General features: G+C 47.8%; 1 pseudogene; it reads right to left on the minus strand.

Moving 5' to 3' along the window:
* Positions 1-15,376: 15,376 nt before the first annotated feature.
* Positions 15,377-41,745, minus strand: LOC100720236 (leucine-rich repeat and coiled-coil domain-containing protein 1-like; annotated as a pseudogene).
* Positions 41,746-72,089: the final 30,344 nt, after the last annotated feature.

Here is a 72,089-nt window from a genome sequence, read left to right on the forward strand (position 1 = left end):
CCTCATTCCCCTGAAAGCGCTGGACGCGTGGGTGAGTCAGAGCGGAAGCTGGCAAATCTTTTCTGAAAAGACCACATCGCAAGTGTGGGGTGAAGTCCTCTCTGTCAGCATGCAAGGCGGGGACGTGCACAGCTGCGTCCCAATAAAACTTTATTTACAAAATGGCACCAGACTGAGTCTGAGGTCCACGGCGTGCTGACCCCTGAATCAGAGGACAATGGAGAGAAACAGAGGCACCAAAAGAATGTTTAAAAGTTAGGATTTACAGGACTTGGTGATTCACTGGCTTTGAGAAGAGGAGGAAGAGGCAGGGGTCCAGGAAGACCACCAGTAAGCCAAGGGCTCAGGTCCGCAGAGCCAGGCTGACCTACTCACCCTGGGTTCACCTGAGGATCTCTGGTGGGGAATCGTGTCGTGGTCCAGGGAAGATCAGCCTAGACTTGGGAGATCAGAGGTGCACGCCTTGAATTACGGGACCAGTCTCTACCTGTGACGAACCCAGTGTCCCTTCAGTCAGGGGTCTGTGGCTACAATTTCGCCAGTCACAGATCAGAGCAAGGACAGGGGAGACACTTCTGTGCTGAACATGTGCAAAACTCTTCGCTTGTCATTGTTCCCTCTAAGACACAGCACAACTACTGACACAGTGTCTGCACTTATTAAACATCGTGAGGTGCAGGGCAGAATGTCCTTAAGGTCTGTGTGAATACAGCACCGTTCTATGTAACGGACACGAGTGTTGTGAGTTTTGGTACCCATGGGAGTCCTGGAACCATTTGCCACCAATGCCAGGGGACAACGGCACGGGTCTCCTTGGTGCTCCTCTGCCAGGTCCCCCCGCCACACTGCCTTCACTGTACCTGAATCCTCTGCAAATCAGAGAAAGCTGGGAGGAGGGGAGCATAAGTTTGGAAATAAATAGAATACAGTCAATTGTACACCTGAAATATATAAAATGGAGTAAAGGTAAGAGTAAAACTTTCTAATAAAATAAAAATAATAAGTAAATAAAATAAAATGCCAGTCAGGGGCTTGGGGCCCTTGGGCACTGAGGCAGGAGCCCTCATCCTGGGCAGACAGGAAGAGAAGTTGCTCCAGGGAGCGTGGTGTCCAGAGCTGGCCTCTCTGCAGCAGTTTTAAAGGTCACCTGCTGACAGGGCAGCTGCAGACACTGTGATGCAAACACGAGCAGGAATCCTTGCACAAGTGGCTGGAGACCTGGGCTCTGTGGGGAGGTCACCTTGTATGGAGCCTGCTCCCTTCCACCCTGTGGCCTCCTGCAGCCACACAGCCTGATCAGAGGCTGGTAGGGTGACAGCACGGGGCACAGGCGAGACACACTGAGCTGGCAGCAGAGGACAGGTCCAGACCCTGTGCCAGCCAGCAGCAGCTGGGGACTCTTCAGAGGAGGTACCGTGCATGACGACCCTGGTCTTGTGACCTCTCTCCCACAGTGGGACTTCAGGATTGCATGAGCACAGCTGGCCTCAGGGACAATGCCCTGGGGCAGGCACAGAGCTCCTTATCCCATTAGCCATCGGGTGGCCAAGAAAGTCAACGTGGACCCAAGCAAACACCTCTGTCTACCTGGCCTGGATCCACGTTGTACTGTCCCATGTGGCAAAGCAACACAGCTTCCAGTGGAGAGAGTATGTGCCTGAGCCTGAGCCCTCACCGTGATAGGGTGAGATCTATCATCCCACCCATGTGACTTCACTGCCTAGTGACCTCATGGCTCCTTCCTCCTCCCCCAGGGCTGACCAGTGGGCTGACTCAGGGCTGCCTGCTGTTCATCCGAGTCCAAGTCTGCCACCCAGACGGACAGATGGCCTCCTGCATCACCTAGCCTGTTCGGCAAGCTGCCTCTGGAGTCTGATAGTGTCTCTTAGGAAACACAGGGGCTCACAATTACACACACACACACACACACACACACACACACACACACACAATCTAGAGCCTCTCTTCCTTCATCCTCTGCCTGCTCCGCCCTGGTGTGGGGATGGTGGATCAGGACCCCAACGTGTTTCCACCCAGAGCCCTTTCTGCGCATCAGCTGCTTCCTCCTGCTCCAGGGACACAGTGCACATGGCAGACCCTGGAGATGACAGCGCTGCAGCCTGTTCTTTGTGTGGTCAGATGCTGCATGCTTCCTGTTGGCTTCCAGTAACTCCCAAGAGCTCAGGTACCAGGAAGGGCAGCAAGGCTCAGTCAGCCAGAACGGGTCAGGGAGAGAAGCGGCTAAGGCCAGTGCGGGGCCACTGTCTGAGGACAGAAGGGGAGAGAGACCTGTGCCAACTTGAGATCCTTAACCCACCTGCAGTTAGAGCCAAGCACCTCTCAGTCTCCCCATGGACTCTCCCCAAAACAGGTCCTAAAGGAAACGCCACAGAGCCACATGCCCCTGTCTGAACTGGATGTGTGATCTGCTGTCGATGGGTTCCTGTGTGTGATTTCCCTTTCTGAAAAGCGGTGGAATGTGGATAGGTACCAGTTCCCAAGGATGGATGTACTCACTATGTATTGCAGATGCATATGAACAAAGAAAAAGGAGTTTTAAACAAACACCCAGGGTGATAAATCTCTAACCTCGACATTGGCCGTGGACCACGTGGGCATCCGTGGCTACTAAACAACAGAAGAGCCCACGAAACCAGACCCAAACCTGCTTCCTGTTCTCCAGGCTTCGCGTGAAAGGGGGGGAAAGACGGCAGGACTTGTACTTCCTTTGTTTTTGTTTTTTCATTGCTGGTGACGACCCACGGCCTTGCACCTGCTATCACAGAACTGTGTCCCCCATCCTTCTTCCTTCTTTCTAGAACTACTGAACCCCAGTTAGGACCGCAGACTTAGAATTTAGCACACTTGTAGTTTCTCTGAGCCGATGCGTCTATGAACGCAGGTAAATGGGAAGAGCAAGGATCCCTGGTCAGCCCTGCGCCTTCTCGCTGCAAGCTGATTCTCGCCCCCACACACACTCACTCACGCTCTCACCATGGGTGAAGGACAGCATTGTTTCTGAACTGATCAGGTGCCAGTTTGTGACATCTGCTTTGAATAGAGTCTAATAAACCAGTGACTAATCTACAGCATACCGCGGAGGCGTGGCCGCAAGCATTGGTCACAAGAGGTGGAGCCAGAACCTCTCCAAGGGTCTCCTTAGCTAGCTAGCCTTTTGCTTTACTCCTAGCCAGCTAAGCATCCTAGAGGGAAAGCCCAGCAGCAGCATCTACTCACTGGTACTGACTCAGGAGTCAACAGCGCTGCCTGAAGCCAGGGACAGAGCATCTCCCTGGCAAGCATGAGGTCGTGAGTTCAATCTCTAGTACCAAAGAAATTTTTAAAAAACAAAATAATAATTTTTTTAAAAAACCAATGCTGCCTTATTGTGTGAGACTCCAAAGGCCATGCTATGCTTTGGATCTGTCCCCGCAAAGTTCATGTCTTGGAAATTTAATCCCCCAATTCACTCACGGACAGTATTTGCAGGTGGGGTTTTGGGGTTACAATTAGGCTTAAATGAGGTCATGACAGTGGGGCCCCCTAGAAGCGTTAGTGGCTTTGTAAGAAGAGCAGAAGAGACCAGAGCTGCTGTGTGGGCACTGTACACCTACATGCTGTCTTCTACCAGGTTAAGGTGTAGCAAGTGGCCTTTGCCAGTTACCAGCACCATGGCTTCAGATATCTATCTCAGCCTCCAGGACTCTAAGAAATAAACTTCTTCCCCTTATAAATTACCCAGCCTGTGGTATTCTTTTGGAACAACAGAAAATGGACTAGGGCAGGCCACAAAGGTATCTTCACTTTCAAAGCACTAATATAAAACTTTATTAGAAGGAAGACCATCAATAGGAAGGAAATCCTTACACATGCAATGTACTAATCTGTTTCCTGTAACTATAATGAGATGCTTGAGGTTGGGTAAGTTATGAGGAAGAAAGGTTTCTTTTGACTTGCATGCAAATCCAGTGCCACAAGTCCCATCTGGTGATGACTTGCTTGCTGGCAGAGCCCCAAGATGGCACAGAGGTCCATAGGGAGAGACAGGGATCACATGTGTGTGTCTACATTCTCTAGTCTTCCCAGGATACAGTTATGGGAGTGCTGTCCCAGGACTTTACCTAATGCTGATCAACTCTTGAAGTCTCCCAATAAACATCAGAATCTGATAAGTTTCCATCTTCTTGATACTCCTTAACGAGAACTAAATGTCAGCATGTGCATCCTTGAGGAACACTCAAACCACATCCAAAGCACTGCACACTACAACAGCAATGAGCCTTGGGTATGCTGGATGAAGAGAAGTGTGCCCATTGCAAAGGGACAAGTGGCGTATGATTCCACTCATATGAAGCATTCAGGGGAGTCAAGTCCATGAGAAAAGAAGGTGGAATGAAGTTTCCAGGGACTGGGAGTGGGAGGAACGGGAAGCTAGTGCTTCATAGGGACAGGAATGCAGTTTTTCAAGATGATAAGAGCTCCCGAAATGGATGATGGCAGTGATTACACAACCATGCAAATGGAGTTGGTGCCACAGAGTTGTGATATTATGGATCTTTTGTCACACTTTTTAAAAATAAACTTAATTAGGGAGATAATCCTTGAGGAAGATAATATTTGTGTATTCTTATTCCTTTCTCTGCCAGGCAAAATGGGAGCAGCATCTTGTCATCAGGCCCGTTAATCTTCCTGCAGAGAAAAATAAAAATGAATTAGGCTAGGCGAGATAAATAGCCATACGCTGGGTATAATCCCATGAAAAGCAGGAGGTAAGCAGTGCAGTACAGTCCACGAACTCCAGGGAGGTTTGGAAGGCAAGGAAAGCTTCCTCTTCCTGGAAGAGGCGATGTGTGAGGCAGCTCATGTCCCCTTCAGTGAGCCCTGAGGAGCTGTCTAAACAACTGTCATATGTGTTTGTCCCCAAGCCCTGCTGAGGTCTGTGGGAATGGAGGACCAGCCCTCAGCTGCCAATGCAGCTCAGCCACAGAGCTCGGGCATGGCTCATAAGGTTGGGGGACCGTGTGACATGTATCTTGAGACTAGGTTCCTTTGAAAATGAAGAGGCACTACTGATCATTATTACAGAGGACAATGTGGTCACCTGGGACACAGCAGGAAGAGCCCTGACTTAGGGACAGGCAGATCTGGGTTCAAAGCCTAACTTGGGCTCTTACTTGGGCAAATTATTTTCTGCATCTGAGCCTCACTTTCCCCACTTCCTAAACTTCTATCCTGTGGCGTTATCATGAATATCAAAGACAGCATGTAAAAGGTGCCACATCCAGGGTCCAGAAGTATTACAAACCCGGAAACTCATCTGCAATTTCAGAATCCAGAAGGCTCTGAAAAGTGAAAGCTTCCTAAATCCATGTGCTTGTAAAACCTGACTACAACCCAGCATATGGCTATTTATCTCGCTTAGCCTAATTCATTTTTATTTTTCTCTGCAGGAAGATTAACGGGCCTGGTGACAAGATGCTGCTCCCATTTTTGCCTGGCAGGGAAAGGAATACAGAATACACAAATATTATCTTCCTCAAGTCCAAAATGTCCAAACTCAGTTGGAAGGGTGAGGCCATGATTATAGCTATCTGTGACCCCAACACATTTAAATTCTTTTTATCACCTAGTGATACAGCAAGTGGATTCCGTGTTCCTGTTTGTTTGGGGGTTCCATCTGCTTCTTGTGCTGGTATAGAACCAGGCTCTTGTGCATGGTAGAGAAGTGTTCTACCTCTGAGATGGGCCCCCACAGCTGCTATTTTTAAAGAAAGACATCCATGCACACACATATGGCCTAGTCTATACATAGGCCTCCTCGAGAAGCCTGCTTGAGGTTGATAACTGTTCCCTGTGGAGAGAGAAAAAGGGGAAACTGTGGTCAAAGGAGAAGAAAATCAAAGTTTCATGGTACGGCCTCATCTTACTATGAAAAATGTACCCTCCATGTAGAATATATTTCTAACAAACTAAAAAGCTAAAAAAACATTCCATGCTCATTAAGAGTGTTCTTACCAAACAACAACAGGAAAGGAAATGGTAAGGGTTGGCCAAGACGTAGAGGAGCTGGAACTCACGTGGTGTGGTGGGGATGGAAAGGGTGCGCCAGGTTGAAAACAGCATGGCAGGTCCTCAGAAAGCTGCACATAGAATCTCTGTGTGGCCCAACTACTCTCCTTCCAGGTGTACATCAAAAACTTGAAAGTTGGGACTCAAAGGTGCACTTATAAACCACGTTCATAGTAGTTTACACTGACCAAAAAGTAGAAGCAACCCGAACACCCACAAAGGGTAAGTGGGTAAATAAACACGATGACACTCAGTGGAATATTAGTCAGCCTTTAAAAGGGAGGAAATGCTGATGCCTGATACAACATGGATGAGCCTTATTACACTAAGAGAAATAAGCAAGTCACCAAAACCAGCATAAGTATGCTACGATTCCACTTAGAAATGGGACATAGAGTTAGTTGTCAGATTCATAGAGCTAGAAAATGGAATGGGAGGTGCCTGGAAGTCTGGGGAGCAAGAATGGGCTTGGTGATGAATAAGTGTAACTTTCAGTTTGCGAAGATGAAAAAGCCCTTCAGGCGGACAGAGGGGGTTGCCTGGCAATGTGACTGTGCTAAATGGCACCGAGTTGTACACTTAAAATGGCATATTGTATACTTTATCACGATAAAGAGAAAAAGAAAACATCAGAAGGACAAACCCTGGCTTCCTGTATCAGCTGAGCATCAGGTGGGGGGGGGGACTCTCTCTCTCACAGCATAGGGCAGCAGTTGGCCTGGATCTGGGACCCATGCATGTCTTTGTGACCTGCGTACCTTGGGGACCTGGGGACCAGGCCTCACGTCCCACACAGACAGCTGACGGCACCTGGCACAGACACAGGCCGCCTGCAGCTGGACCTGCTTGTGACAGGCGTCAGGTCTGGGCTCAGAGTCCCAGGACAAGGACGAGAGACCTCTGCTTCTCTTTGAAAGATGCCACTCTGCTGCCAGAAGAGGCAAATAGCAAGGAGAAACAAGGTCTGCTTTCCTATCTAGGCGCTCAAGATCCTCCCGTGGTTTTGTCTTGTTGTTTTTGAAAAGCAAGCGCCTCTCTAGGTGACTTGGATATTTGGACCACATCTGTGCATCTGGTGAAAAGTTAGCTTCTTTTCCAGGGGGCTCTCCCTTTTCTATGAACAGCTAATCACCTCTACGCCGCAGCCTGCAGTGATCCACAAGTCCCGGTGTCCCCGCCCATGAAGGGGGCACAGACACAGGCCTCCGAGGGGCACAGGCCGCCTCTCCCTGTCCCTCTGCGGCACCTGGCAGTCCCATGGCCTCCCTGGGTTTCCAGTGCCTCATTAATAAATCTGACTGGGTGCCTCACGGAGGATCCAGTCACAGTTCAGTTAGGAAAACTAGGCCGCCTGGCTGCCTGAGAGGGGGCGGAACCACAGCCACTGGACACAAAGATGTTGAAGAGCCGGGCAGCCAAGAGATGATGAGGTAGCAGGACAGAGTGACTGAAAGAGGTAGCTCGGGAAAGGGATGCCTCTGCACCCCAATTCTGAGCTGTCCAGTGGGTGCCAGAACTGGAACTATGCAGTGAGGAGCTGTTAAACCACAAGGACCAGCATCAGGGCTCGTGACCAGGTCTCACCGAGACACCTGGATCCTCTCTCCCTTGCCCCACATCCATCCCCAACCCTGGCTGGAGGCGCAAGGGCTTCTGGGAAACGCAGTTTGTAAGAGACAGATCACTGGGACCCAAAGTAGGGCAAGGGGACTCCCAACAATGACCACCAGTCCAGCTTTCATGGCTATTGTGACAGTGCCCAGCTCGGAGGGAGTCTTTCTTCTTTTTCAGTCTGACATTTTCTGTCTTAAGGAATGGAATTCAGAGTTTGCGGAATGGATGGCTACGCGTGCCAGGCTGCCCATCACACCTAAGCTCCCTGTCTCTGCAAGAGGTGTGAGATGCAGGTGAACACAGCTGGATTCACCCCCTGGCTGCCAGGAAAGGAGACTGCTGCCTGGTTCCAGGCCCCCTGGGGAGCAGGCCCATTGTTTCCTCTGGGAGGGCCAAGCTTCCAGTGGAGACCAGAGGTCACTGTGCTCCAATGGGCTGGACCACAGGTTAGAAGCTCAATCACTGTTTGTTCAAACCCAGCCAAGGTTCCCAGCCAGGTGACCTTGGGCCGAATACAACCCTTGGGATGCAACCTGCTTTATGAGGTGACTAAGGCAGGGGGTTGGGGGCGACAGAGAGGCCGAGTAGGCAGTGATGATAATGGCCAGCATTCATGCCAGGCCTTCCTCAAGGCGGGCTCCCATCTCACCTGGCACCCTGCTGCAGGAAGAGGAGGGACTATTATCCCCACAGAACAGGAGCAAAACCAGGACTGCTAAGCACCAGCAGCAGTGGAGTCAGATTCGAAGGCCACAGTGCTGTAGGCAGATGTCCTCGTGATGCTCTCTGCCACTAGGTCTAAAAGAAGGAAAGGAACAAGAGAAAATGAAACCAGGAGGGACAGCCAAGGTAGAAGGAGGACCTACTACATGCAAGGTGCGTGCACACCCCTTGCATGGGGAATGGTTTGGGGTGCCTTTGATGATGGCATGTGGGAAAATCTGGCTTCTGGAGCTCAGTGTTAGCAGCACCAAAGGTTTTGGTTCTTTCCATAGACACCACAGAAATTCACCAGGGTTGTTCCCAGGCAGGGAAGCCACTCCTTTCATTCCGGAGCCAGGGAGCTCTGCTTATCAGCCTCCTTTTTCCTCCCCTCCAGGCCTGCTTCATGACACTGGAAGTTTTGTTCCTTTTTCCGGAAAGTTCTGTTGTGCAAGGTGGGAGAACAGATACTCATGTGGGTGTGCTAAAGACAAGTTTATCAGCATCCCGACAGAGGATGGCTCTGCAGCGAGGAGAGGATGGAGCCAGCTCCCTTGGGGATGGCTCCAAGGGCCCCTTCTTCCCACCCACAGAGGCGCAGGACAAGCCCTTGCAGCTACCGGGCAGACGGCACTTGGCAGGTATGTCCAGGGCGGGAATCGAGGTGGCTGCAGGGCGGCTCGTGTGGCATTCACTCACTGTGGAGTGTGACGACTCTGCCAGAACTGAGAACGAATTCAGGTCACTTGTAGGAAAGTGAATGCACCTTGGGACCATTGTGCTCGGTGAAATAAATCAGACACTCAAGCTTGGTTTCTGTCATATGAGAACCCCAAAGTATAAATAAATTAAAAGGCAAAATAAAAAAACAGATAACAGGAAACAGGGAGAGAGATCTTTTGCAACTGTGGCAAGGACCAAGAGATGAAGGGCAGGGAAGCGAACGGGAAGATGAAAAGAAGAAAGATGTGCTGTGTGCATGAATCAGCTCCCCGCCAGGAATGTAATCATCATGTACTGCAGAGACCTCCTCCTAATAAAATGTAAAAAATCAAATTATAAGCCAAGGGAGGGGAGAGAGAAGAGCTGGTGCAGAAGTCAACCACACTAACACAGAAGACAGAAGACTCCGGCTGAGTCCGTGGCCAAGATGAAAACAGCATCTCCCTCATTCAGACAGCCCAGCACACACCACGCTGGCCGATGCAGAAAAGGCAGATGAACTGTGTTCGCTAATCTTCCACCCCAAAAGACATCTTCGTAACAGAGAAGCTCTCTGGGCCACAGGTAGAGCTATGCCCAGGAACCTGGGTGGGCATTCCGTTGGCATGCTGTAAACCAGTGAGGCTCGCTGCTGCCTGCCGTGCCCTCCTCCCTGTTTGCCCAGGGAAATCCACGGCAGTTTCTCGCCCACACGGCCACAGTGGACGCCGGCTGCAACTGCAGCGGACAAGGAGGAAAAATGACACCGATTCTCTGGTCAATGCCATCTCTTGGGCTGGTCCCCAGAGTCGGTAAACAAACAGCTTGTCCTTGGGGCGAAGGCTCCCCCGTTCCTGACCCGCTGGCTTGAGCTGAAGGCCAAATCCGTCCCCCTAGCTATGCACAGAAAGGGCATTCTTGGCGCTCTGAATCACCAGGTTATTGATGGGGACAGGTGCTCATGGTTCAGCCTAACCCACTTGGACCTCATTTTCCCTTTTCTAGAGGCGTCTTGATTTAGGAGCGAATCCTGGCTCCTCCTGGCCTGGAAGTGTGTCCGTCTGAATCTGCCAAGGTGGGTTGCTAAATTTAATCGCCAGTTTCCATGCCATGTGACGGTGTGTGACAGGCCAGCTCACCCTGTGAGTAGCCAGGGGTTTTAAATAAATCCTTTCGGATGGAAAGGATGATAGAGATTCCTATGATTCACCTCAAGCCCGGGCTCTGAGCTGGTCAGGCTCGCAGCGGAGGAGGCACAGCACCATTAATCTCACAAGCCCTGTCGCTGCTTCCCACTGTGGGCACCCACAGCCCTAAGAGGCCTGTGGAAAGAGCTCCAGCCAGGCGTTTAGGAGACCTTTCCAGCCCGGCCTGTCCCAGCTCTCTGTGACCTTGGGACACAAATAGCTCTGTGGACCAACCTCAGCTTCTTCTTTTGTTTATTTTGCTTTTGGGTTTTGGGGTTTAATACTTGAGATTGAATCCAGGGTTTCTGTGTGTGCCCCACCTCTTTAAATTTTCTTAGTTTGAGACATGCTCTTGCTATGTTGCTAAATTGCACAAATTGTTCTCAAACTTGTGATTCTCCCACCTCGGCCTCCCAGAGTGTTGGGATTACAGGTGTGCGCCCCTACACCCAGCTCTCTGTTTCTGCATCTGGAAGGAGGAATAGATCACAAGCAAGCAGGAGCAGCAGCTGTGACATGGAACTTTCAAGAATCATGTTAGGGGTTTGCAGAAGACGTTGCTCCCCAAAGCTTCCAGGGAACCCCAGGCCACCCAGAGTGCACGCGAAAGACACGCCCCACTGCCAAGCCTCCCTCCACCACGTGTGCTACTCCCAAGTCTTTGGTTATCCTCGATGGCTCCCTGGGTCTCAGCCTGAGCTCTGTTCATTTGGCCAATTGCTTGGTTGGTTTGTTGTGGTACTGGGGATTGAATCCAGAGTCTTCCCACTGACAGACATCCCCAGTCCCTTGTTAATTTTTCACTTTTTAATATTCATTTTATTTTATCTTTTTGAGACAAGGTTTTGCTATGCAGTTCAGGCTGGCCTTGAGCTCACATTGTAGCCCAGGCTGGCCTTGATCTTGCAATGATCCTCCTGCTTCAGCCTTCCAAGTGCTAGGATTACAGGCATGCACTACCAGCCCGGCTTTTATTTTTTAGGTTGAGGCAAGGTCTCAGTAGGTTGCTAGGTTGACCAGGCTGAACTTGCACCTGCAATCTGCCTGCCTCAGCCTCCCAGAGTTCCAGGGTTACAAGTGTGCTTGATTCCAGTACCTGTTTCCATCAGTCTCTTTCACCTGGCTGATCTGTGGAAAACACAGCTCTGTGCTGTGCAGATATGGGGGATTTCATGAAATCTCTACGTTTTCCCCCCATGTACTTGTTCTAAAATTCTATTTGTTTTTCTCAGCTAGAATTAACACTACGGGCACTGCTAGAAATCAGAAATTTTAATTTTGGGAGAGGAAATAAATAGTCTCTTAGATGTGAATGAAAACAGCTTAGTAGAAGAAGGAAATAAAATTTAATAGGAAAATAAAGGAACGAGGCAGCCCCCCACTTCCCTTTTTCCCTGTAGCCCCTATGTCTTTTGGAATGAAAGGCTGATTTAGTGAAGGGTGGAGAAAATAAGTGTTTTGGTTTAAGTGATTTGGAGACTGACTTGGAAGAATTGAAATGAAATCCAACGTAGTTGTTGTCAGGAGATGAGTCCGTGGGCCTCTTGGGTTTCTGCATCTTGCAAGCCAAGGCACCTTTATTACGCTGAAGCAGCGATGGCAACCCTTTCAGAGCTTTCCGTGATAACAATCAGCCTGCTGTGGCATACGTACCATATGTTCCCCACCACTGCCCTGGACTCTCTTTTCAAGGATGTTTGCAAAAAGAACAGCCTTGGAAGATAGCGTCTCCCTCTAGAGCAAAGGGCTGTTAGGTTTGTGGCCATATAATAAGAAGAATGGCCTCCCCTGAGCAAAGGTTGGCAGGTTTGCTTACAGCACATAATAAAAGATTGGAGTTTCCTAATATGAGCCTCCTCTCCTGTAACACACCGTCTCTCTGTGTAGAGAGGGCACCTGGCCCTAAGTGCTGTTCTACTGTGAGCATCAAGCTGTCTTTTCTCTTTGGCCAGCACAGTGAGACTGAGCAAGATAAATGGTTAAATACACAAACTGACCAAAAGCTCAGGAGTCTCACTGCTCTTGGAAGTTACCATGCGATCAAAGAGTAAAGCAGACACTCATGTTGCAGGCAGTCTTAGCCCTGTGCTTCCAGCACAAAAATTGATCAAGTTCTTCTCAAGTGCAACAGTCCTTAAGTGGTTAAGGGAATAAAAATCCTTTGTAAGGAATTTTTGCATCTACTGTATAATCGGCACAATATTCAAAGGGTTTCTGTGCAGGTGAAAAAGATTATTCTGTGGAGCTCTAGAGAAATAAACTTAAAAGAAGAAAAAAGTTCAGTTTAATAGATTTTTTAAATGCTACTATTTAGAGCTACTCCAAAGATAATAAATGTTGAGGTCTTAGGCTCGGTGCTGCTGGATGACTATATACGGGGCTTCTACATGGGGAAGAGCTAGGGTTGGGTGATTGCAAAAAGCTCTTTGCAGATGCTGTTTGTGAAGATGTTGTTTGGGGGACAATGTAAGTGGATTATCTCATATCAAGTTCTGGGAAAGGCGAGCTGGTGGATCCAATCAGGACTCTCAGCTGGCTGCATGTGAGATGATAAATATCGTAGAGCTGTCTCCTGCAGAAATTCAGTCAAGTCTAGATTACCCAGGGGTGAAGTGGTGTTAGAGAATCAACAAATTTACTAAGAGCCTGATGCACAAGCTAGAGAGAGCCATTACCTTAATTTTAGAGCAGAAGACACACTTGTCAAGTGACTGTAAGTGCATTGCCCAGTATCCAAGGCACCTTACCCCTCTCTGGCTGCTAGACATGCACAAAACAAATCAGTAATCAAGTGTTGGAGTTGGAACACCAAACATCAAAGGAAAGGGATTGAATGGCACTGGGCATGATCCATCTTATAGGATACTCTAGTTTTCTGTATTAGAGGATGTTGTAATATCTCTTCTCCAGTGGAAAATATATTTTTCTAGCCATCACAGGATTCCTGTTCACTGAATACCATGTCTTTCTCTTTTGACAGTGCTAGAAACACTCAACAATTTTTAGTCTCCTCTTTCTGTGTTAGTTTGATTTGTGTTGCTACAACAAAACACCTGATGCTGGATACTTTACAAAGAAAAGACATTGTTTAAGGTTAATAAAGAAATTCAAAAGCATGGATCCAGCATCTGCTTGGCCCTGGTGGTGGGGGGCCTTCTAGTTCCATCATAAGATGGCAAGTGGCATCATGGTAGAAGCACATGCAAAAGAGAGAAGAGAGATCACATAGAAAGACAGGAATGAGAGAATCAGGAGCCAGGTTTGCTCTTCTTAGAACAACTTGCTCTGGAGGAGCTACAGATGTACTCTCTGAAGAACTGTGGAGCCCCTAATGATCCAATTATTGTCCACTAACCCTACCACTCAATGCCTCCTCCCTGGGGACTAAGCTTCAGGCACACGAACTTTCACAGGACACGCTCAAGCTGTATGCTCCTCCATGCTTACGTGTTTGGCAGCTGTCATGGTTTATGTCTGTGTCCCCCAGGCCTCATGAGTTCGAATTGTGCATTTGTTATTGATTCATTGTCTAGTGCTTGGATTGATGGTGTCAGTGCTCCACCCACCTAGGGGTGGAGCCAGGATGTGATGTAATGGCAGGAAGAAGGTATGTCTCTCTTTTTGCTGGTTAGAGTTTGCTGTTGGTGACCGCCATGAACTGCAGCCCAGCCATGCCTGCCTGTCTTGGAGCCAACTGAGTGTGGACTGAAACCTCCAAAAACTGTAAGAAATAAACCTTTCCTTTCCCAACTTGGACATCAGGTATTTTGTCTCAGCGACGAGCATAAAGTAACTAAGACAGCGAGTGATTGGATTGTGGGTGTTTCCAGATGACTTACTGTTAAGAGGTGGGAACTGATCAGAAGAGGTGGGTTGCTGGGATTGTGGCCTGGAAGGCTTCACCTCCCTTCCCAGCTCCAGGCCTTGAGCAGCTCCCCTCCACCATGCCCCTCTGCCACAACATCCTGCCCTAGAGCCAGCAACTGTAGACCGAAACCACTACTAACTACGAACCAAACTGAGAGTGTTGAGTATTTTATCCTAGCAATGAGAAAAGTAAGACAATCTCCTTATGACTGATTTCTTTCTAAAGCTATCTAAGGAGCAACTTGAACTTCATCAGTCCCAAAATTGTGTGATGCATCCACAGGCTTAGTTTCTATCTTGACACCCAGCCAGGTGTCTTTGAATTGTGTCCATTCTGTAAGACCCGGTTTCCTCATAGGTAAAAGGTTACAACACCTACTTACTTCCTGTTAAAGGCCAAGGGTCATGTATACAAAAATATTTCAGGACATTGAGAGTGAGCCCAGTATAAACTCTGGACTATGGGGAATCGTGAGGTATCAGAGAGGGTTCATTGGTGATAATTAATACAGCACTCTGATGGGGGAGTTGACAATGGGAAAGGTGGTCCACACTGGAAGCTGAGTGTGTATCAAAATTCTTTGGACCATCCTCTTAATTTTTCTGTAAACCTAAGTTTTATCTTTAAAGATAGTCTTAATTACAAATAAATAAATTGGAAAAATACATTGTAAGATCTAAACATCTGAAATTCATAATCATCATCAAACCATAAATAGGAACATCTGTGCTATCTGTAGTTGGCTTTTGTGCACACAGCTCACCGTATCCTTGATAGAAGGATCATCTGGGCTTCCATTTCAGAGGCTGCCCTTTAATTTTTTTAAGAACAACCAATAAATATAATTAGTTCTTCATAACACAATAAGGTTAACAATAATGATTAAAATACTTTCCCTCATAGGCAAAAATACTAATCTTTGTTTACAAATCAGTAAGCAAATGTGTAATTACCAAACAACATACAGAACAAAAACAAGAAAGTGCTCTAAGTCTAGGTATTAGGATAGGTTTTTTCAATATATATAATTATCAATTTATTACAAAAATCTACAAATACAATAAATACTTGATCAAAAGTCTTTTAAAATATATTCAATATGAAATGTATAGAAAGAGACATTTCAAAGCCATATCAGTTACTACTATTACAGTATTTCATCATTTTTACAAGAGTTCTGCTGGTCCATTTCAATTAGATTTGCTCTTAGAATCATCCCATTTCCGGCTGTATCTCAGAGCGCAAGCAAGTTGTTTAATTTTTCTTCCACTGCTTTTTTGCTCTTGCGTGTCTCTTCCAGAAGTTCACGCACGTCTTCTTCAACTCGATGAACCTTTAAATTTGCAGAATCAATGCTTTTCTGCTTTTCACTTACCAATTGTATTATTTCAGCTTGATGAGCTTCAGCGATTGCATGTACATGGTTTTTAAAGGCATCATCCGTACTGTGAAGCTATCAACTGCATCCTTTCATAGTTCAATACTTTTGTCTCTTTGGTGAAGTTTCCTTTCCTCGTTTTCACATTTTTCTTTCACTTCTTTTACATGTGTTTCAAGATGACTTGGATGTTCTCCTTTATCACGCCATTTCTGATTGTTTACTGTAAGCTTTGCTTCTTTCTTCTAGTGCTAATTCCTTTCCTTTCAAATGTTTCATTTTCTCCTTTGTTTCATTGTATTTTTCCAGTTTTTCTGTCACATTATCCAGCTGCAAAGATTTCTCATCAAGCTGTTGTTGAGTACGTTTTACTATTTCAGTGATCTTTTTCTTGTAGACAATCTTCGAATTTTCTAATAGTTTCAGTTTGATCTTCTATAACTGTGCTCTTTATTCTTAATTCATCATTCTTGCTTTCGTTAGCTTTTCTCAGAGATTCATTCTCTCTACATAAACTTTCAACGTGGGTCTCTAATTTTCCATGATTTTGAGCCAGGCATGATCCCTCTCGTGCCACCTCGTGCCCCCACACTTTTCTTTCTGTCCTTAAACCATCAGTTAGTGATTCCTTTGCTCTAGCTCAGAAATAAGCTGGTCTTTTTCATGCTCGAGAAGTGCTTTTTGAATATTCTTCTCCTTGTCATCTTCAATCAAAATTTCAAGAGTATTGATTTGATCCTGTCAATTTGCTGCTGTTTCTTGTTCTAATTTGGAAACTTCTGCTAGTTTTGATTTTAGTGCCTTTACCATGCAGTTTAGACCTTTAATTAAAGAAGAAGATGCATTTTCTTTTCTTTGAGCCCAAGCGAGAGCGTGTTTGCTCTTGGTTAACTCAGTTGCAACAAAACCTTCTTTAACATCTTTAAATCTTCTGGCTTCAACAGTTAAAGCAATATGGAATTCATGTTCTAAATCCAAATACTGCTGGTTTAATACATCAATTTCTCTTGGTATTCTATTGTTTCTCGCTCCTGCTTTCTCTCTTCTTTGAATTATTTCCTTCACTAAGGCATCTTGGAACTCAGCATCACTAACAATCTCCTTGTTTGAAGTTCTTTCCTGTGCTCCCATCCTTTCGGTGCCAGTACTTGCTCCTTTTCTTCATGAAGAGAGGTTCAGAGTAAGTTAATTTCGGGATCAGCAGCTGAGCTTTGGGTTCCGCCTCTTGGAGAAGTCTCCTCTGTGCGGCTCGGTGCTGCCGGTTTTGTCTCTCCATCTTTTCTAATGTTTTTCAGGGTTCCTAAATGTCTAATGAAATCCTCCTGTTGATCTCTTGCTTCCATTAATTCAATAGTTTAGTTTTCTAAAATTCCATTTTGAAGTTTGTGAACCATAGCTTCAAGCTGTACCTGAGAATTTCTCTCCTTAAAAATTAACTTCCTGTAGTCTATCTGGGGTTATAAGAGCCAGGGTATGAGTGTCTTTTTTATCACTTGCCTGTCTATGCAGTTCATCAGTGGAATCTGTAAGTTTCTTTTGAGTTTGTCCAGCTTTCCACCTCCTTTCTCTCTCTTGGTCCAGGAACCTGTAAACTTTATCTTCTGAGCCACTTTTGTCTACTCTAATAATTTCAGTCTTTTGGTCTTCTGATTCTTCTAATGTATTACAATTTAGTGAAGATGATTCTTTGTATAAATCCGCTCCCCTCCCTGATAAGCAGCTGTGGTGTGGCTGGCTGCGGCCCTTCCAGGAGGAGAACCACCAGCGTCTTCTGAGATCCACGCAATGTTGGAACTTAGGACGCTGGGAAACCAAGCAACCAGCTTGCCTCCCTGCTAAGCAATAGTGAACCTACTGGTGCACGGCCTAGAGTCAAACATCCCACTTCCCCTACCCGCCTTCCCCTGTCCCCCTGTTAGCAAATGGGAACCAGAGATCTGAGCATCTCCTGGGAGGTTGACCATAGCCAATAAGGGGACTTCCTTCTACCATCTCTTTGAAGGCAAATATTTTTATTACTGTTTTGCTTTATTCTGATTAATGGTACTGCTCTATTCAATATTCTGTTTTGATAAGTTCTATAATGTTTTGTATTTCATTTTATTTTGATATATGTGATTGAAAGAACAACTATTGTAAAGATAACGAAATATACTGTGATACCTATTACTGTTATCCCGTAACCTGCTGTGAAGTTCTGTACCAATTTCACTACGCGGTCTCAGTTGATTTTATTCTGTCTTGTTCTGTTGTATTTTACTACTTTCAAAATAAATTTTTAAAAATCCTTAAAATGAGGTTGTTTCATTTTACGGCTACAGCTTCCAAGAGCTCAGTTGTTTTTTATTGTGCTGCTTCAGCCTTTGGATAGCTCTGGCATAATTCAGAATTTTTGATCTTCTAGAAACTTTTCTGTTGCATTCTTTTCTGTTTCCACCATCACTTCCGCAAGTTGTATCTGCATCTCTTTTTGGTCTGAGGTCTTTCTCAAGAACATTATCTATTAAAGAATCAGAAGTCTCCGAGGCCTTGGTCCAGAAAACACACATCCCCACAGCTGCTGTCTCTGTCCTCATTTTCGATTTCTCCCTCCGATGCTGCCTCCATTGTAGGGATGACAGGAAGCAGGATCTCAACCGCTGCCCAGCGCTGGACGGGCCCAGGACCTACCACTTTACATAGCTTGGGTCAGCATGTGTGATTGAAGCCTTGGTCCAAACATGGCGCCATCATCGGGTGGTAGAATCTTTGGAGGTGGGGCCTCATGGGAGATGCTCAGGTCACAGCCTGTGTGATCCTAAAAAAGCCTGGAGGACCCCAGCCCACGCCCTCTCCCCTCCTCTCCCTCTAGTCCTCTCTCCAGCTCCCTCAGTTCCTTGTTCCAGATGTGATCATCTGCTTTCTCTAACACACACTCCCACCATCGCCACTGCTATCCACCATGGGTCCCTCGCCCTCAGCAGAGCCTGTGCTGTGCTGCTTGGACTTTGAGCTTCCCAACATTCAGCTAAATAAACCTCCTCATAAGCACCCCCAAGTCAAGCAGTTCACTGCAGTAACACAAAGCTGATTAATGCAGAGGACCAAGAAGACCCTTCTTGAAGAGTCTCAATTATCAATTATCTCCATTTTGGCTAAATCTGATCCTATTTCCTCTCTAAACTGGCTAAATTTTGTCTTTAACCTCTCAATTGGCTTTAAGCAATGCAAATGGGTCTCGTGGAGGTGCTGATGTGTATAGTCTAAAGTAATGCAACAAGTTAGATGCCCCCGTACCTGAAGCTCCAAGTAGTATGTTTGAGGTAGGCAGAGAGACACCATGCTGTCAGCTGTGAGCTTCGAGTAAGAAGCTGTGATATCTCAGGGCATGACGATTACACATCAAAATTGAAGCACCAATCCCAAAACACTAGACACAGCCCCAATCTGATATGCAGATAATTCTTTTTGCATACCTCTCTCGGCATAGTGCAGAGGTGATTTCAGGCTTCCTACCTAGCCCAGCTCATAGCACTTACCAACTTCCTCCCTTTCTCTCAGTCTCTCATCCTTGACAAATTAATAAAACCTGGGTTTGGCCTTGGGTGAGGATTTTGTTATGATTAGCCATCATTCTAGCCTGGACTTAGTGCCCCCTTGGCTCTCCATGGGTTGCATTCGAAGTGGTAGAGTGGAATTAACTTATTGGAATTCCAATAACTCTCCCCTGGGATTACAAATATAAACTTCACTGGACCATGACGAGGTCGGGAAAGGGCTTCCATCACTAATAAGTCAGATGTTGCCACATGCCTGTAATCCCAGTATGCTGGTAAGCTAAGATTGAAGAGTCACAAATTTGGGGTCAGCCTGGGCAATTTAGCAGTTTACTGAGATTTTGTCTCAAAATGAACAACAAAAAAGACTGGGAACGTAGCTCAGTGCAAAAGCCCTGGATTCAGTTCTCAGTTCTAGTAACCTGACTAATCTGGTCTCCTTGGATCCCCATGGTTACCTGTGGAGCGGTATGATCTGCATTTTCACGGAGTCGCTACCAACAGAACCAGGTTGCACTGGTGCACTGGGAGGGAGTGGTACAGAAAGCCGAGATTCCCATGAGTTTACTCTCAGTCTTACACTGTGAACAGGATGTTCCGTCAAAGACAGTGAGAAGGCAAAGGGCTATGCCAACAGCAAACCCTTGTGGGTACCAGGGCAGGACGCTGGCATTTACCACCACCACCAAGAGCCTGGTGAGAACAGCATTTCAGACCCCAGCAAAGACACTTCCCAGATAGTCCAGGAAAGAGGATCCCCTCACTCTCACAGAACTTGGCATTTTCCATTTTTATGCAGACACCTGGCTGACACAAGGAAACTCAGAAATGCTGGGGGTGGGGAAGGGAGGATCAGAACTCTGTAAATTCTTAAAATTAAAGTTTCTAACTCAAAGAAAAGAAAAGAGCGTGACTTGTGATTTCCCCGAGTTAGTTCATTCATCCACAGTGCCAAAACCCTACACCAGGCTCACACAGCAATCTATGATCTGTAGCAGAGACCCAAGGGTGAAAAGTTCTGTGTCAACAAAGATCTGCATCAGCTGCTGCTCCTGCTAAACAACGTGTAAAAACTTGTAGTTTAATTTTACCTTTGTAATAAATGAGCGTTTTTTCAAATGTACTCAGCAGCCTGGCTGTCACTAGCGTTACAGATGTGCTCTGAAATCAGACACGACCAGGAGATTCTATTGTGCCAAAATGAGCAAGCCATCCATCATTTTTTAATGCCTTTTGTGAGCTGTCTTAACACGTGGGGAAATATCCCAACTGAGCCTGATGGGCAGGTTTTGCTATGCGTTTATAGAATCAGTGTGTGTGGGTGGTGGCAAGTACGTACTCTGTTAAAAAGTATCAGGAAAAGAGTAATAAACAAGATAAAAAGGTAACCCCTGAAGAATGTTGGTTAAAAAGCTTGGGAGCAATTAGATGTTGTATTAGTCTGTTTTCCAATGCTACAATAGAATACCTGAGGCTAGGTCACTTATGAAGAAGAGGATCATATTCAGCTCACCGTGGGGGAGGCTGAACATCCAAGCTGTATGGCAAAGGCTCTGGTGAGGGCTTCCCCGCTGCATACCATCAAAGCAGCAGGTACCATGTCAAGGGTGTGTGTGGAACAGGAGATCACAGAGGGAGACCGGAAGCCAAAGAGAAGGAGGGATCTGTCTTTCTTTTTCATAACAACCCCCTCCACAATCCCATGAGCACCACATTAATCCCCTCCCATGGCAGTGCCCCCAGTGACCCAATGACCTTGCCTAGACCCCGCCTCTTAAAGGTTCCACAGCACCTCTCAATACAACCCATTGCAGACCATGCTTCAACACATCAACTATGTACCATGTAATCATGAGCTAATCATACCTCATGGCATTAGCCTATTCACTCAACAGATCCCACTTATATGTGTAGCAAGCACTGTGCTGGGTCCCAGGGAAGACTCAGAGGTAACAGAAACACAAGCCACTCTCAAAGAACCCGTAGTCTCATTAATACACAAATAGCAGTGTGGCAAATAACAGAACCACAAGGCAGAGAGGTGTGGTGGTTTGGTGACCATGTATACCAAATCAAATGGTGCCACGTGGCATCTTCCAGGAGCCCTGGGACATACGGATATCTGAGAAGGGATTTTCTACATAACTCGTGTTTTGAGAAGTGAAAATTGCTCAATCTCTTGGGGCAAAGGAATATGACATGCATAGAAAGAAAAGAAAAGAATGAATTGCCTTGGTGAAGTCATGAAATGTGAGAAGAGTGAAATATTACATCCACAGAAAGGATGTATAAAGATTTTTGTGGTACTGGGGTAGAATTACATTCACTTTTTCACTGAACTACATTCTTGGCCTTTTTTATTTTGAGACAAGGTCTTGCTCAGCTGCCCAGGTTGGACTGAAACTTGAAATTTTCCTGCCTCTCAGCATCTGAGTCACTGGAGTTACAGTTGGATTTTTCTACATTTAAGCCATGAGAAATACATTAGCATATTAAATGCTGTCCCTGTGATTAAGAACAAACAAGGCAGAAATGGGACCTGATGTTGCTTTTCTCACCGATGTTGGAACAGCTACCGCCATCCTGAGACACATTTTCCTAGGTCTCTCCTTTTTGATTCCCTCATTCACAAGCTTGCCCTGATGTCTAGAGATGAATTTGGTGACCAAGGAGCCCCTAAACACGGGTACTTGAGCATTCAGTTAAGAAATCATCTCCAAAAACCACTCTCACCAGTCTGCTTGGTGACTACATCCTTGGTATAAAGGACCCCAGTGAGAGCCTGGGATGTTCTCAGTGGAGAAACAGTCGCCTTATAGATATTTCTTCTTTATTCAAGCACTTTGTATCACCTATATACGATTGTGTGCTGACACACATATGTCTACACAGCTTGCCTTGCTGCAAAATATTTTAAATGCATTATTTTTTTTCTTTTCTTTAATTAATATTTTTCATTTCACTCAGGAATCCATTTAAATCTTCCTGTTTTCACTTCCAGGAAGATGGTGGAGTCCTGAAGAACAGAGAAACAGTCGCTCCAAGATTTGGTTTCCGGGTGATGAACTATAGTAACATGAGGAAGAGAAGGAAAGAAGTGGGTCCCTAAGACCCAGCAAGAATCTGAAGCAAGAATTGGAGCTCATGGGGAGAGAGAAAAGAGAGACCCTCAATGGAGGAGGAGGAATTGGCTTGGGCTTTCTTCCTGAGCCCTGACACACTGCATGGAGGGGCAGCTCAAACCTGCAGCGCACAGTGAGTACTCGCGACCCAGAGGCCTCCACAGAGAAAGTCATCAGTGGAACAGAGCAGTGGGCACAGCCAAAGCCGTGGCTCATTGCATTATTTGGGTTTAGATGTCCCCTAGGAAAGGGCAGTTGGCTGGTAGTCGGAGAGAGGCCAGCTTAGTTCAGACCCCAGAGCAGCTATGAGCTGGCTCCTTTGGTGGCTTCCAGTGGCAGGGTGAGGTGGAACCAAATTCAAGCTGACAGGAGGCACATGGAGTGTTTCAGGCTGAACAAATCAGGTTCCAGGATCGCAGCCAGTGAAAATAAAGGTGCCTGGTTGCTAGGATGGTCCACTGCCCTGTGATAACTCTACAGCTGGCTTGTTGGGGTTCATCAACATGGATCTGGCTACAGTGACAGAAACACACTTTAAAGTGGATTTTTAAAATTATTTTGTTCTTTTCTTGTTTTTCTTTTTCCTTGATTGTTTTTGGATGAGTGTGGCGTTGTTTCTAGTTTTTGTCGGCCTCCTTCTGTTCTGTATTTCTTCTCTCTGTCCCTCCTGTCTTCTTCCCCAGTTTTCCAAAGCTTGTGTAATCATCCTTAGTCCTCCAGCCTTGCTTCTAATTTCTTCTGCTTTATTGGTCTGTTTTCCTCTTCAACTTCTTTTAAATTTTCTCCCCTGAGGGTAAAATTGCCATATCAAGGGCTTATTTATATAATTATATACATATATATATAATTTTCCGGTTGGTTTTAAATTTTGTTATGTAACCACATAATCTAGTTCATATGGTTAAAGGTGGCAAGTTAATAGTTACCACAGTTTGTCATTTTCTAAGCGGTGTTTGATGCTATTGTGACTGGTGATTGTACTATTTTACCCAATGTGGCACGATTGTTCTAGTCATTTGTTCTTTCTGGAATGCCAAGACTGAGATTATCTAAAGGTCATTAAAAACTACAATGAGAGGCCAGGGATTTAGCTCAGTAGCATAAGTGCCTGCCTGGCAAGTGCAAGGTTGTGAGTTCAATCCCCGGTACCAAAAAGAGGAGGAGGAGATGAAGGAGGAGGAGGTGGAGGAGGAGGGGGAGGAGGGGGAGGAGGGAAGGAGGGGGAGGAGGGGCAGGAGGAGGAGGAGGAGGAGGACGAGAAGAAGAAGAAACAAAAAAATATAAATACAATACAAAAGTCAGTGCCAAAGATCCAGAATCTGTGCCAAATAGGCAGCAACTTCTCATCCCTGATAAACTGAAGAGGTACAATCTTGCAACAGACTCAAAACCCAAAGACCAGCTACACTTGGAAAATATCTCTGAGAAGTAGTGATTTCCCAAGGTTTCTAGATACTGGCAATAAAGCTATTTCCCATAAGCAATTTATAAGCATCAACCCAGGAATTAAACTAAAAAAATGAGAAGACACTTAAGCAAGCTACAACCCCAGACTTCCATCACACCAAAGACAAATCCAAAGGGCAGTGAGGTGGAACAATTCAAAAGCCACCCAACTGGACTGTCTAAAGGGCTAACAGCAGAAGTAACAAAGCAGATGAGTGAAGCTCTAGAAAAAAAGTCATATCAGAAATGTTGTCTCTTCTATGGTGACCATAGTGAAAGACATGGTTAGTGATTCCTGAGCAGATATGTATTTGTTTAAAAAAAAAAAGAGGAACTTAGGAAAATGATGGAAACCATGAACGCTCAACTTAGGAAACAAATGGAATCCACAGAACAAATTCAAAGTTTCTTAGTTACTTGTCTCTTGTGGCTGAGACAAAATACCAACACTCAAAGTTAAAAGGGGAAAGATTTATTTAGCTCACAGTTTGTAGAGGTTTCAGTCCGTAATTGGCCGGCTCCAGGCAGAGTAACACACAACAGAGGGGCAACTGTTCATAGCAGACTGAAGAGAGCAAAGTCAGAAGCTCGGGAGGAACTAGAGTCTCTCTGCCCCTTATAGTGTATCCCGTCTACCAGGATTAGGGCGGTACCAATTCAATCAGTGGACTGATCCAGGGATCATCTAACCTTAATCCCAGCATTGCACAGTCTATATTTAGCCATATCTGAAAAAGTTATTTGTCTGCGTGAGGCTTGGAGGGACATATAGACACAAACCATAATAGCCAGGGGATTAACAATTTCATTGAAAGTATATGCAACAGAATGAGCCAAATTGAGGGCAGATATAGATACAGAACACAGGATTAAGGTTAGTGATAACAAAAAGAAAGATGTCTTAAAAGTAGTAACGGGGTGGGGTCAGGGATTTAGTTCAGCAGCATAAGTGCCTGCCTTGCAAGCACAGGGTCACGAGTTCGAACCCCAGTACCAAAAAAAAAAAAATAGTAAAGGGCCATGAATAATCAATCCAACAGCTGCTATATGATGCAAAGAAGAATAATAAAATTGATTAGAGTCAATGAAAAAGCAGATGATAAAGCAAACAACATTTAAAAAAAAAAAAAGCTTGCTCACAGAAGTAATGGCCAAAAACTTCCAAAACAGGAAAAAAGAATTTGACATCAGCTAAGTGAGGCATACACAACTCCAGTTAGACATGATTTTTAAAAACCCATATCAAGGCATTTAATAGTCAAGGTTCCAGAAATTCAGCACAAGAACAGAATACTAAAAACTGTTAGAGAAAAGAAACAAATCATCTACAAAGGAACGCCCATCAGAATCATAGTAGACTTCTCCACACAAACCTCAAGTCAAGGTGAGCTTGGAGTGAAGTATTTAAAGGTCTGAAAAAAAACAGCCTCCAACCCAGATTGACATAGCCTGCAAAACCATCTTCCTAAATTGATGGAGAAATAAGACATTCCCATGACAAAGAATACCTGAAGAAATTCATGACCACCAAATCAGTTCTCCAAAGTATTTTGAAGGATGTTCTATAAAGAAATAATGATTTCTGGGCCCAGTGGCACACTCCTATAATCCCAGAACTTGGGAGGCTGAGGCAGGAGGATCATTGCAAGTTCAAGACCAACCTGGGCTACAAAATGAGTCTAAGGCCAGCCTGAACTGTATAGTGAAACTCCGTCTTGAAAGAAAGAAAGAAAGAAAGAAAGAAAGAAGAGATACTGAGGACTACAACTCCACAACCTTAACAGAATGAAACCACCAGACAAGGCAAACAGATGGGAAAAAAGGGAACTAACAACAGAAAAATAACATCACAATGATAAGTCTACACATATCAGTTATAATCTTCAACATTAATAGCCTCAGTTCACCAATCAAAAAAAAGGCACTGGCAGAATGGATCTAAAAGCAAGATCCAACTAACTAAATAGTATTTAACTAAAAAAAAATTCATAGACAGAAAATGAAAGGGTGGAAAACAATATTCCATGTGATAGGAACCCAGAGAATTCAATATCCTTCTGTCACAATATCTATTTGACAAAAAGTCATCAAAGAATTTTCAAGCAACAACCAGCTTGAAAATGGCTAAAAAAGAAGCTTCACAGATTCAAGACCATCACAATGAAGGATATCACTTTTCCAAGTCAGATAAGCTGATAATTATGACATGGTTTAAAAGCCATCACATGTGGCCTGGCATTCTGCTTGGCCGAGTCAAAAGCCAGCAGGCTGGGGTCAAGGCTGTTCCTTGAGCACCATCCTGATCTCAAGAACACCAGTCCAGCTGGGGAGACAGAAAACTGGGGAACCCTCATGCCACACAGAGTCGGGCTACTGCCAAGATGTAAAGAAAAAGTGGTGTAGAAACTCAAGGGAGGGCGTATTGGACTCTCAGTGAGGAGATGGGTTTATGAGGTGTGAGTTACACATGAACTGATCCTTAAAAGCTGAGCAATGAAGGGTAAAGACTTTCATCCTAGCTTAGGTTCTTCTTGCAAAACAGAGCCTGAGACAAGGGTTTTGCACATCACTAACATCATACTAATCTCAATAATGGTAACATTTGGAGACATGACATTAGGTGATCTTGTCATTGAGTATCACTGAATGAATTTAAACCTACGTGGTGTAGGTCATCTGGACAAGGTCAAGGAACACAGTAAACATGAAATATGTGAGGCTGCTGCCAGGGTCCAAAGGAATTATTTTACAGTTAACTTTTTCTTTGTAAATAGGACTGTAGGCTACAACAATGATACAGAGTTAAATACATAAATTAGTAACATCATTGTTTGTTACCATCAAGTATGATGCTCTACACACAATTATGTGTGCTATACATTTAGAGAACTGGGAATGCAGAAGTTGTGCTGGTACCAACGTCACCACGAACACATGACAAATACATGCACTATGACATCACTAGGCAACAGAAATCTTCAGTCTCATAATCTTATGAGGCCACCATTATCTATGTAGCCATCGCCGAATAAAATGTAATACAGTACATGAGTTTATTTTGGAAAGTGATCTCAGTGAACAAACATGGAGAGGGCAGACCAGCCCAAAGCTGTCCCGCCAAGCTGACTGCATGCTCCAGGTAAACAGCGCTGGATCTCACTCTAAAGAGCCATCGAAAACTCACCTCCACCCCAAGACCTCAGGACATGGACTTAACTACTGCTCCCAACCTCCATGGGTCCCCTGCTGCCCCAGGCTGCTCATGAGCTCCTCCGTGTGTCTGGTTGTCATGGTTTATGTTGGTGGCCCCCAGGTCTCATGTGTTTGCATTATGCCTTTGTGATTGGTTCATTGTCTAGCACTTTGACTGGGGGTGTGAGTGCTACACTGGCCGAGGGCTGGAGCCAGGATGTGATGTAATGGCAGGAAGAAGGTGTGTCTCTCTTTTGCTGGTTCCACCTTGCCTTTTGCAGCTGCCATGAACTGCGGCCCCGCCATGCCACCCTGCCTTGGAGCCAACTGAGTATGGACTGAAACCTCTAAAAACTGTAAGAAATAAACCTTTCCTTTCCCAGCTTTGAGCATCAGGTATTTTGTCTGAGACAAAATAACTGAGTAACTAAGACACTGGTTCACATGTATCTGCAGCACCAAGCAGGCTCTCCCTGTAACCCCACACCACACTGCTGGGGGAGCCTGGGGAAGAGAAGAGGTACTGGTGCCACCAAAGGAGGGGCGGTCAGGCTGCATTCACGCATTGCTGGTTGCCACAACCACACCTGGAACAGAAAGGTGCGGTGTGAGAGAAGCCTCAGAGATGTTTATGCAACTCTACCCCAGTGCTCCTCAAACTTTAGCATATGCTAAGCCAGCTGCTCAGGCCAATGAGCCTCACTCTCAGAGCCCCTGAGCATCTCTGATGTGTCCTCTGCATGGATGTGAAGGTTTCTAAGACATCTGGAACTCAAAGAGCCAGGGTGAAGGCTGGGTCAACAGGGAGCAGCGCTGTGGAGGGGTGCTGAAAGGTTTAGGGGGCAGGACTCATGGCAGGAAGTGAGGTCACTGGGGATGACTTTGAAGGGGATCTTGGGGCTCCTCTTTCTCTCTCTTTGTATCTCACTTGCCATAAAGCATGAAGTTTTGCTCCACCATTCTCTCCCCAGCAGGGTGTACTGTGATGTCATAGGCACAAAGTAGCCAGGTCGGATGACCGTGGACTAAAATCTCTGAGACCTGAGCCAGATAAATCTTTCCTCCTTTTAAATTGACTTACTAAGGTGCTTCAACACCGTCATAGAAATCTGCTTTACACAGGAGCCACCCATGCACACAGAGTGGACGATCAGTCAGAAGAAAATGAAATTCCCTAAAATTAAAATACATAGGCATTTTTGGCATCAAATTGATTCCATCATGGCAAGAACAGAATCTCTTCACCTGCCATCAGTATTCTTTTGTTTGGTGGCTGCTCTGCTAGGCAGGGAAGGCAAGGATAGACTGATTGGGGCTGGTGTTTTTGATCTCTAGTTTTCAAGGCTGATTTCTTCTTTTTCTGGCTAGGTCTTATTGTCAGGGAAATGGGGTGCTCACATGTGCTATCACCACTGAAAATCTACTGAAATTTCTTAGTGACAGTCTAATGAGATTGAAAGTGAAGACGAGGCGGATGTCAGGGATTCTGTGGGTGCCTTAGTCCTGTCTCAATCCAGACATGATCTCTGGACTATGGAGACCAAGCTCACCAAAATGGGCCCGTGGGTGGGCCAACCAGGAGTGCTGCCAGGAAAACACAGACCAGAAGAGAGACGCGGGGCGTCCACACTCTCACCTCCCCCTGTGCTCCCACAGCCTGCTGCTGGCTGTGCTCCTGCATGGCGGCCTCCGCGTGGGCATACAGCCCACTTCTCAGCAGACTCTGACATCCCGTCCCTGTTGTCTCCTGGTTCTTTGGGTCTCTGGGTAGTGAAAGCTTTTCAATGTTCCTGGTCCCAGGTGCCTCAGCTTCACTGGTTGTTTCCCTTACTTCTACCCAAAGCACCCCATTAATATTCTTTTCAGTTCAATCTAGATAACATTCAAGTTGATACTGAAGTTTAAAGACTTATGTAACATACAGGATCAAATGAAATATAAAAGAAAAAAATGGATGAGTAATATGTAAAAATACACCAAGGCCTTGTGATGATCATGGTAATTAAAGTTATACTCAAAAAGCAAAGGTAGCTTGAAGGAGATGGATTTTTCTTCCAAAGCATGAAGAATTTGCTACAGGCGAGGGAGAGGCCCCAGAAGTGCTAACTTGCGCTATGTAAAACTTTCCCCCAACTACACACGCTCGGAGAACACGGAACCCTGGCAGAAGAAAAGAAAGGGTGACTTAAGCTATGGGCATGAAACATTTCAGATGCATCTTGGGAAACCAGAGATAAGATCAGATCAAAAATTAAATAACCAGAGAACACACTGATATTGCAACGTGTTGCAATTGGTTTAAAGTTCATGTCTTTCTTGATTTACGCATCCATAATAAAATCAATCAGCCAGTGGCTGCTGAGTCACCCCTCTTTCGTGACCCTCCCCTGTTCCCCCAGCCCAATCTCTGCCTAGAGCTCAGGGATGCTCCTGCGCCTGTCTCAGGAATCCTGTGAAATTCCGCGTGGCAAGGAGGAGCCTCTGTTATGGCCTTCAGCACAGATGGGCGGTTACTTCAGACTTTCCAAGGACCTTCTAAGTAAGACGCTTCAACTAGACAGTGTTTTCTGCAGCAAGGGAGGATTCTGTGTTAGCCTCGCAGCTTTTCTAAAAGGCCCTCTGTTCTCCTTTCACTCTGTTTACACTGTGCCCCGTTGTTTCCCAGATTTCCAAGGTCAAGTCCAGTGCCCCTATTAAGGCTGAGTCCTTCAGAATGTCCAGAGCTCCTGTGCTAATCCAGCTATGTGGTGGTTTCCCTCCAGCTAGGCGTGAATGTAGGGCACACGAAGGCTTTTGTTTCTTTGTGTGATAATGTGAGTGAGGGCTGAGTCTTTAATCCCCTTATCAATGCATCAATGCAGTTTATTGGTGACAGAGTTTTGCCTTGGGTGATTGGATACTGTTATAAACCTCAAAATATTTCATATTTCTTGAACATTTATCAGCACAAGGGAATGCCGGTTAATACTTAAACCGTAATACCCAACTGTTGGTTGTCTAGTGACATATCCTTCTATGCTAGCCAGCTGTTTGTCACTAAACAAAATACCTGATATGGACACTTAACAAAAGAATTTTATCTGTTTCACAGTTGGGAGACTCATGGGCCTGGTACCTGCAAGAGTTCAGCTCTGGTGAGGACTCCATGGCAGGTGAAAGATGGCACCAGCCAGAACCCAGGTCAGAGTGAGTTGAGATGTTGTCTCAGCAGAGAGAGACTGATGTCCCAGGATTCCTTTGGGGCCACGCCCACAGTGACCTAGGACCTCCCACTGGGCCCCACCTCTTAAAGGTCCACAGCATCTTCCAGGAGTGCTACCCTGTGAGCAATTTCCCTATACTTGAACCTTTGGGAAAGCACAGACCACTTCAAATGAAGGCACCCAAAATATAATGCCTATCATTACAGCTGAAGAGACACCAAATGACTTACCCAAAATCACAGAGCTAGTGGGTATAAAATTGGGATGTGAATCCTTCTCTAGTTTATTATTTAGTCTTAAAAATTCAGTAGTCTTTGGCCAATGATGTCTTTCCCCCGTCTCGACATCCAGTCACCAGTAACATCTAGAGACACATCTGGTTGTCACAAAAGAGGCATCTAGTGGGTACAGGCCAGAGACGCTGCTGAACATCATGTAACAGATAGAATAGCCCCATGACAAAGACTCAGCCTCAAGAGTCAACAGTACAAATGCCAGGAGACCCAGTCTAAATACTGTGCTCTTCTACACCACCCTTATTTATGTGTGGTGATGTCCTTACATTTGGTAGACATTTTTGGTTTACTTGTTGTTTTATGTTAGCAGGTTCTAATAGTGTTTCCTGCAGATTTACCCTTGGTATGTTAGGCTAAGAAAACTATGCTCCACCATTAACCCCACTACCCAATGTGACCTTCACGTCTTCCTTTCCCTGAGTTGTGATGAGGCATGATTAACTGCTTGACACAGAATGTGCTTTGTGAGAACAGTGTGTGCTGCTCAGACACTGCCTGATGAGCTATCTGGTTCCGGAACTCATGCACCCAGGCAGTTTTGAAGACATGTATTTTTTTAATTCTCATGTGAAGTTGAAAAGAGAAAGGACTCCTCTTATGATTTTGGCTTTCTCTTCTTATGCATTATTGAAATATCATACCAGTTCTACAGCAGCTTGAGAAAAGTTCAGGAACAGGGCCACAAGATGTATTTTCAGTTTTTATAAAAAGTCCTTTATGCTGACTTAGTCTGATTTCTGTTGCTATAACAAAATAGCTGAGGCCAGGTAAAGATACCTTCTGTGATTTCCACGAAGCCCAAGGAGTCTTCTAGGACACAGAATCCAATCACATCTCATCCCTGCCCTGTGTTACTATGGTGAAGTTTAAACCTGCAGCTGCATATAGCCTGGCAAAAGTTAGTCTGGGCAGCCCTCACCCTGGCTTCTCCTTGTCCAGCTACTTTGCTCCTGACAACTTCTCCTGTCACCAGGCAGCCTGACCTCTTCCACTCCTTCTTGACCTTCACTGCTCCATCCACCTGCAATGTCCTCCCCACAGCCAGCCACCTGCTGCATCCACCGCACCCCAGTCCCACCCTCCTGACCACAACCTTCCTCTCAAGCAGCTGCTTCCCTCAGTTATCTCCAACTACCTCAAATACAGCAGCTTCCTTGTCCATGGCTTCATTTTCCACAGTTCTAGCTACTTGTAGTCAACCCCAGTCAGAAAAATACTAAGTGGAAAACTCCAGAAATAAACAGTTTGCAAGTCTTAAACTGGAAGCCAGTTCTGAGGATCATGATGGAATGTGTGCAGTGTATCCTTGGTGTCTATGCTACCCTCCTGGTCTTAGAAGCTGCCTCAGTTACCAATTATCAGAGTTTGCACTCATATGACCCTGATTGTACTTATTAATGGCCCCAAGATGCAAGAGCAATGACACGTGATTCAAATATGTCAAAAAGAGGTATAAATTGTTTCCTCTATTCCCCCACATCATCACAAGAAGAAGCATAAGTACAGTACAATAAAATCTTTTGAGAGACCATAGTCACATGACTTTATTGCAGTACATTGCTATAGTTGTTCTATGCCATTATTAGCATTTGTTTTTAATTTCTTACTGCATATAATTTATAAGTTAAATTCTATTATATATATAAAATAATACGTATAGGTGTCAGTCCTACATATGGTTTCAGGTCTGCTGTGTAATGCACATGTCATCATATTGTTGCATTTTACTTGAGTGTATTACCCTCCACTGTCCTGTGGATTGTCTGGGGGTAAGAAGTACATCTTGTTTAGGAAACCGCATGTCTACACACAGTATGGAGCACTGGGTATATGTTACAAAATTTAGTAAAATAAATAGAGGAGGTAATTGTCACATCCATGTCCCACCTTTCTTCTCCCAACATGTCCTCTTTTCTTCGATGGATTCCAAGGTCTTAAATGTTTGGGAATACGTATGTATACATTTTAAGTGGTTTTAAGATCATCACTATAGCTGGGCATGGTGGTGCAGGTCTGTAATCCCAGCATTCATGAGACTGAGGCAAGAAGATCACTGTGAGTTCAAGGCCAGCTTAGGCTACAAAGTGAGTTCAAGACCAGCCTGAACTGCACAGCAAAGGCTTGTCTCAAAAAAAAAAAAAAAAAAAACACAAGAAAAAAACTTAGTGTGTTATTTTTTTCCTTTGTTTTGGTTTTGTTTGTTTATTTTTAGGCTTTACTAGGGATTGAACCCAGGACTTTCACACTGGCCTAAATCCCTAGCCTTTCCCCTGCCACTTATGAGACCAGATCTTGTTAAATTGCCCAGACTACACTCAAACTTACTAGTCCACTGGTGACTTCTTAGCTGAATGGAATGTTGGGAGGTGGGCCATGATCAGAGGAAGCAGGTCACTGGGGTGGGCTTTTGAAGGATGTGTCTCATCCCAGGACCTTCCTCTCTCTCTGGTTCATTCCCTCTTTCTCTCCACTTCCTGGCTACCATAAAGTGAGCAGCTCTTCTCTACTACTCTTTTCTGCCATACTATTTTGGCCATTGGACCAGCTGACCATGGACTGAACCTTTGAAACCATGAGCCAAAATGCTTTTTCTCTTTTAAAAGGTGGTAAGAATTTGGTTCCAGCCACAGAAGGACCGTGCCAGGAACCCGGCCAAGGCAACGTGGTATTAAACACCAGGGTAGGTCTTTGGCAAAGCCCAGTCATAAGACTAAGTAATCACAGCCCTGCTTTCTTCTCCTCGTTCTTCTTCATTCTTATCCACCTAATACAAGCAACAGCCCTCAGGAAGATTTTTCTTCCCAGTGAACTCACTCTGCAGCTGGACCCTGCCCTGCTAGCTCCTTCATGTATTGCTCAAAGCCCTTCTTATGGGTCACTGGAATGTCAAGTATGACTGCCTGGCCAGTGATTCAACAGAGAGGGCACAGGGACAGAAGCAAGGCACTCATGGACCTCCTCACAAGGAAGCCAAAGGCATGCAGTTGTTCAAACCCATCCAAGTGGACAAGATCACCCTCTGGTCACTGAGTGCCTAACAAGCCGCTGCCTTGACTTCAAAAATGGATCTCCAGAGCATTGCTAGGAGGGGGTTCATAAGAGCTGGTCCTTCACTGGACCCCACCACCCCCACTAGGGCCCTGTAAGGACTCCAGCAGCCTAGCGGCCAACAGAGGACTGGATTCCCAGCGTGCTGTTAGACGGCGCATGCTCCCAGTGACACAGGGGGAAGAACAAGATTCTCCTCCAGGGTGGCAGAAGCTTTCAACCAGGAGAAACCAAGTGTGACTCAGCTTCTCCCTCTGCCCCGCCCTGCCTCCTCCCCTTCCACTGGCCCGTGTGTCTAACAAACATCTTGTTCCCCAACTCCATCTCAGCATCTGGGGAGCCCAACCTGCAACAGACTAACCTTGGCATAAGATGCATCCTGCTTCCGTCCCCTTGGTCTTCCGTCTTCTCAGTGAACCCTGCACATTGGAACCCCTCAGCTGCACAAGAACCACTGTCTCTACGGTTGCAGCATGGACCACACATTTCTGCACATCCCTGCTCTGGCTTGTGGGTATTTTCCTTGCATAAACTATTCTTCCCCTCTTGTTCATCTGTCTAATCCTAGCTCTTGGCATACAGTAGGGCCACATGTTAGTCCATTTTCTGAGAGAAGAGGCAAAGGAAAGGGAGGGGGGAGAGAGGAAGAGAGATTAGGGAAAAGGAGTGAAGGGGAAAAAAGAGAAAGGAGAGGAGAAGGGAGGAGACGGGAGAGGAGAGAAGACAAGGGGGAAGGGAAGGGAATGAGAGGAGAGGGGAGGGGAGGAGAGGAGAGGAAAGGAAAAGAAAGGAAAGGAAAGGAAAGGAAAGGAAAGGAAAGGAAAGGAAAGGAAAGGAAAGGAAAGAAGAAAAGGAAACAGTGAAACCCCAACTTGATCCAACACCATGGCAGCTAGGGCCTGTGGAAAATGCTGGCTCCAGCTGGCCTCTGTCACAGGAGCTGGTGAGAAGGAGCCCCAGTGTTTATTGTGAGGAGGTAAAAGATCTTTTGTCATTGTTTATTGATCATTCCTGACACTTCAGATGACCAGGGTGTACTTCATCATTTTGTTGGATGGATATTAATGTAGAAAAAAGAAAATAACCACTCATCAAGCGCTGAAGAACTGCCTTCTGCCTAAGTACTCTGTGAAGACTTACACTTGGTGGTAAATTTTGCCAAACATTTTTATCTCTCGTGGAACAGTGAGCAGGACAGACTGGCAGGAAGTAGAAAGGTGGTAACTGCTGGGCCCCTTACCACCATCAAGAAATGCCTGCAGGTCTGGGCTGTAGCTCATGGCACAGCACCTGCCGAGCATGCACCAGACCTGGCTTCACACCCAGCACTGCAAAAACATAAAAAGGAAGAGCGATCTGAATTTCCTCCTGCTGCCTTGCCAGTCATGCTAAGGATGGCCAACATTTGGTGCAAGAGTCCTCGGCACCAACTGCTGGGCCAACTCTTTCTGTGGGTGCTGACTGCACCCACAAACCCAAGCAGGGACTTATGTGGTTCTCCCCAATGCAGTCACCTCTGGGAAACATAGTGGAAAAATCTAGATCCTGCTGTTTCTAATTATCCTTCTGTACGTGGACCTCTGCATCTCACAGAAAACTTCACAGACCATTCGTATTCTGCAACCGTGAAACTGATTCAACCACATTTTAAATGTTCACTAGCACCCCACCCCAACTTTCTGAATCAGTTAAATTTTAAACAAGTGGGCTTCTCCTCCTCCTGTTAAACACGTGAGCAAAAGATGAACTGTCTAGCTGGTGACTGGTTATTCCCTTACTATCACAGGGAAGACCACAGATCATAACAACTGTGGTTTTTCTAAAATTCTATTTTGTATTCAGTACGCTTCTCTAAATCTTTTAATTTGCAGGGGGACATGATCTTGGAATTTTGTGTGGAAAAGAATTTAACTACTACACTTCAGCATTCACTTTAAAAAATTAAAGTGAGATTTTTAAAAAACCAACTTTTTAAGTCAGTAGCATTGTGCTAAGTTTGAGAAAGGGTACTTTCCCTTTGCTCTTATTCTAAAACAGAATTATGACAGTAGTTTAAATAATCAAGGCATAAAAAGCTCACTTGGACTCACACCAGCCTAGCAAAAATGTTCCTGTTGTTTCCCCTCCTAGTTTAGCTCGTAATTTCACACATCTGCCATCCCATCCTGCACATTTTCAAACTTGCTGAATAAAAGTGTAACTTGTTGGTGTACAAACCATTAATAAAAATGTTTCATCTCCATCCAGCAATGTCTATCTAGTAGCTATCTGATATCCTCCCTCAATATTAACTGGACAATAAATATTTCATTATGCTTTTAACTTACTTTCTAAAAAATGTATTTGTGCAGGCCGGGATGCAGCTCGGTGGCACGGCGCCTGCCTGACAAGCGTGAGATTGTGAGTTCAATCCCCGGTACCAAAAAAACAACAACAAAAAATTGTTTATAGTGCTGGAGGTGTAGGTCAGTGGTAAAGCACATGCTTAGCATGCACGTGGTCAAAAGTCTGATCCCTAATTCCAAAAATAATAATAATAATATTTTTATATACTTTATCTCATTTCATTATTATAGTCATTCAGAGAGGCATGGCTGTTTTCAGAAGTGCAGGAAATAAGGGGCTGGGGATTTAGCTCAGCAGCATAAGCGCCTGCCTTGCAAGCAGGCAGTCGTGAGTTCAATCCTCGGTACCGATAAAAAGGGAAAAGGAAAAAGACCAAAAAAAAAAAAGTGCAGGAAATAAGCAGATACAATGTACAGTGGCCAACGGCTATTCAACAAAGGCCCAGTGAGAGTCAGCAGGCCCTACAGACTCTACGGCAGCCACCCAGCTCTGAAGAGCAGCCACCAAACACACACACACACACACACACACACACACACACACACAGTGCACATGTCCATGTTCCAATAAAGCTTTATTTGTAGACACTGAAATTCGATGTTGTGCCATCAACCACAGACAAGATACAAAGGAACGAGAATGTTGTAACCATGAGACTTCATGGACACAGAAATTTAAAGTCACTGTTTTCATGAATTGCAAAATAATATTTTGCTTTCAATTTTTTTCCCAACCACTGAGAAATGTAAAAGCCATTCTTAGGTCTTGGACTGCCACCCCAGGACCTTGTACGCCAACCCCTGGTCTTAAACATAATAGCCTTGTGAATTAGAAAGGGCCAGGAAAGGCCCCTGATTTAATGTCCTCCCTTTCATAGGTGGGAAATCTGATGCCTTGAAAAGCCAGGCAGCTTGCAGTGGCCTGGTAGGACTAGTCCTGGATCCTCTGAGTTCGGCATGCTTTCCACCCAGAGGCTCTGCTTAAAATAAATACAAAGAGGAGACCAATTAAAGAGATAACTGTAAAAACTGCTCCGCATTACACCCAAAGACCAGGACAGGCCGTGCCGGCTGCTCAGCCTGTTGCTACTTAAGCAGACGGCTTCTGGCAGACTTTCAGAGGGCTTGAGAAATGATAACTGGGTAGGCGGAAAGCGTTCCAAGGAATCGCACAGTGACTTTTGCTCTGCTACTTCCTCGCACTACTATAATTTAACTCTGCCGCTGCCGGAGTCCTGAACTGTAAAAGAAAGAAACCACCACTTGCCATTTTCATGTTTTTAGTAGTTTCACTTCTCACAGCAGCCTGACCAGTCCATAAATAGAACACGGCCTTCAGGTGGAGCTTCCAGGTAAGCGCTAGCCAAGGGCTGGCTGGGAAAGGACCACAGAGAAAGACTTGAGCCCTCTCCCTTCCTTCTGGCACTTGATCTCCATGTTTTCTTTGACTCTCGTTCAGCTGTTTTCTACTGTTTCAGTAGGAACAAAACCCCTATAGTGAGAGGTGGCCCAGCAGCTGCCCCAGAAGCCACAGTAGAGAGCAGAAAGGCGAGCTCAGCCCTTCCCTGTGTGGGCCACTGTGGCCTGGAGACCACAGCTGCATGCGTGCGTGTGCACGTGCGTGTGTGCATGTGTGTGTGTGTGTGTGTGTGTGTGTGTGTGTGTGTGTGTGCATAGAAAAAGAAGAGGGTTAAACCCTTCTAGGAATAGGGAACAGGGCGAGCCTGAGCCCAGTGGAGGATGAGCTACCTGGCCCTGAATCTCACCAAGCCATGTGGGCAGAGCACAGAACACTCTGCATATTCTCTCCTCTTCCCCAACCACCACCAGCCTCCGCCTCTGCTCCTGCCCTGTGGCTGTCTCTGTCACCAGGGCCTAGCTGCCCTGCGTCACCACCTCACCCAGGGACCTGAGGTCACCTCTCACCCCCAGCCCCTCCTTTGTACCCCTGCTGTCCCTGCTCCCTGGTGCAGCATTGTCACCAGGGTGGCAGGCAGGCCCAGGCCCAGGGGTAGACACCTGTTGGCCTCCCCTCCTGACCCTAGGCTCCTGGGTGCCAGTCCCTAGCAGACTGCCTGGCACAGTGTGGCAGAAACTCTGCTAAGAGCTGCCAAGCAAACGCGCCTGATTCCCCAAAGTGAACCTGGTCCTGGACTTGCTGATGAGGATTTATGTTGGTCCCATCAGGGCCTGCAGCCCATTTTGGTCTCTGGGGGCAGAAACAGCAAGGACCGTGGGACCCTGTGACAGAGGGCCTGACTTGCTGGCAGGGAGAGGAGGCCTAGGGTCGGGGACCCATTCTCCTGTACTCAGCACGGCGGATGTGCTGAGCCGGCAGTGATTGGCCCCTGAGATCTTTGGACTCCCTGGAAGTGGGCCAATAGGAAACCCTGTAGTCCCCACCAAATTCATCCACATGGCCGGCTGTGGGCTTTCCACAGTGTCCAGAGAAATGAAGTGGGATCAAAACTCCAAGAATCAATGTCACGATACCTTCTTCCTTCTTCAATTTCTTCACCTCTAAAATAGGCAGGTTTTTGCAGGATGGCTAGGAAGGATGAAAAGAAGGGGAAATATGAGAGGAGGGATCTTATGGACCAAGTGTGCAGGACCCAGACCTAAACCGCTATGATTTGGAGAAAGTCAAGGGCAGTCATCCGTGGGTATCTTTTATGGCCTGGCTCCTAGACCCCCACCGGTACCAAAATCCTCAAATGCTCAAACACTTTATATAAAATTAGCATAGAACCTTCACACATCCTCCTGTATATATTCTGTAACCTCTAGTTGGATAGAGGTCATGGCTCTGCAGTAGAGTGCTTGCCTAGCATACACAAGGCCCTGGGTTCAATCCCTAGCACTGCCAAGTAAATAAATAATCTCTAGACTAATTACACTACCTGAAAGAGCAGGAATACCATGTCGATAATCGTTTGGCTATATTACCGAGGGCAGAACGACCAAAGATGCTAGGCACATTCAGTACCAATGCAATTTTTTTCTCAAATCTTCAATCCATGGTTGGTTGAATTTGCAGAGGCAGGAGCCAGCAAACACAGAGAGCTGACCACATGCGTGGGCTGAGGGTTAACCTGTTGGGAAAGAAGGTAAGGAGATGCCATGTGGACAATCAAGTCAGTGTCCCATACCCCCAGGAGGCCCTTGGAGAGCCTCTAGTCACAGAGTGTAACCGCGCCCTTGAGAAAGAAGAGGGAGACTGAAGAGTTGAGCTAAAATGCGTTCTGACTCCCATTCAAGTGTTCTTCAAGTCACAAACACAGCACACAGGGCAGAAGAAAGCCGGGGTGCAGCCCTGGAAGGCAGCTGGGACCTCCCCAAGCAGTGTGGGAGCAGTGGGTTTGCACTGAGCAAGGGGAGAACTACAAGGAAAGTGTGAGCATGCACAGTGATCGCGTTCCCAGGTGGGTGTGAGGGCCCTTCCCCTGCCTGTGTCTTATGGGTGGATGTGCACCTCACAAGAGCCTTGCAGAAGCCAGAAGTGAGCCCCCTGGGAAGGACCCCAGGGCACCTCCCCTAGTATGCGTAGCCTCAAGTGCAGAGTCTTGCGGTGGGTGCAGGTAAAGGGCTTCCCGCCTCGCTGACCTTCTGCATGGGGGAGCCAAGGTCTCCTCAGTGCCATCTGTGTACCTATAGCAACCAGGGCAACTTAGGAAACACCGTCGCACACCTCCTCACCAGGAACGGTCCCCTCACCAGCAATGGCGCTCTCCGAGCACCTGTGGGTAGGGAAATCTTTCCCCAACCGCTGTAGGCTGCACTGCAGAGTGGACCCAGCCTCAAATCTAACCGAGCTAAAACCGACATCACATCAGCTCAAGAAAGGATCGCTCATGGCTGACACACATGTGAGGCATTTGTGACTCACAAGTTTAAGGACTTTCTAGCACCAAAGCATTCCTTTCTATGTGTCCTTCAAATAAAAATCCAAAAGCAAAGGTATTCCCCTAGTCTCATCACATACATGCGTGGGTTGCAGTTACTAGGATAACCGAGATTTGTATTTTGCATGTAATCCTCAATATAAATTGAAAAAGATATCGTTTTACTGTGGCACGCACTGTAGGCTCTGTGACACAATGCAACAGAGGTTGTGTTAAAATAATAAATGGAAAAATGTCAAACCCAGCATCATAGGCTCTCACCCAAATGCCAATCATTGGAAAGTACCTTGGTCAAAAGATGACAGTGTAACTGAAGCTCTGGCATTATCATATTGACTGTAAGTTATTGATGTGATTTAATTCTAAGGGTTGTCCAAATGCATTTTAAAAACAAAACAGTCTGATGGCTTAAACCTGAGTGATATAAAAGCAAGTTGGCAAAATACTGTCAAATCGGAGAAAGAATAATTTGATCTCAGTACTGGGTGTGCTACTGCTTAATTGGTAATTGGTGTCTGGGTTTTGGGGTTGTTTTAATCTACATCAAGAACATAAATAAATCAAACAAAGGCATTGTGTTGTGAGAAACATTCTCTAGATTGATCGCTTGACTGGTTATTTGGGGGGAGGAAATATTGGCAATAATTCTGATAGTAGTCATAATAGCTCACTGTTTCTGCTGCCAGTGGGGTCTCTCCCCAAAATACACGCATTGGTCACAAATCCTCCACTATTTGTGACAAAGAATTGGTATAATGAATTGGGGCTGGGCCAAGATTTGGTCATGAAACCATAATCAGAATTTTATAGGATCTCTCATTGTGAACATTTTCTCAGCTTTTGACACACAGCAACTGTTTTCTTTTTTTTTAAGTCATAATGATTCTCACTCCTACCTGAAATCTAAGAGAATACCTCACAGTGTTAGCATGCCCCCTGAATCATCATATTTTTTTAACCTTTCCTAAGATTTTTTTGGCTTGACTTTTGGTTTTCATTCTGTTGTTCTCTCTGTTTTGTCCTTTTGTGGGATGGTAAGTTTTCTGGGCAGTGCACTTGAACTCCATAATGATTCCTTCATTTTTCGGGCTTTTAACTGAGCACCCAGGGCTTTCCAAGCTCCGGGAAGAATGGCAGAAATGTCCCTTCTTACAGAGCTACATTCCATAGCATGCGAGGTATCTAATTATGTCAAGCTAGCAATACCTTGCTATGACATGTGGCACCGTGCAATGAACTCTTCAGCTATGTAGAGCTTAGCTGTATTCCAGGGCACAACACTGGATTAGCCTGACACATCCCAGAGAAACACGCCCACGTGTGCACACTCCTCAGCACACACATGTTCTTTTCCTTCACCCATGGCCAGCCTAGCCTGCCACCCCCTCCCAAAATCCTGCACGGATTAGTCACTGACCTGCAACTGCACCTCTCAAAGATCTTACACACAGTTCTGACACACCTTCCTCTGCCAAAGCAAACCCCCAAGCAAGACAGCCCTCAAAAATGTAAGCCTCAGAATTAGTCAGAGCAGGAGAGAATTTAGGCTTTAATATTTTGGCATAAACAAACCAGCAAATCAAAAACTGGTTGTCTTCCAAGACAGCCGGGGTGTGGATCCTGACCATAATAGGGCTCCAGGGCCAGTCACATCCAAGCCCCTCAGACTCCGGAGCTTCCTACTGAGGCTGAGCACACCCAGCTCCCTGGCAAGTGTCCCTCTCACACAGGACCTGAAGGTCCTCTCGCTGCATCCCTGAGCTCACCTCAGACAAAGCAAGGTGCACGCCACATGCGTGTCCTCTTTAACTCTGCTTCCTTGGCCAACTTCAGTACCCTTCCAGGCCTGTCTTGCTTCTGTGACATTGATTATCTGCATTCTCCACACGGCATGGGACACCCCAACTCTTTCCCTGGTCACCTGCCCCTACTTTCACAATCAGCCTCCCCCTACCCCGCCCGCTCCTACCCCATGCCATCCCTTGCCCTTCTTGCCCGGTGTACTGCGGGCTGACTCTCTCCTTTTCAGGATGCAGACCACCCTCCACCTCTTTCCTTGGCCTTCTGGTCTGCTAAGCACATATCTCTGCCTCCTCCCACCTGTTCTCACTTGCCCTACCTGGCTCCTTGGCCATCGTGGGTATACTTAGTCTTCTCTTTGAGTCCCAGCTCTCCTCTGGGCCATTACCTGACCCTCATCCCTGCTGTCCATGTGAGTGACTTACTAAAGTATTTAGTCTGGGTGTCTTGCCCAACTTGGTGACCGCCAGACTCAACACCCTCTTCCCTATCCAAGCACGACCTTTTCAAGGACTTCTCTCCCTGGAGGGCATCTTTCCTCACAACCTCCAAAGGCCTTATGGAAGCAGAGCCTTCCATTCTCAACCCCTTTATGTATTTGGCCGCCCTTTAACCGTCCTCTGGCCACACCACTTCCAGGAACTCAGCCAGCTCTGCAGGCTGCCCTCCTCAGAATTCCATGTTCCTCCCACTGCCACCAGTGCGTCCCCAGTACAGACAGACACAGATATGCCTTTGCTCATGGCCAGCATCCACCATGACTCATTTGGACTTGCCAGTGCCATGCCAGTTTCTCATCCTACAAATGTCTATCACTATTTTCACTCATCATCTCAACTCCCAGCCTTACCTATTGTTTCTCTGAGAACCTACTCTAACTCACTCAGCCAGACAGGGGAAGCTCACCCTCTGACCCTACCTTCTGGCCACAAGTGTTGGACTCAGGCTGAATACATGACTTGGAGAGTTCCAATAGAGTCCACCCTGTGGGAAAGTATTGGGTACCATGTTGGAGTCTATTGAGTACCATGTTGGAGTCCATTGGGTACCATGTTGGAGTCCATTGAGTACCATGCTGTAGTCTTTTGGATACCATGTTGGAGTCCATTGGGTACCATGCTGTAGTCTTTTGGGTACTATGTTGGAGTCCATTGGGCACCATGCTGCAGTTTACTCAGTAACATGTTGGAGCGTATTGTAAGGCTAAGTTGAGTCAATCTCCTGGACATCATAACAACCCAAGCCCAAGAGATGGGAGAGAGGCCATGAAAGGGCTCAGTCTGCTGAGAAAGGAATGGGCAGACATGCCCAAGAGATGAGAGCGCAGTGGTCAGGGAATGAGGAGCCGCCCAACATTCCCCAGCTCCCATGATGTCAGCCTCTGCTTCCTTCCGCTGGGCTCCCCGAGAGTCCCCTGACAGCCCACAACAAACCCCACTTTACCTAAGCTAAGCAGGTCTTTGTTTCCTGCCACCAAGCCATCCTTGACTAAGACACCTTTCAACACAGCTGCGGGACCATCCCCTCCGCCCACTTTCCCATTCCTTTCTTCTGTAGGAATCTGTTTGCCCGTTTCTATTGATACAGTCACACAGCACACAGAGCCTCATTTTTCCCTTGAACAAATGCTGCCTGGCTTCGTCCCAAAGAGAACAAGCGGCAACCCCATGACTTAATCACACGACAGGTGAGCCGGTCCGTGCCAACATTCACACCAACTTGTCTCAGACCTGCGGAATTCTCTGCCTGCTGGAGTGTCCCAGCGACAACCCTGACCGCTCCGGATGCACTGGGGGAGCACACAGAAGTCTGAGACGCCTGCGGCCCCAGCGCAGCAGGAAGCACGGAGCCGTGTAGGAAGAGGGTCAGAGGGCACAGTGTGTTCAAGTGACATTCTTCATGGCAAATCACTTAGCGCTGCAGCAATGGGATTAGCGGTTTCCGTGGCAACTGATAAGCCAGGAGCTGTTAAAAAAAATACTCCTCGGTATCAGGGTACCTACCCTCTAGCACACCCGCCTGCCACGGTGCCAAATTTCTCCCTTGAGCTTTGCTCAGCAGTGAACTTCTCCCTCCTCAGCTTATGGCCTGGTCTAGAACCATCATTCCTACAGAAAACCCATTCTTTCAAGGATGGTCTGATATTCTCCACCGTTCTCCCTCTACCAACAGACAGGAGGTTGCTAAAACTATTTAGAAACGTTTCTGTCCCAGGTTGCTGTCTGGAGACACACAAGAAGGCTGCTTCGTCTCTCTTATTCCATTTTGCTCACTGTCTTTTCCTCTTTCCCCCTTACCCACATCCTTTCTCTTCCCCTCACTGATCTTCAAACAAAATGTCACAAGTCACAGGGCTGCAGGACTGAGCTCATCCAGGCGGAGAGCTGCCACGTGAAAGCGACACGCTCTGGCGAATGCTCAGCTCTCACAAAGGCAGGTACTGGACACGGGAACAGCTTTGAGAATCATGACATACACTGCCTGTTCCTCCCAGCAGCCTGTCCTTCACAGCTGGCCCTCTACATTAGAAAGAGAAAGAACAGCTTCCCTTGTCTGTTTCATTTTTTAGTTTTGAATTTTTGTTTTGTTTTGTTTTTCACTTTTTGTTTTTCACGACAGGATCTTTCTATGTGGTTCAGGTTGGCCTTGGACTCACTTTGTAGCCCAGGCTGGTCCAGAACTTGCTTGTGATCCTTCTGCCTCAGCCTCCCAAGTGCTGGGATTACAGGCATGCACTACCACGCCCCGTCTTTAACTTTGCATTTTTAACTAATACATTAACACATAAAAACTGTACCTATTTATCAGGTACCATGTGATGATTAAGCACACAAGTGTATGTGAAGCAGTTTACTCAGGTTAAACATAGCTACTCCCTAGCCATTCATAATTTCCTTATGATGAGAACATCTGAACTCCTGGTTTCTAGTTTTTTGAAATATACAGTGCATCATGGTTGTCTACAGTCACCCACTGCGCCAAAGAGCACCAGGTCTTCCTCTCTGTCTATACCCGAGTACCCACTGATCAGACTGTTTTATCTTAGTGTTTGGTTGATTTGCAGAGGTGACCATAAGTATGAAAGTCCCACAGCTATGTCTCTTGACGTTATCTGTGTAATGTGGTTAAGATACAAAAGACAATGATGAGAACATTTGTGTTACACCTATTGCCTCATTCCATTTTGTGGTACCATAACAAAGTACCTGAGAGCAGATTTACGGGGAACAGGAATGCATCAGCTCAGGGCATGGGAGGCGGGGGTGCCTGAGAGTCTCACGTTGGGTCACCCCATGGCAGAAGGGCAAAGAGGAAGAGGGAGGAAGCCCAAGATGCTGCATTCATGCCCTCGGTGCCTCCATAATCCAAATGCCTCCCATTCAACTTCACCTTCTAATGCGACCTCATGGGGATCAAGTTCCTAAGGCGTGAACTCCGGGACAGACATGCAAATCTCAGCACCTGCCACACCTCACACTTGCTTGTTTGTCTGTGGTCCTGGGTACTGAACCAGAGACTTGCATGTGCTAGGCAAGCACTCTACCACCGAGCGACATCCCCAACCCTTTCATCAAACCGTGTTTGGAGACCGGGTCTTACTAATTTTCCCATACTGGCCTCAGACTTGTGACCCTCCTGTCTCAGCCTCCCACCCAGCTGGCATCAGAGGTGTGTACCACTACACTCAGCAGAATGCTTGGTTTTAACATCACCAGCCAGGCACTGGCAGTGTGCAAGGAATCAAAAAGACAGCGTGGAGTGATAGCCATGCTTGGTTTGAACAAGCCATCACTGGGGCGCCATCTTGCTGCTTAACTTACTATTGGTGGCCGTGATTTACACTACAGTTTTCCTGATTTATGAACAATGGATCCTAGCTTTCATCTTATGTCATATAGGCTTTCTTCCGTGATGTGTAGGATTCTTTTTATCAGTTTTGATTACATAAGTTAATAGTTGTAAGTGTTCCGGAACAAAATATATTTATTATCTTTGCTACCAAAGTGCTTGTAAGAAAAATAATTTAATGATGTTGAATGTGTTCACTTTCTGTCACTAGGCAAATACCTGAGATAAGCAACTTACAAGGAAAAAGTTTATTTTGGTCACAGTTTTGAGAAATCTAATCCATGACCCCCTGCCCCATAGCTTTGGCCCTGCAGAGGGGCAGCACTCCTGGCCAAGGCACGTGGCATAGCAAAGCTGTTCCCCCATGGCCAGGAAGAAGAGATGAGAGAAAAAAGCTGGGCACACACTGCCCCCTTCAAGGACACACGCCCAAAGGCTGAAGGCCTTCCAATAGGTGTCACCTCTTGAAGCTTCCGCCATCTCCCAGCAGTGTCGAGCAGGGGCCAAGCCTTTAACACGTGGGCCTTTCGGTCTTTTCAGATGTGTGTATGTTTCTAGCTTTCTCTTTAAGCCATCAAATTAATGCTTAATTTAATTTGCAATACCTCACATTCCTGAATATTGCATCTACAATCTTATTATCGAGCCTGTTTGTGATGACAACTGTCAGCCAGAGAGCTATCTTCTGATTAAGCAAGCATTTGATGTACTGTGTGTGCCAAGGGCAGAGTTAGGAGTCGGAATACTTGATGATCTGTCAGGGCATCACCGATGGGTGAAATAGTTCCTGCAGAAATCGGTTTTTTGTTGTTGTTGTTCTAATTCTGCACATAAAGCCACCATATACCCTTCTCTTTGGAACAATTCACCAAGCTCAGCCTGCTCAGAGGAAGGGCCTGGCAGAAATGATTGGCCCTGATTTCCAAGTCATTATCCTTTCATGAAAAATAGTGGATATCACTAACACAGAAAGAATTCCCAACGTAGTTACTGAGATATCAGTCTTGCAAAGCGTGCGCCCTGGGATTGGATCTGGGAAGGTGACATGTGTGGCAAAGGCAGATGAGGAAAAAGGCTGTCGCAATAATCCAAAGGTGACAGCGGCTCGGACCAGGGTGCCAAGTGGAGAAAAGTAGACACACCCACTGAATTCTGATTGGTTGAACTCTAAGTCACTGAGATTTTCATGTAGACTAGACAAAAACCTTATTTGGGATCAAGCACACTCCTCCCTCATGTGCTTCTGACTGGATGTTTACCATTGTCATCTAGGGGGGCCTGACTGATTATTGTATCAGTCAGCAGGGGCAGGTTGCGTGAGTAACAAACAACCCCATCACCTCTGTGGATTACATAGCAAGCTTATTAGTCACTTTTTCTTCTGCCCAACCCAGGCCAGTTGATCACATTCACTCAGGAACCCAGAATGACAGAGGTCCGTCCCAACTCATCCTTCCACAGTCACCTCCACAGTGGGCAGGAAATACACTTGGTAGACTGTATCACATCTGCTCACATTTAATAGCCAAAGTAACACCTAACTGCTTTATTGCTCTGTTTAGTCAGCATGAGTCAGATCTTAGATAATATTTAACAGATGGAACCCAGTTTCAGATTGTACGAATTTGATGGCTCCTTTCAGGAAATGCACTCGGGCAGGCCGTGCCTGTTTATAGTTCTTCCACCATTCAGCCCACGTAGGTAAACAGATCTGCATGACACATGAATGAGGAGCACAGACACACAGGTGCGCTGTATTGTAAACCCATGGCACACTCAGTTGAAATGGTTTTGGACCCTAGAAGTACCCCGGGGGAGAGGTTTCTGAATAGAACCTTCACAGAGGCAGAGTTGATCAAAGAGAAGCAGAGGCTATGGAATCGGTTAGACGTGCCCATTACTAAGTCTGTGACCAAGCAAGACCAACTGCTCACCCTCTCAGTCTTAGGACCCACATCTGTAAAATATACGCCAGGTGCAACGCAGCTCTGCTGTGAAATAAGGGTTCCAGAAACACTGCAGGAGGTCTGCAAGTGGTAGCTGCTTATTTCATCCTCCTGGCTAAAAGACAGATGTTTTCATGATCTCATTTAAAATGGGCATGTTCCTACTAATCAAAATTTCTCCCTAAACCAATACTGGTTAATAAACATTTTCCTATTATTTGGTTAAACTACGTGTTAGCATTCAAGAAAACCTGTAATTTCCACAACACTGAGACAATTTTAGCTGCTTTGGGCCAATGTAATGAATTCTATTGAAATATTAGGGTCAAAACTTCTACTCACAACAACTAAGCTTTGAAATCACGAGCAGATTTTGACTCTGGCTATGTGTGCTAGTCACCAAAGCATTTAATTCATTGGAAACAGAGTGAAGATTGTAACAGAATTTAAAATCATCCAGAAGTGTGCTGATTCGCTAAGCTCTCTAAGATGTTAAAAGATCACACAACCTGTTATACTAACAACTCATGTTTCCATTTAATTTCAATTAGTCCTTTATTATTTAAGTGTTAACTTCCATTCATTCTATGGTACAAGCCATCCTGATCACTTTCCATTTCTGATCACTTACTTTCCCCCAAAATTTGGTAAGCAAATGTTTCAACTGCCCATTCCAAATCTAATCAGTCCAAACTGTGTGGGTAGTGAGGTACGTGATAAACTCATCCCACATGATTGCTTGCGGTACACTGTTATGTTATATCACCATCCAAATAGGTTTTAATCTGATGATGTTTCCTTTGGAGTCCTCATGAAGCTTCTCATAGTGTTTGCGTCAGTTCCTGAATATGCAACTCTAAATCCAGAACGAGCATCCCCTACCCCAGTCAAGACCCCTGAGTACGTACCTGGAGCCACAAGCTAATGGACAATGCAATCTACCTGCCCACTGTGGGCCATCTCGTATTGTCTCATAGGTGGACTGTGGCTAATTTAGTTCCTGATGGATCTATTAACAAAGAGAACATTCATTGGCTACATTTTGATTTCATCAAAGGTTATATATTATATCTCTTCTAATAGCTGGAACAAATTCGGAATCCCTCTGGCTGTAACCCTTGTGGATACCAGTTTCATGTAAGCACCTGGAAACTGTGAGTGCTTGTCGGTGACATCCCAATGACACCCACTGACGAGGGCTGGACAGAAAAAAGTGACATCACTTATTTATCCCTCCCCCCAGTCTGCTGTTTGTATTTATCTGTCTCTATCTGCCAAATCAAGCCATTCTTTCACTCTGAATTTTTTATAATGGGTGCTAACATTGCCTGTTGGTTTTTAGTAAAATTTTCTTTGACTGAGTGGAAATTTAGCAAACATGTTACAAGCTTCCGTTCCTGTTGCATTTGTGTTGGCTTTCTAAAAGACCTAAGGAAGATCCCAAAGGTACAAGGCACTGATCCAGTTTACCTAAGTGCTTGCCTGTGCCCCTGGGTCAGATCAAGTCTGAAATGTGCCACCCACTGACTCCCCACTCCTGACGCACTCCAAGGCCGAGCCAGGCCAGCACATCCTTCCCGTCTAAGTTATCTCTTCTCTGATCTTCACTGAAACTTAGGTGACGAATCTGTCCCCCTTGCCTTCTGACAGGTGGCTCATAATTGAGGGGGGACAACCAACAGGAAGGAAGGATTATATATGCTCCCCTAAATCACCACTGCAGAACTTGAAAGGTTCCCTGACCTCTTCCATCCACAGCCCCCAGTGGTCACACTAGGACTTCCCTGTCCTTGGAGGAAAGCCAGCTGGATTCCGCAGGACCCATTTCTCTGTGTGGCGTGGCCCCTCGCTGTAAACAGCTACCTCTCTCATCTGAGCCCAGAAAACCCAAAACCACAGCCACCAGGCCACAAAGGAGACAAGCACATTTCAACTTCCCTGCTCCTTATCAAAAAGGGGGCTAGCGCAGAAAATATGGTTGCTTTCTCCTCATCGCCTTTTGCTGGAAGGGGGGCACACAGCTGGCAAATCAGATCCATGGTCCTGTATCCAGGGATGTAACCAACCACAGATCAAAAACATGTGGGGGGAAATGTGTGAGTGCTGAACACATACAGACCTTTCTTTCTGGTCATTTTCCCCCAAATAATACAGTATAATAACTGTGTACGTTGTCTTAGGTGTTGTAAGTCAGGGAGAGAGGATTTAAAGCATTTGGAGGCTTGCACAGCTATGTGCAAGCACTATGCCACTTTAAGGGAATTGAGCCCGCATGAGTTTGCTATCTGGATGGGACCTGGGAGCAGGCCCCTGTGGATACCAAAGGACAACTGTAAAAGAGAGAATCTAGACCCACTTACCACACTGTCCAGTGCGGGTCAGTCACCACTGGCTGGGAACTGCTGTTTGACCTAACGCTGATGGGAGATGAAAAAAAAGACCCAAACTTCTGAAACCTCAGCCTTACAGAGGACTGAATCACACAGGGAGAACAACCCTGACACATCCTGTGGGTGCCTGCCCAGAAGGGCTTACAGACTAATGCATATACGGGCAGCGGTGGAGCACGTTTCTGCCGCACAGCGTCCTGCTGAGATCCTGCTCTTACTGGGATAAATCTTTGCAAATCCTCTCGATTGAAAGACGAGTTGAGGAAAGCCAGTTCATCTAGCAGGAGGCATTTTGGCCCTGCCTGTGGATAAGGTGACAAGTCCAGAGCCTCGGGACCAGAGTGACCACGTGGAGGGTCCTGCCAGGAGAGGCAGATGCCACTGCTGCTGAAGACTGTCCCCCAGACTGTACCCCCTGATCACCACCAAGCCCGGGCAGCCCGCCATCCACCTCCGCACCTCCTTTTTCCCTTCCCACAAGGAGCCCTGCTGTGCCAGCCACCCTCCGCTGAGCCTGAACTTGTTCCTCATTTTGTCACCAGCATCTGGTCCCAACCAGGCTGAGCACATACTGTGTGCACCTTGGAAAACAGAGCTTGCCTCCCAGGATAGCCAGGGGAGGCATCCTTGGTCACCCTTATAAATGGACCTTAATTATGTCACAGTTGAATACACCACCATCAAGGCCTGTTTGTCCCTGTTGGATGGAAGGTCAGCCAGGCTGGCCACCCCCCAACACCATGAGAAATGTCACTTGCAAAGGAAGACCTTACCAATCCCGAGGGAAGTCATTTTCGCAGGCAACATAAGGAGCCCCCAAACCTGGTTACACTTGATGGTCTTCCTAGGGTATCTTCTCGTAACGATCTTACACTGCAAGTTCCCATTTCATTGTGAATTCTACAAGGCTGGGAGTATACTCACCCATGGGAGACAGAACAGCTTAGATTTTTGAACTGCTCATTCGTGCATTTGTCCTAGGCTGTAAAGATATACCGGCAGCATGCAATTTTTTTAAACTTCACATCTCCTGGGGAGCTGTTTGATGTCAGCTCCTCCGACAAGTACCAGAGGAATCCGAAGGTGAACCTGATCTCCCGCCCCAGAGACCCCAGCTTCACGAGCAGCCAGATACGTGTACACAGGACCCCAACTCAGGTCGGACTACAGCCTCTGGCAGCTGGCACTGGAGAAACAGGGGTCAGAGGGAGAAGAATGGGTCCCGCAGTTGGAGAGGGCAGCGTGTGAGTGGTCTCAAAGGTCGGTGAGGACTCAGCGGGGACTTGAGTTTCAGGGCTCCATCTTCCAAGGTGGCCTCCCTCCCAGGGAAGGGAAACAGTGAGGCAGACCTTAGAGACATCACCCCTCCGTGGGGACCGGAGGAAGGTGGGACAAGGTAGGGAGATGACAGGGAGGTGCAGGAAGACCCAGGAGGGGCTTGTCTCTGGCTGTTTGGAAGGTGAAGGAAGTGAGAGGAGGCAGCATGGCTCCAGGGCCCGGAGGCAGGGAGGCCGAGAGTGAGGGGGCGGCCAGGCAGGGTCACAGGCAAGAAGAGGCGGTCGCTTAGACTTAGGGGCTCAGGCGGAAGCCTTCACCTCCCCCAGCAGACAGAGGAGAAGGAGAAACAATCCGTATTTTAATTGGGGGGGGGGGTGGAACAGAGGAAGGATGGAAGGAAGGAAGGAAGAAAGGAAGGAAGGAGGGAGGGAGGGAGGGAGGGAGGCAGGTCTTGGAGGCGTGGGGGGCTGGCTCTCCTAGGTGATGGGGAAGAGAGGAGGGGCGGGGCCGGCCAGGCCTGGAGTGCAGTGGAAAAGCTGGGGAGCAGCTGTCGTAGCAACCTGATAGGGAGCTAAAAATGGAGCTGCAGAAGAGGCTGCCGCACGGGGAGAGCCCCGCAGGAACGCGCTGGGGTCTGGTTACTGTGGGTTGCAGGAAACTGACCAGTGGGAGCCAGAAACCGGGGCTGAGAGATGACGGATGGAAGCGCTGTCCAGGGAGACATGGTGGAGGGTCAGAGGGTGAGGATGTGGCCCACCAGGGAATCTCACCAGAGCGGGAGAGCGGGGACAGGGCCAGCCAGGACGATCCAGGTGCCAACTACCAACCAGGAAGGGGCTTCGGGCACCAGGACTGCAGGGAAGAGTGAGGGGGCCAGTGACCTGGCCAGGGGCCTGGCCCTGTAGCATCCCTGGTGGCAATGGGGGTGGGGTGTGGCCATGTGCAGATGATGGACATGCTGAGGACAAGGAGGTCACTGGAACTGAGGATGTCAAGGCCCTGGGGAGGACAGAGGCACACAGACTCCCCTGCAAGCAGAGGGCAGCTGAGGCGGGCGGGACGGGGACAGGAGCCACGAGGAAGCCACCTGCCAGCTGACACCAGGCAGCACCAAGTAGGGGCTGGACAGCACAAAGGGGAGCATTTCCTGGTGCAAAGGGGGCCACAGCTTGAGTTCCTATGAACGCATGCACTCTGTGGTGTCTGGGTGGTGGCCCAAAATAGTCTGTGAACCCCACAGTGTCCCTTGGGTTCTGTAGGGTGGCCTGGTCCCTGCTGCCCACACCCTTCAAACCATCTTGAGGTGACTTATCACCCCGATCCGGCGGAGGCCAGGCCAGCAGCTGTTGTGCCGCAGCGCTCAGGGAAGACGAGCAGGAGAAGTCTGCACTGATGCACTGCCGAGGAGCCTCTTTTTTTTTCTTAACTACATTAATTCGGTGGTTGGTTGAGCCCCACAAATCAGGGGCACCTGTGCTACTCACCGTCCCTTAATTTGACACGAAGGTAAATTATTTGCCAATATTCACTCTGGGGCAGTTTTTGTGGCTAGGACAGTGTCCCGACTTCACCCCACAGAGGAAAGTACCAGTGACAGAGGCTTCATAGAACAGGTGTGGTGGTGCACACCTATAATCCCAGCTGCCTGGGAAGCTGAGGCTGGAGGATCATGAGCTTGAGTTCAGTTTTAGGGACCTAGAGATCAAAACAAATCAAAAAAAAAGTTGGGGTATAGCTCAGTACAAAGGCCCTGGGTTCAAGCCGGTAAGTAAGCAATAAATAAATAAACCAAAGTATGCTTTCCAGAATCCTGCAATCTCAGTGAAATCAAGTAGTAACCCCACAGAAGCAAGGGCAGAGGGGAGCACAGCAGAGAATGGGGCCATTTGCCTCACGGGGAAGAAAGGGCCAGGCTGAGGTCCTCCGGTGCAGAAAGTGTCCTCTCTGACCCCAGGCCTTAAGCAAAGCCAGCACCTCCTAGCTGCACCCAGAATTCGATGAAAAGGGCCTCTGACATTTCACTCCTACTCAGAGAGACCACCTAGACCCACCTCGGCTTCCCTGCCCTCCGAGTCCCCAGCTCAGCGCAGGAGGGGTGCCCCAGGCGTCTCCTCCCCCTGAGAGCAGGTTGGGCTTCTCTTGGGCACCACCAACTCCAGGGCAGGCCGCAACATGGCTGCAATCCCAGTACTCTAGAAGGCTGAGACAGGACGATTGCAAGTTCAAGCCCAGCCCGGGCAATTCAGTGATTTGAGCGAGACCCTGTCTCAAATTTAAAAAGGTTTTACTAGCCAGGCATGGTGGCACACACCTGATAATCCCAACAGGCAGTTGGAGGCCACCCTGCTCTACATAGTAGGTACAAGACCAGCCTGGGAAGATAGAGAGACCCTGTCTCAAGAATAATTAGTAATAGCACAAACTTTTTAAAACTTTTTTTAATTTTAAGAAGGGCTAGAAATGTAGCTCAGTGTGCAGGCCTGAGTTCAGTGACCAGTACCCAAATAAAGAAAGAAAGAAAGCATGGATGGAGAAAGTCTTGGTGGTCATCCCGTTCCGTTCTGATTCTTCCTGTCAGTCCTGCGAGCAGGACACCAAAACCGTCCCACCACCACGTGCCTGCCCCCAGGTCAGAGACTCATGGAATCCCTCTCGCTGCCGGCCACAGGCTCCCGTGGGACATCTTCCCCTCCAGACCTCTGCTGTCCCCCTGGCTGCCACAGTCCTCTCCCCTGGATAGGAGCCTGCAGACAGTCACCACTCGTCAGCCAAGCCTCCTTTCCAGAAGAAACACGTCCAGCCCCCTGCCCCTTCCCCTGAGGCCCTTGTCCTACCTTGTACCATCCTCTCCTGCCCTGGCCCTTGTCATGGTTAAGCTGTGCCTGTAGCATCATAAATGGTGAATGATATTCAGAGGGTGCTGACCTGTGCCAGCCACTCTCTGGGCTCTTCATGCCCATTAATTCATTTAATCTTTATGCCAATATGACACACTATTGACTCTCTTCTGATTTACATTTTACAGATGAATAAACTGAGGCTGGAAATGGGAAATAACTGACTCAAGACTACAACCAGCCACAGAGTTGAGAGTTGAGTCTGGCCAATCTAGATGAGCTCCTCACCTCTCAGCAGCTCCCCAATTTGCAGCCACTGGGCTCCTCCTAGGGTACTCAGCATGGGCATCATTCCTAGAGGCTCTGCGTGTAATTGCTGTGTATCACTGGGCAGCCAAGGTGTCTAGGAGTCACTTCAGTGCAACCAAGCACTATCAACCACCCACGCCCCCGGCTGCCTTGCCTGGTCATGTAGGACAGCACTGAATTAGAGGTGTACAATGGAAATCCATGAGTTTCCCTGATGGAGGGTAACACCAGGACAGGCCCAGACATGGGTGACAAGAGCCAGCCTTGCAGGAATATTTGCTTGGACAGTTTGAGCTTTGAGACACAGGGAGACACCATTCTCAAGAAAACAAAAACAAAATGAAAACCCACACACAAAAACCTCTTCATAGGCACCTTGGCTCCCAGGGCTTCTCCTGGAAAGGACCACTGATCACAAAGCCCACCCTGAGCATCGACTGTGGTTTCTGCCCGTTAGCAGCAGCTGGCATGGTCACCCGGGACACAGCTCCAGGTCCCCTTTCATCCCCAGAGTGGATGCCAGCCCTTCCTGTTCCGTGCTCCCCTTGTGACCGACTTGTAGATTAGCACAAGCGAGCCCTGCATGGCTGCTCTGTGGACGTAGGACCGGGTCTCCCCGCGGAGTCTAAATCTGGTCACTGCTTTTAAAACAAGAGCGTCCTTCATGGGCAGGAGGAGACCGCAGATGCTCCCTGGCTGCTGCTGGAAACGGCCAGGCCTCAGTGCCAGGGCCCAGGGAGGATGTGTCTTGAACTATGCAAGGTTGCAGTGCCCACTTCCTCTGCCTCTGCCCAAATGAGAGCCAAACCCCAGACAGCCATGGCAACCCGAATGCGAATAAAGAGAAACTACCCTCACGCCTAAGCCCTATTAATATTTAATGCAAACATCTGAATGCAAATTGACTTCACTTTTGTTTTAGCCCCTTCCTCGGGGGCCCTCTCTCATGCAGAAGCCCTTCATCCATGCCCACCCTGCCATGGCTTCCTGAGCTAGAAACGGGGCGCAGCGGATCCCCAACAAGACACAACTGCATGTGGGGGAAAAGACCCGTCCCTCCCAAGTGACCCTGCACCAGGGGGATTATTCTCAGCAGAGGTCACGGTGACTTGCTCAGCCCATGGGAGGAGGGATTTTGCAGACAGCAGAAGAATATTAGTAGCCTGGGAACCCCTGAAAAATAATCTCCACCTAAACCTATAAATCCCCTCCTTTTTACAGCTAAGAAAAAGCAGATGGTTGGACAGACAGCTTTGTTCCCACCCTGCCACCGGCTACCAACCTGCGATGATTTCCGGTCTAGGTTGCTAGACTGAGAGGCAGAAGGCAAAGGGGTGTGGGGCGTTCAATTTTGAAAAGACCAAGGAAGGCAACGTGAGGAAAACAGTGAGCTGCTCGGCACGGCCCCAGGGGAAGTAGGTGCTTGTGGAATGAGAGGCAGATCTGGGGTCCTTATGAAGAAATTGCTTCAGTTTCTGGTAAGCATGTGAGGCTAGGGTGAAGCGCACTTGCCTAGGTAAGGGAAATGGTCGTATTTCTGCAGGGAGGAGAGTAAAGACCACTCGGACAGTTGTCTGCTTTACTTTTGGATGCGTTTCAATTTTAGCAGCTCAGTCTGCAAGTGAGGTACACCTGCGCATGCGCGCGCACAGACACACCCACCCCAGAGCGGTGAGCGTGGATCCTGTCCCGCGTGGAAAGCGTATGTTCCTAGAAACCATGCAAGAAGCTTGAGCCATAGAACGAGTCTGCCAGTACCGTTATTTGTCGGGCTCTCCTAAGACATCTGTGAGGACAAAAATGCCAGAATCCCTGGGAATTGCTCTCCCGACTGCTGCGGGGTGTTCAGAGCAGAGACCAGAAGACCCGGAGTGGCTAAGAGATGGTGCCGAGGTGGCACGGGAAGGCAGCGTGGAGGGAGTAGCCTCGCCCTCCTCTTACACACCGCAGGGCTGTTCTGCGTGGCTGTTGGGATGTATCACCTACTCCGATGGTGGGCGTTTTCAGGAGGTGGCGATGGCCCTCGAAAGTGCCCTCGCAGGCTTGCTGGAGGCTGGGCACTGCTCTCCGGCTGCACGCTGTAAGGCGTGTGCGTGCGGGCTCGGCCACTTCTGAACCGCGGGGAGCGCAGACGCCCTGGATCTCTTCCCCATGCTTCCCCATGCTGACCACAGGGCTCGCGTGTGCCATTTGCTACCCAGGGATCCCCAGTTGTGCCTGTCAGCTGAGTCCTCCCAGGGATCCTGCTGAGGCTGCCTCGGGATGACCCACATCTTGGCTCTGTAGGAGGCTCAGCAGAAGTAAGAAGGGCAGCCCCAGCCCAGCACAGGCCGCAGGCCATGGGCTTCCCCTCTCCCGAAGCTCCCCTCAGGAACCCGCCTGCACCCAGCCAGGGTCCCTTACCCTTGGTCCTTAGGTTTCAAGCTGCCCCGGATGCCGACCTAGAGCACTGTCCCTCCCTCACCTCTGCAGCAGCCCATGCTGTGTCCTGCTCCTGACCTCTGTAGACCAGGCCTCTGCCACCAGGAGCCCGGGTGATACCCTGGGAGTGGTGGGACCCTGGCAAGGGGCTCTGGCCCATGCGGGCAGAGGAGTCTTGCCAGGAAATGTGACCCAGGAACCAGAGCCCAAGAGGTAAGAGCAAGTTAGTCCAGCCTGGAGGGCACAGGGAAGGGGACATATCAGACCGAACATGGAAGGACGCGAAGAGGAAGCTGGGGACAGTCAAGTCACAGAGAATGGTGGCCCGAGAGAAAGGAGAGGTCTTGTCACAGACAGCAGCGCCTGTACCCTAGAGGAGTCCCACATGGCTGTGGAAGTCGGGTTCATAGTTTTCTAACAAGGGCGCATTATTGGATGAAAAAGCTCCTGATGTCTCTTCAAGGCGTGGAGGTGAAAGGTCAACACAGCTGGACCCTGGGCCTCCCCGGCACCAGGAGATGCCTGTGGTGTAAAAACAGTGACCAGTGACGGGGGAGGCAAAAAGGATCCCTCTCAGTAGATTGTCAGTCAAGGGGGTAAATCTGGAGGAAAATACACTAGAGGGTTGAGTGAAGTCATTGTTCAAGGATGAAATTATTATTCTTATCTTTCCTTCTTAGCTTTCTGTATTTTCCAAATCATATTTTGATCAACATTTTATTTTTTAATGATTATTTTTAAATTACAGGCTTAAAATAATATTTCATTTGTGAGAGCTGAAAGCACCCAGTCATATCTGAGAAGCATGGCTGGGTGTCTTGTGGAATATATTCCACCCAGCATTTTGTTTCTAGGTGCCTGTCAGACTCGGCCTTCAAGATGATCCAAACCTGGCCCCATGACGTGCATCCATAGTACTGACCCAGTGATTTGGGAGGCTGAGGCAGGAGGATCACTTGACCTAAGAATTCAAGCCTTGATCTAGGAATTCAAGCCCTGATCTAGGAATTCAAGCCTTGATCTAGGAATTCAGGCAACATAGTGAGACACATACTCCCCATCTGGAAAAAAGAAGCCAGGCATGGTGGAGCTTAGGAAGGCTGAGGCACGAGCATGGCAAGTCCCAGCACAGCTGAGGCAAGTTAGTGATTTAGCAAGGTCTCAGATAAATGAGAGGGCTGTAAATATAACTCCACGTGGTGGTTCCGGGTTCAATGCCCAGTACCCAGGGGAAAAAGTGCAAACATCGTTTTATAGCACCCAAAATACAAGAAAGGTTTTTTGTGTTTGTTTTGTTGTTGTTGCTGTTTCTTTAGAGACAGAATCTCGCTGTGGACCAGGCTGGCCTTCGGCCTTGAACTTGCAACCTCCTGCCTCAGCCTCCCTAGTAGCTGGCATTACAAATGTGCAGTGCCATTGCTGGCTCAGCAGGTCTGTTCTGGACCCTTGATCACCCACATCTTCTGCTCAGGCTCTGCCTCCTGCTGCACATGCCCGACCTGGCCCAGCCCATGCTCACACAGTGACTGCGTGCACAGCTCCATGCTGCATCCCCCACAGGTGCCCTGATCTTCCCGGCATCCGCCCACCCTGCCTTTGCCTCTCAGCTCCAAGCGGTCACCTTGATGGGAGGCAGTGGGTCCTCAGAATCCATACCAGCCTGCACTTCCTGGTGTCCACCCCCACCTGTTGTCACTCCCTGGTTTCTGCCTGCCTGGCTCTGCCCTGCCCTGCCCTGCCCTGCCCTGCCCTGCCCTATGCAAATGACATCTCTAAAATGACCCCAGGCAGGAGGCTGCAGGGCCCCTGTCACCTAAGCCTGCTGTCCCTTGCAAACTGTGAACTTCCCTCAACAGCTGATGGAGACAGGTGACAGTGAGGCTCTTAGCTAGGAGAAAGTGGTATCAGTACTGAAGAAAAACGGGCTTCCGGAAAGGTCAGGGGCCACTCCCACCTTAAAGCATAACAGTCTACAAAACCAGCACATATTACATTCAACAGTGAAAACACCACAGTTTCCCAGCACCTAGGAGATTGCCAGCCTGCACAACAGAGAGACCAGAGAGACCCTGCCTGAAAAAAAAACAAAAAACAATGAGGGAATCTGCCCCTTTGTGTAACAAGACTAACAAGTGAAGCCCCTGGAGATGGGTGGGCGTGAAGGTGCCAGCCTAAGATTTCCAGTCCTGGGGAGGCTGAGGCAGGAGGATCACTGAGAGTTTGAGGCCACCAGGGGCTACACAGCAAGGCCTTGTCTCAAAATCCAAAACAAAAAGAAAAAACAAAATCAGGCCACTGTAAGCTCTGTAGAATCTCCACAGGAACAGGCAAATAGGTCAGTGACAGAAGAGGGAGCCCAGAAGCTGACCAGAGGAATGTGAATACTTCCTAGACAACAAGGGGGTTAGTTCACACGTGCTATTGGTACCCCGAAAAGCATCTGGAAAAACTATTCAGACGCAGCCTTCTCTGTTCTTTGAGTTTAGAAACTCAAAGAGAGATTAGTGTCTTAATATCAAAAAATAGGCAATAACAGTTTGAGAAGAAAATACATGGGGAAGTAATTCTTCCTTGAACCAGATGAGGCTCTAAGTGAAACTGGACCCATAGAAGCTACTGCGGGATTTGTCTGCCAGTTCTTTTCCCTAGTGGCTGGGAAAAGCATGCCACAAAGTCAAAAGATAAACGGCACCTGGGAGAGGGTATTTGTGACACTGCGGCAGCCATAGGGTAAATGTCCTTGACTTTTTAAACATTTAAATCAGTAACTAAGCCAAGTATGTGGTGCCCACCTATAATCCAGCATTTGGGAAGCTGAGGCAGGAGGATCACCATAACCTGGAGACCAGTTCGGGTTACATAATAAGACCTTGTCTCAAAAAAAATCAGTGATTAAGAAAAATCACTCAAAAGAAGTATGAATAATCACACGTAGACAGGCAGTTCTCACAAGAGAAAGGACAGTGACCAGACACTCCCTCGTGCTGGCAGCAGTGTGAATTGCTCCATTTTTTCCAGAAAGAACTCTGTTGATGGGTGTAAAAATCAGACACACCCAGGATCCCACTGGAAGATACCTATAGAGGTGAAGTGTTCTGTTTCACACGTGGAATCAGAGGGAGAGAGGGAAAGAGAGAGAAAGGGCACGAGAGTCGGAGAGTGGAAGGGAGGAGAGGGAGTACGCAAGAGGACAGGAGGAAGGACCGGGAGGTTCCGGGAAGGCAGAGAAGCTCAGATGCCAGGCGTATGTACAAATAACGCCAAAACAGAACTCTGGCCTGTGCCACCAACGTGCACTTAACACGCACAAGTCAAACAAATAAAAAAGAAAGAAAACACATACACACTGCAGGATTCCAGTTACCGGATTGGTCAGGATAGTAAAAAACCAGAAACAAGTTTGGATTGAGTCAAACGGATGACAAGGAAATGCAGGAGGTTCACATGGCTCAAGTCTCTCTGTTGACCAGGGAAGACACCCCATGCTGAAATCTCAAGTAAGGAACAACCTGTCCCCTCTAACCCAAGACCCCAGGGATGCCCTATATAGCTTATTTTTTTCTTCATATACGCCTATATTAAAGTTTAATTTATAAATCAGGAAGAGATTAGTGATAGCAGTAAAACAATCATAACAATATACCGTAATAAAAAATGGATGAGTGTAGTGTGTCTCTTTACTGTCTCCCAGAATGCCTTGCAGCACCAGGCTCCCATCCCCATGGGTGAGAGGGTGGCACGTATGTGGGATGCCACTGGGGAGGAGGGCAAGGGCGCTGTGTAGGGTCAGGCCGCCACGGGCCTTGTCCTTGGATGGTGGGGAGGAGGACCACCCAGACACATCCATGCAGCCAACCCCGGGTAACTGGAACCTCCAAAGTGAAACCTGGTGGGGGGCCTTACTAGGACCCCGACTCTTCAATTCAAAACCACTAGTGTTCAAATTCTCGATTTTATAAAATAATCAATATGGGTTACTTTTATAAATTTTTAAAAACCACAAAAGGCCATGAAAATGGTGTAGCAAGTAGAGAAAAGACTGACTGTGTGTGACTTTTTGTTTCTGTGTTTTGTTTTATCTTGTTTTGTTGGAGGGTGAACACAGGGCCTTTGTTCTGAGCTACATTCCCAGCCCTTTATGTTTTTTATTTTGAGAGAGGGTATCACTAAGCTGATAAGTTACCCAGGCTGAGCTAGAATTTATGATCCTCCTGCCTCAGCCTCCCAGCAGGCTAGAATTACAGGTCTGGGATCACAACATTCGGCGACTATGTGTGTTTTTAATATCCATAACCCAGAGCAGTACACACAAGACGTGCTGTGATCCAGGCACCACCACTGACGGGGGGAAGGAGCACTCTCTGGCCCCCAGGTGGACTGACCCAAGGAGTGACCCAGCATAGCACTAGCCACCAGCGAGCCACCAGCCCTAACGACACAGAATGCCTGCAGGCAGGGAGGGAGACCTGTGACCCCGTGATAAGCCCACAGCCTGGCTCCTCACTCCAAGGTCACCTTCTCCACTGCAAGGTCACACTGCAGATCTGGGTGTCTTTGGCTTGGTATCTACCCGTCCCTTCCCCTCCCTCTGTGGAGAGATATTCAATCTCAGGCTGTTATAAGGACAAACTACTTCCCACTGAACTCAGATTTGCGTTATGAAACGCCCCTTAAGAAAAAAAAAATAATAAATCGCCTGAGCCTGGTGACACTTTGCTTCCCCAAGGCTGAGCCTGGCTGATGGCCTTCAGCTCGCCCTTGGCATCCCCGCCCGAGGAGTCACCCCTGAACCTGCTGCACACTTGGCTAATCATAAACTAAGGGCGGGAGAAGGCAGAACTCACGGGGGTGCTCATTAAAAAAAAGAAAGTCTGGTTGGGGTGGGTTGTGGCTCAGTCATTTCACTCTTCATTTGTCGAATTTAAATTGAAGGGAAATTTGAAACTTGTGCAGAGAGAGGAGCCTTTTATGGAGCTTTCATCCATCCGGGCAGCAGATTTATGAGGCCTTTGGAAACCCAGAATAACTTTCCCTGAAGGACCAGGCAGGGCCAAGCCACCCAACAGCGCACTGCACACAAGGTCCCCAAAACCAGGATGATGAGAGGCACCCAGATGGCCCAGGGTGCTCAGGGCATCGCGCCTGAGATCCGAAGAAAGCTCAGCTTCTCAGAATGAATGGGTAGCACAGAGCCTTTGTTTAAGCGCTGGGTGGTTTTGGTTTTGGTTTCCTATTAAATGACTTCTCAGCCAGGTGGCTGCTCCGGGCTCAGTTTGAAATACCAGGGAGGAAGTGACAGAGTGCCGGAGCAGGGCAGGTGCCAGCGTGGAGGGGATGTGCGTGGAAGGGTCGGGAGGACAGGAAGGGCAGGCGCGGGCCCAGCCCCAGGCCAGAGCGGGGCTCTCCGCACCTCCCTCCAAAGCACATGCAGGCCGGGAAACAGAAATACCAAGCACCCAACGTGCCCCAAAATGGAATTACAAGTTGGTGACTTAATAGCCAGAGTCAAAAGAGGAAGCAAAGTAGCTTTTCCCCCCAGGTTCGCTACCAGAAGCATTTTCCTAAGCCCATTTTGCTTTGCTTCTTTGATAGAATATTGAGAGAGGACCCCAAAGAGCCATTCTGGGAAACCGGGAAGGGTATCGATTCTCAGTTCCAAAGATGGCACAGGACAGGAAAGTGAGCGGTCTGGAAACAGGATGGCACAAGACAGGAAAGCGGGACTGGGGCAGATGTTTGCACACCCATGTTCAGGGCAGCATTCTGCAACGCAGTCAGAAGGTGGGAGCCACCCAAGCGTGCACAGATGAACAGACAAGAAAACTATGTATATGTGCCAGGGGACACTCTTCCGCCTTTCAAAGAAATTCTGACATCTGTCACAGCACGGGTGGACCTTGAGGACCATGTGCTGAGTGAAGTGAGCCAGTCACAAAGGACACGCCCTGTAGGATCCACCTTGGGGAGCTCCCAGAGGGCTCAAATTCACAGAGACCGGAAGTAGACAGGGGCTGGGGAGGAGGGATGGAGACCTGGTCTTCAGTGGGCAGCGTTTCCGGTGCAGATGATGGAGAGCTCTGGCAGGGGCCGCACATCACGCCTGGTGCCTGGTGCCCCTGGTGAAGTGAGTTTCGGGAACACAGCTACTCTTGCTTTCATGAGCCCGGACAGGAGAGGAGAGAGGAGAAACTGCCGAACCTCAGATGGATCCTCTTCCTTTTGCGCCTGCCATGAACTGCACTGTGACAGTTTCACTGAAGCTGTGTAGCTGACACCCTGAAGCCGTATACAGTACACTGAAGCTATACAGTGTCATGTTGATACAGGGTCAGCCCTGGAAACCAACCTCCAGTGGAAAATGTTCCCAGACCTGTCCGTCTGTACTGAATGTGCATATTTTCTTCTTCTAATTATTCTTTACCAACACAGTATCACAACCATTGCTACAGCATTCACAGTGGGTTAGAGTTAGGGTCCTTTCTGGCTTTCTTTGAGACAGGTCTTGCAATGTAGTTCAGACTGGACTTGAGCTCACTATGCAGCCCAGGCTGGCTTCTGACCTGTGGTAATCCTCCTGCCTCAGCCTCCCTCGTGCTGGGATTACAGGAGTACCACCACCATTCCCTTCTGTACTAAGTAGTTAAAAGTAATCTAGAGATGATTTAGAATATATAGGAGGAATCGTGTGAGTTCTACGCAAACGCTTCACCATTTTATAGCAGGCCCTTGAGTGCTGTGGGTTTTGGTACCCATGGGGTGGAAGTGCAGAGATCTGGAATGCATCTCCTGTGATGCAGGTTCTTTACTAGAAGAGTGTCATGATCATGCCAACACTTCTGTCACCTCGCATAGTTACCATTTTGTGTTAAGAAAGCTTAAGATCCTTTGTTTCAAAGAGTCTCAAGTCTACAACATGGCATCGTTAACTACAGCCAGCACAGTGAACCTGAGGACCCCACACTGATTCACTGGAGAGCCCAAGGTTGGCTTCCTTCACCAACATCTCCCCATTTCTGACCTCTCAACCCAGTGACCCTCTGTCTCCGTGAGTTCAAAATAAGACTACGAAAGGGGATTCCACAAATGACTGAGACCCTGCAGAATGAAACCACAAAGGACCCCGAACAGCCAGAGCAATCCTGAGAAAGAAAATTAAATCTGGAGTCACCATGCTCTCTGACACATAGCTATGCCCAAAGCTGTGCTAATCAGAACGGTCTAAAAACCAGACAGCATACACAAATCGGAGTTCAGAACCCAGGGATAAACCCATGTGTGTGTGGTCAACCGAACATTACAAAGGTGCACAGAGTACCCACGGGGGAAGACGTCTCTTCAATAAGCAGAGCTTGGCAGGCAAATGAAACCAGGCTCTCGTCTTCCACTAAACTCTCGTACTAACTTGAATTGTGTTTGATTTAGACAATTAAGCATTTGGAAGAAGCTGTCATCGACCCATGCAGAAGCAGGCAATGGGACAGGCTGGTCTTTTCAAGGTCCCCTCCCCACTCCTGGAAGAATATGGGGTGCAGTTTTGTAAACTAAACAGTAGAACAGGAAGGGTCAGATCGGGGGCCACAGTGTCACAGAGCCGCGGGCCATGCAGCCGGCCCATGCCCACCCCTTGGACAGGAGAGTAGCTCAGCTGCCTTCAGCCTCAGCCAGAATTTTCTCAGGGACCCACGAGCCATGCCTCCTCTTCCCAGGAGCTGCCGCCACTTGCCCGTTCCCTTCCAATCAGTTAACGGGGAAGCCCAGGTAGAAGCTCCTCAGGAGCGGCTTTGGGAGCATGGACACAGGTCCAGCATCTTCACTGCCACCTAGGAATTCATGATTAAGAATGCAGTTCTCCTCCCTGGGGAGCAGGTCCCAAAAACACACATCCCATGGTGCCTGGCTGGCCACTATACCTGGTCCACCTGCACCTGCCCCGGGGTCAGTTCATCACTGTCCACGTCCTCCTGCTCTTACAGCTGAGGCCCACAGACCCCATCCTGAGAGCCCCGGAAGCTCATTGTGTGGGGCCAGAGGCAGCACCGACCCCAGCAGGAAGGTGCTGTGGTGCCGCTCCACCCTCGGGCCCTTGGCACCTCTCCCTCGGCCTGCTCTAGTACTGTTACCCACCCAGCCACTGCCCCAAACTGCTCCATCCCCAGTTCCCACCCTATGTTTCATTTCAGTCCCAGAAAATCCTGTCCCATTCCCTTGTCTGACATTTTTCAGTCTGATTAGTATCCTAGACTTTCTAGGTTCCCCCAGGGCAGGGGCTCTGCTTCGCTTTTATAAGCATATGGTGCCTGCTGAGCCCATAGCTCCTCCATCTGCCCATCTTGGTGTGGCTCCCTGGACCACGCAGCTTCCTGTCACCCAGCCAGAGGTGGACTGCGAGCCCATGCCTGCGCCCATCTCCAGGCTAGGTCTGAGGACAGACAGAGTGAGAATCTGCAGGAAGCAGAGGGGCAGCCAGGAGGCAGAGAGGCTGCAGCAAGCTGCTTCAGAGGATCAGGAAGCTTCAGGAAGGCCACAGAAAGGGACTCAGCACAGGGGCAGGGTGGAAGCCATGGCAGAGAGCTGCCCACCACCACACCGGGAGCCGCACCCCTGCCACTACCAGGGGAAGCACTAGACCCTGAGCCATAGCCCCAGGGCAGCAGCTCCCAACTCCCACCTGCCTGCTCTGGGCATCCTTCCGATGACAGCTCCTTCACCTTCACTCCGATGGACAGCAAAGTGCCGCGTACGAACCATTCAGTCCCCAGAGCACCTGGGCAGCTGTCTCATTCCTATATGTCCTTCCCACCCCACCCTCGGGGCTCCTGCCCATGGTGTTCAAGGCCCCCTAATCCCTCTGATTGGCACCCCTACTCCATCAGAGCAGGTTCTCAGACCCCGTCTCTCACTATATCCCTCTGGTTCTTTAGCACAGAATTGGAGTGCCCTTGCATCATCACCATCACCCAGAGAGCCAGGGATCTCCTCCAAGAACAAGAGGGAAGGCTCCGTCCAGATTCCTTCAGCAGTCTCCGCCCCGCTCTGGCGAAGCTGCACCTCTCACCCCCACACACACACCCCTGGACTTTGTCAGTAAGTGGTGCTCGGATGAACAGCCCACTCTCGCTCCCATGGACCTCACTGCACTTGAGGAGGGCTGTGTCCAAGCCCTCAAGCCCTCCGTCCCCAGACCAGGAGCAGGATGGTGTCACCTGAGGACTTGCCCAAGTTCCCAGTTCTCCGGGCCTCCTGGATCCGGATCTCTGGGGCTGGTGCACACTCACATTTGAGAGTCACCGGCCACCACACACCTTATGAAGGCTGCTGGGAGTGAAAGATGGGCTCGGCACTTGGAGCAGAAGTGCAGGCCCCATTTCTCAGGAGACTGACAAGATGGGCAGCAGGTGTGAAGCGGCTGGAAGGCACACAGAACAGCGCCTGCCTGTGCGGCTTCCAGCGCTCCAATGGAGTTAACCATGAACCAAGCACCCCACCAGACTAAAAAGGAATAAAACACCCGTTGACCTTGTCTTCCTTCCAAGTGTGTGGCTAACCTGTTTTCCTTGCCAGCTGCACAAAGCAGTGGTCTCTGCCTGCACTGGACCCCTGCTCTCCAAAGTTAGAGCCCTCCAGAGGGAGGAGGGCTGTGCCCCAAGGCTGGTCAGAGTTCATTGCTGTTGGGTAAACACAGGAGGCTTCTTCAAGGAATGAGCCAGCTCCTTGAAACAATAGATCAAAGGGGGCCCAATAAATGTAGGGGGGGCGGCCAGAGAAGAAGAAAGGGTTGGTTCTGTCCCAGCTGGGAAACACCTGCCTCGGACTGGAAACCTGAAGGGACCTTTTCCTTCAGGGGCACTTGGGTTGGGAGGAAGTGCGACCTGGACCCAACGCAGAAGACAGACAGGACCAGGAGAACACAAATGCTCCTCAAGGAAGTACATGAAAGCCCCAGAGCTGGGCCCCAAAGCTGAACAAATGACTCTTGGAGTTGCTGAAAGCTGCTGCGTGGACAGTTGTGGTCCTGTGTCACATCTTCACACACTCACACCTGTTGTTTGCAGGCGTTGGTGAACCCTAGAAGCCAGACTTGAAAACAAGGCAGTGCCCTAAACTCACCTCCGACCATTCACTCCTCACGTGTGTTATCCACGCCTACCCTGTGCTAGGAGTTTGAGAGACACAGGGCCATGACTCAGCCCCTGACCTTGGGGAGCCCAAAGGCCAGAGAGAAAGAGAGCAAAACAAATAGATTATAAAGGATGTCTGTGGTTTTAAAAGAAAACAGAAAGGGGGGGGCTGGGGGGATGTAGATGGCCAACCCCATGGGACACAGAGATCCAGTCACCGGCCAGGAGGTAAAGGCAAAGTTCATGGTCTAGGACCCCAAAAGCTCCCCGGGATACAATCAGGAGCTCACGGGGACTTCCAGCTTATAAAATGTGGTGGATCCCTTTCACCCTCTTTTCCACATTCCCCACACAGTTCACTGGACTGAACATAGGGGATCTAAGACCACCAGAAATAATCATGAGGTGAAGGGAAGTATGGGTGGGGTGGATGGTAAGGGACCAGCTGTGTTTGCTCACTGCGGAAGCTGTGCTGGGCACAGGACAGCTTATTGTGCTGTGCATCTACTACACGCTTGGTGTAGTGAGCGCCATGTTCCATATAAAAGGTTAACAATACACCTGGAGATGATTCTCAAGTGTCACCTCAACCACCACGATGCCCCCTCCCCTGTCCTCCCACACCGTCATCCCCTGTCATCCTTAGATCCTCAGGTGGTCACTGAGTGGGATGCTCCTCCCCTCTAGTGCCTGGAGCCAAAAGCAGGTCTTCCCTGTCTCCCCAGACACTCTGCAGCTTAGAGCCCGAGAACATCCAGCCTGGACTATGGAGGATGCTGGATGGCACAGAGCTACTGGTTTGAGACCCCAGCTCACTCCTGCAGTTGTACCCCAGATAGAGTCCCAGAATGCAAGCAGCAGCTTTATTCCCACTCACCAAAGTGGAAAGAGAGAGAGAGAGAGAGAAAGAGAGAGAGAATCTAACAGTCTGGCTCGTCACACAAGGTGATCCACCATCCTGGTTTGCCTGGTTTGCCTGGTTTGCCCTGGTACTCACCCTGAAAGACCACAGCTCAGGAAAGCCCAGAGTTACAGCAGACTCAGGAACTGGGGGTCACTCTCTGAAACAGTTCCAGGGTTCACACAAGTGAGGGAATAGAGATGGTGAGTCAGGACACCGCTGAGAGCTCAGGGAAACCTCTGGTCCCTGCACGGTGGTTCCATTTTCCAAATTCCTGGCAATGTGTGTCCCAGGCTACCTGGGCCAGCACAACTATCAGCCCTGGACTACTCCTGATCTTGGCATTCTCACCTTGCTTGCTTATAGGATCTCGGAAGAACAGGACAGCTCCTCTGCCCTATTCCCACATTTGCAGTGATGAAGTAGCACTCCGCCTTTAAGCCACACTCTCCCTCCTAACGCTGGGGATGCGCCTATCCCAGGCTCGCTCCTGCATCTGAAGTTCCCCTGCTGTGCTCCCTCATCTGACTCCAAGCCTGAATCCTTACCTTACTGTCCATACAGTTCACACACAGTTTCTTTGCAAGCCAAACACCTTGCACATCTGAAAATGCACCCCTAGAACATGTGGAATATGTTTTTAAGTAGAGCACGTTTTAAGTAATGCATCGTTTCCATGAATCATTTGCTATAAAAAATTGAAAAACAGAAGGTGTCCAACCATGGGGAAAACTCACAGGTGGGCAGGGGGCTTTTTAGCAGCCCCCTTTTTTCATAATAACTCTTGTATTTCATCAGCATTCAATGTTCCTTTACTCACAAAACAAACTCGTTTTTACCCACCTGATTTATCTAAGAAATTGGGTTCTGATTTATACCTGAGATCAGCCCTAGAGCGCCATCCATGTGGCTAAAAAAGCTTATCTCCCACATTTGCGTTTGCTTACTGTTGTGTTGCAGATTTCAATAATGAATGGCCAGTGGTGTTGTTTATAAATACTGTTCCACAAGGAGGAGCAGATGGGGAAGTAAACGTTAAGCTAAAATCTTTTTAGAACCATCACTGGTCATACTTGCGTATATATTTTTTTGAGATATCTTTTTTATCTGTAAAACAAAGTATTTGGACAAAATGATCACCATGACCTTGTTTCTGCTCCAAAATGCTACAATCTCTCCAATTTACCACGTTTTCCCCTGTCATCAGTTATTTCCAAAGGAACTGAATGTATGCTGTAAACAGTAAAATATAAGTCAAACAAGTCAATTTTTAACAATCAAAGAATAAACACATGCATTGCAGAGAAGAAACACAACAGGCTGATAAACATAAGCAAAGATGTTCAACTTCACTAGCAATCAGAAAAATAAAAATTAAAGGGAGATGCCATCTTTTCTCCATCAAACTGGTAAAAACATAAAGGATCAACTGTTGGTAAAGAGAGAGAAAAACAGGAGTGGAACTCAACCAAGTTTTCATGGATAACCCCATATTATCTACCAAAGTGTAAAAGTTGAGGGGCTAGGGATTTAGCTCAGCGGCATAAGCGCCTGCCTTGCAAGCAGGCAGTCGTGAGTTCGATCCCCGGTACTGATAAAAAGGAAAAAGACAAAAAAAAAAAAAAAAAGCTGAGTGCTCTTTGGCCCAGGCCTATGAACCTGTATCACAGAATATTGGTACATGTTACATCACTGTGTGCAGTTTTTAAAAAACATTTGGAGTAACATTCATTGTCTTCCCGCAAGAGAGCTGGTTTGGATCTGCTTCAATAAAAGATTGACTAAAGGCATTAACTTCCGTGTAGGAATCTGCTACCGGACTACAGGATGAGAAAAAAAACAGTTGAGGTTTGTCTCAGCCGTGAACTGTAATTTCCACTTGGCAACAGCAGCGGCTTGGAATTAGCAGCTTCCTTCTTTTTTGCACCAATCAGGTCCGTAGATCACGTTTAAGGTGGAAGTTCATCTCTCCACCTTCCTCGCCAGTCTTCAAAACGGGGAGAGAGAAACTGGGAGGAAATCAGGCATGCAAAAGGAGAAAGCCTAGGAAAAGACAGTCACTCAGAGCTGAGAATTTCTTTCCTGTCTGCGAGGCACATGTGGGGGTCAGGCTGAGAAACAGAAACCCGGACAACTAGAAAAGCACCGGAGTCTGCCCTGCAGGTAACTTCAGTCTGACCTGCTCTCTCTTCCAGCTATGAGAGCTGCAGGAGTTGGGGGGTGGGGTGGGGGAGTCCAGGTCAGCTGGAGCCCAGGGCAGCCAGGGCAGAAAACAAGCTTATTAGGATGTGGAAGTTATTCCTTCTTCAGTTCACAGGGACCCAAGCTCTTCAGAGGGGCGCTGTCTGATAAAGGCAGTCAGGATACTATGGGGAAGCCCAGAGCAACAAGAAAAAACACTTCCAAAGGAGAGGTGAGAGGCTCAGAGAGACAACAGCAGCTTGTCTCACAAAGCATAAACTTTGAACTCCAAACACATTAAAAATTAACTAGGAAAAAAAGTTTGGTTGAGCCCACTGTCTATCTGGGGAATTTTGTTCTCCCCAAGTTTCGGAACCTACTACTCTCTAGATAAGTAACATGCAAGCTGGTCTATCTCAAGGCAAGTGGAAAGGGTTTTCATGGAAATAAACTACAGACACCAGGCTGAATAGTAAACCATTAAATACATACACATGGACTAACCAGGGCCCATTCCATACCAGCGACTAACAGCCCTTAGCATCTTCCTGGACATTTGAATATTACCACCAGCACCCCTGTGTTTTCACAGCCACTGTCTCTGGCTACCCTTGCTGTTCCGGTGACAGCAACCATCTCCACTGTCTAACTAGAAAGAGTGGAATGCCAAGAGCCAGACTGCCTTGCTGAAGGTCACAGTGCCCTACATGCCAAGCCCACAAGCAGAGTACACAGGAAACTCCCCATGAGTCTCTGGGGCCAGCATTGGATGACAGAAAAATCACATTTGAACATTTCCATGACCTCTGGGTTCACACTCCTCCCCCAAACCACACTGTGACAGAATGGTCACTTTGGTTCAAAATGTTCCGTGATGGAGAACGACTCAGCAGGCCTCTTCCTCTATCCCAGCTGGTTTGCCCAGACTCCTGGCTCAACAGGTGGGAGGAAAGGAGAATCTGGGAATGAGGACCTGCTTCCAGCGCCAGCACCAAGCAGAACATAATCATCAGCCTAGCAAACTGTCCCAACCTGGGTGTTAGATTAATCCCCTTGCTGGGCAGAAGTCAGCACCTTTGTACCCAATATGAACAGCAGCCAACCAAGACATTTTCTCAATGTCCCCTTGAGATAATTGCTCACTCAGCCCTGCAGGGCCACAAAGGACATGGTTTCAGGTCTTTGCCCCAGTTGTCCTGAACCGGTACCTGCCATGGCATGTTCCTGCTCTTCCTGCAGGGCCTTGGCCTACGCTTTGTCCTGATCCAGAAAGTTCCACATGGCACTCTCTCCTCTGTGCCATCCATTACCCACCCCCATGGGCCCTCATCTTTCACGCCATTTCTCCCAGGAAGCCCTCCAACCTCTCACTTTCCCATCCTCCCCCTGCTTCTCCTCTATCGGGGAATCTTAAAATAACACTCCACATGTCCGGGTTCCCCACTTAAACCCTAACAGCTGTGAGGGCAGAGCCCCAAATTGCCTTTACCACTGTATCTCTCAGACTCAGCCTAATGCCCTCTTGTGAATAATTGATCAAATTAATATTGAAATCAATGAACACCTTGATTTACCATAATGGCAGATCTTGCTGGAGGACACCAAGGAGAGAAAGACCGGAAGTTATGCCCTGTGCCTTCCTATGAATCAGTCCGTGGCGATATGTATCTGGTCTTAGACCTACAGGCTTTAATAAAAGCACAAGTACTTGGTTAATGTTTGAGACGGGACCCGATATCCTGGAACTTGTTACAACTAGAACTAGGATATCCCCCTCTGTGCTTCTAATGAGGTTTCTGGGATGTGTGGCCTTGGATGTGGCCTCCAAGCTCCTCCTTCATGAGAACAGACTAATAGATGAGAATCCTGTAGGCCACAAGGCAGCATCCAGCCTGCCATCCCAAGCAACCAAGGGCAATGGATCCCGAAACCTCAGCTGAATCGGCACAGTAGAGTGAGAAGGGAGAGATGCTTCCTTTTTCTTCACAGCTGCCCTTTGCATAAAAGAACTGAAAACAACAGACAGTTTCCTTCCCTTCTGTACAAAGGTCCAGATCCTGAGCGACTTATAAATGGGACCCACTCCCACCCCACCCACAGGCCTGGCCCGGTCTGGTTCTGTGCTGGTCCAGGGACGTGCTAGAAATGCAAATGGTCAGCCCCACCCTGGACACCCTGAACCAGAAACCCTAGGTGAGGGCCCCACCACCCCAGCTGTGCTTTATCCAGCCTCCAGGTGATTTTGGTAAGCTTTGGCATTGGAGAGCATTGCCTAGCTCTTTATCTTCACAGTGCTTATTGCAAGCTGAGTCATCTTGTTTATTTATTTAAACGTCTTGTTTCGTTCTTGTCCTCCCTCACTGGAGGATTTCAGCTGCATAAAACTATGAAACGCAAGGGCTGGCATTTCGGGGCTCTGAACCTTTCAGGTGCTCAGTAAACAGCTGTC

This window comes from Cavia porcellus, unplaced genomic scaffold (genome assembly GCF_034190915.1).
Source record: "Cavia porcellus strain 051 isolate PalLab524CR breed Dunkin Hartley unplaced genomic scaffold, mCavPor4.1 scaffold_13, whole genome shotgun sequence".
Classification (NCBI taxonomy): Eukaryota; Metazoa; Chordata; class Mammalia; order Rodentia; family Caviidae; genus Cavia; species Cavia porcellus.